General features: G+C 42.7%; 1 protein-coding gene across 1 annotated transcript; it reads right to left on the reverse strand.

Annotated features, from left to right (window-relative positions):
* Positions 1-28,445: 28,445 nt before the first annotated feature.
* IFRD1 (interferon related developmental regulator 1) lies at positions 28,446-58,529 on the reverse strand. Its single transcript, XM_088457702.1, has 12 exons — positions 58,212-58,529; positions 41,005-41,109; positions 40,848-40,929; positions 38,412-38,536; positions 38,128-38,285; positions 37,169-37,219; positions 36,924-37,087; positions 36,446-36,554; positions 34,930-35,064; positions 33,828-33,956; positions 30,552-30,647; positions 28,446-29,060 (listed from the first exon to the last, which is right to left on the reverse strand). The coding sequence occupies exons 1-12, from the start codon at positions 58,249-58,251 to the stop codon at positions 28,971-28,973; spliced, it is 1,284 nt and encodes a 427-aa protein (XP_088313828.1). The 5' UTR covers positions 58,252-58,529; the 3' UTR covers positions 28,446-28,970.
* Between the last annotated feature and the right edge of the window lie 13,560 nt (positions 58,530-72,089).

Genomic DNA, 72,089 nt, shown 5'->3' on the forward strand with positions numbered 1-72,089 from the left:
GAGCAGGCTGAGGGGAGGAATCTCTGTTCTTGATCTGTCTCCACCACATGGGAAGTGGGATCCCCCACAACCCTCTCCTGCCCATCTGAGCTCTTCACCATCATGCTGCAGCGAATGTATATAGCTTCTCCCCCCGCCTCCCCCTTCTTGCTGACGGATGCTGTACTGCGGCTCCTGCTCCAGGCACACCGCTGTGGCTGCTCCTTATGGGATGCCAGTCTGCGAGCTCCGATTGGCTCGTGGCCGCCGCCACTTTTTAAATATGTTTCCGGTGCATATCCACTCTGCTGCCAGCCTGCCACCCGGGCCCCCTTTTCTCCCCGAGCCAGGAACTTTAGGCCCGGCAGTCCCCCCCTTATGGTGGCCCTGAATACGTAGAACAGAAATAATTAATCACTGTAGTGTAAGTGGATGATCTGTTACTAGCAGGTCCTGAGCAGCACAAAACAAGTGTCAAACAGCTGTTAGGGTAGAAATTGAAGCTGATAGACCTAGGACCTGCAAATCACCTGTTAGGTCTAAGAATTTCACAAAGCTTAGAGACAGGAACAATCACTATTGATCAACAAACATACATTGAAGCAATATAAGTTGTCATATGCAAAATCATTGTGTACTCCCATTGACAAAAGCACTAAATTAACCAAAGCCTTGTCACCCCCAAATGTACCAGAGTTAAGGGACATGAGAAATGTGCCATATCAAAGTATTATTGGAAGTTTAATGTATGGTAGTGTACCAACTCGTACAGAAATCACACATGCTGTGAGCCGGGTGAACCAATTTGCTATCAACCCATGGAGGCAACATTGGGCAGCAGTTAAACGAATCTTCAGATATATCTTCCTTAAAGCTAGAATTTTTCCTTTCTGAAATCTTTCTGTGATGCCAACTGGGGAACAGATTAGGATGACAGTAATTTCTACAGGGGGTATCTATTTGTGTTAGCAGGCTCAGCCATCATTTGGACTAGTAGAAAGCAACACACTTTAGCCCTATTTACCCTTAAGGCCGAATTCATGACACTGACAGAAGCCACTAAGGAAGCACTATACCCAGGTGGTTGTGGAGCACTTCCCCCTTTCACATAAAGAGAGTTATCCTGCTTTTAAGGGGACACCTGGTTGCTGTCCTTGAGGAGGCACCCTTGCTAGTTAAGGAGAGCTTGTGTTGGGGTATATGGCCACCTCTCTCAGCACAAAAGTGGCTGGGCCCATGGAGATAACCAGATTCTTTCTGGAGTCCGGGAACTCAAACTTACATGGGTCTCCGGGATATGAATTTGTGCATATATGTAGTTACGGATTAATTCTGTACTGTTGCTTTAAAATGGTAAGAAAATGGTTGACACGCGCTCCTGGGAATATGCAAAGAAAGTGCCAGGAAAATAAATTTTATTCCTAAAACCCTGATAACAGCATACTGCATTCAAATGGAACATTATAGGCCTGATTCAGAGGTGAATGCTGCTGCATCCGCTCGTGTCTTTTGCCGAAGTCAAGGCTGCGATAATATGCAAATGCTAGTTTCAGTCCTTCCCCTGGTGTAGTAGCCTGGCTCTGACTGTGCTAGGACTGAGACGCCTACTTTCAGTATCTGTGCATGCTGTAATACTCATGGTGATTCTTTAGACACCCACTATTGACACTTGCACCAGTTTTATGGCAGGTGCAGTTTCTCCGTCTGACTATGGCCTCTTTGGCTGCAGCTGTGCGTTTGGAAACACAGCCGGCTTTCACTCAATCCCTTGTAATGCTGTTTTGCAATTCTAGATTACACCATGACCAGTGTCAGACTGGGGCATTAAGGGCCCACCATGGAAGTGCAGAGACAGGGGCCAGCTGAAGGCATGGGACCAACCATTGGGTAGGTATGATCATTAACGAGAGGGACGCGACCGTTCCACAAAGAAAACATTACAATATTATACATTCTCAGACAGCACTATGCCCAATTTAGTCTAATAGATGTGCAAGGAGAAAGAGGGGCATATTGATTGTAAATAAAATAGCCCATTAAGCATGTGGTCATCAGGGGTCCGACAGGACCACCTGATATTCAGCAAACTCCGAAAACGAAAGTTTTCAATATGCTTGCGAGAACAAGCGCCATCTTCAGATGGCGCTTGTTCTCCGAGCCCCGCTCCTCCCTATGGGAAGGAGTTCTGCAAAGAGGGATCCGAATGGATCCCGCCACCACCTCCTCACTTGTGGCTTTGCACATTCGTCACCACAGTTCACACATGCACAAAAGCCAGCCACGGGGGGAGGTAAGTAACGCTGCTACTTCTGTAGCAGTGTTACTAATTGTGGGAACTGCTGCATTTCGGAGCAGCTTTCCCTGCATCGGAGCAATGATGAATTGCTCCGGTGTTAAGTATCTCCCACGACAAGGTTGAATACAAGTATGAATAGGCCCCAGTGGCACAGATGGAAAAGTGGGCAAAACCACAAATGACAGTGGGCCAGAGGCACAGCTGGGGAAGGTGCAGAGGGACAGCTGGGGAAGGTGCCTCTCGGCACTGAGGTCGTGGGTTCGATTCCCACCACAGCCCAACCTGTGCGGAGTTTGTATATTCTCCCCGTGCTTGCATGGGTTTCCTCCGGGTACTCTGGTTTCCTCCCACACTCCAAAAATATACTGGTAGGTTAATCGGCTCCCAACAAACATTAACCCTAGTGTGTATGTGCATATGATAGGGAACATAGATTGTAAGCTCCACTGGGGCAGGGACTGATGTGTATGACAAACTATTGTCTGTTAAGCGCTGCGGAATATGTGTGTGCTATATAAGTAACAGGTAATAAATAAGGTGCAGAGAGACACCTGGGTAAGGTGTAGAGGGACAGGTGGGGAAAGTGGCAGAGAGACAGGTGGGGAAGGTGGCAGAGGGGCAGGTGGGAAAAGTGTCAGCGGGACAGATGTGGTAGGTGGCAGAGGCACAGCAGTAGAAGGTGGCAGAAGGACAGCCATGGAAGGTGACAGGACAGCCAAGAAAGGGGGCAGAGCGACAGCCAGGGAAGGCAGACAAAGGAACAGCTGAAGGTGGCAGCAGAGGGACAGCTGGGGAAGGGGACAGCCAGGGAGAGGTGCAAAGGGACAGAACGGGCAGAAGCACTGCTGGTAAGGGGGGCCTAGAGACACTGGACCTCATTCAGAGGCGGTCGCACGGGAGCGATAGGTCGCACCCAAAGTGATCGAGAATATGCAAATGAGCGCTCAGTCGCAACGCACATCGTAAGCGCGGAAACACCCACAACAATGAAAGCACACCTATCTCTACGGCCTAATTCAGAGTCGGTCGCAGGCGGCAACCTACGTCAGCACGATTAACACCTGTTACATCGGTTGAGGCAGAAACTATCGCCAGCACTCGCAATGCTTAAGGTAGACCCTGGGCTATCCTTAGCTCTGCGAGCAGTAGCGTCGTTATTGCAACGAGATGACGTGTGTGATGACTTGCTCAGTAATATTTGCACGCACAGAAACAAACACTTGCCAGCATAGCTCGTTTTACACCAAGGGACAAATGTAATAACTTAAAGCAGATATTCCCAAAGTTGGTCCTCAAGAAACCCTAAAGCTGGCCACACACCTAAAGATTATCTGTCCAACCAGCCAACTAGTTGATTGGTTGAAATGAAAATCTGGTAACATATGGGAGTAAATTATGATCAGCAATTTGCTCCTAAATGCCAGAAAAAAGATGAAAATGGTCATTCAGACAAGTTTGTTAAATATCTATAATCCTATAGATTGTAAGCTTGTGAGCATGGCCTTCCTACCTATATATCTGTTTGTTATTACCCAGTTTTGTTCTATTAATGCTTACAATTGTAAAGCGCAACGGAATATGCTGCGCTATATAAGAAACTGTTAATAAATAAATAAAATAAATAAATGTTTGATCTAAACAATTTGTTCAAACAGTTCAAATGTTTTTTTAAGGTCAACCACGCCTGCGTGCGCACCACCACACCCCCGTTCACAAGCACCTTCCCCTGTAACCACCCACAAACGGCACGAAATGTCAATCACAGCTACGACCTCGTAGTGACTAGCGAGCAAGAGGATTGCGGTCGGGAATACAGGCTTGCGCATGCGCACTGCCATGTACACACATGCGCAGTTGAAAAAAACATCGCTCGCTATGACAAATCGCTCCGTGCGACCGCCTCTGAATGACGTCCACTGTCCTTAGGGATTTACAGTGCACATTCAAAGTCTGGCTAATGGAAGCAATGGAAGGATTAGAGATAGGGGTGGGGTCATATGGGGAGGAAGGAAGTACAGCTGGTCTGGGGGCCCCTCAGAGAGATGAGGTCCCACCTCTATGGGCAACATCTCCACTTCTAAAAACTCTCACTTTAGTAAATTTACCCACAGGTCCAGAAAAAGGTAGATTACCAGGCAGATGCAGGCATGGCAAAGACAGAGTGCAGGCAGAGATTCCTACAAGCAGGGACAAATAGAAATACAAGAATGGCTGGCAAAAACTAGCAGAAAGCTACTAGAATACTTGCAGCAGGGCAGGTGACTTCAGGCAGAACAGAAGCCATCACCGGTAATGCACCAAGGCCCTGATTGTACTTTAAATTTTCAGAACCCCAGAACAGAGACAGGCCCCTTGCAATTCATTTACTGCAACTGGGTAGCTGCACATACAGAGACAGGCCACTTACAATTAATTATACTGCAGCTAAGTAGCTGTACAAACAGAGACAGGCCACTTACAATTAATTATACTGCAGCTAAGTAGCTGCACATACAGAGACAGGCCACTTACAATTAATTATACTGCAGCTAAGTAGCTGCACATACAGAGACAGGCCACTTACAATTAATTATACTGCAGCTAAGTAGCTGCACAAACAGAGACAGGCCACTTACAATTAATTATACTGCAGCTCAGTAGCTGCACATACAGAGACAGGCCACTTACAATAATAATACTGCAGCTAAGTAGCTGTACAAACAGAGACATGCCACTTACAATTAATTATACTGCAGCTAAGTAGCTGCACATACAGAGACAGGCCACTTACAATAATAATACTGCAGCTAAGTAGCTGCACATACAGAGACAGGCCACTTACAATAATAATACTGCAGCTAAGTAGCTGTACAAACAGAGACAGGCCCCTTACAATAATAATACTGCAGCTCAGTAGCTGCAGGTACAAAGAAAGCATCCAGGCTGTAGTAACAGCCAGGACCAACAGGCAGTGCAGCCAGGGGCGCCGAGAGGGGGGGGCAGGTACAGATTACCCGGGCCCGGCGCCGCTCCCCCCCTCACAGCAGCCCAGCACACAGCGTGTGCTGAGCTGCAGTTGGAGACTGCTCGTGGCTGCTGAGCAGCAACCACAGCAGTCTCCTATGCCTGTGTGCGGGGGAGTGATCACACTGATTGCGCCAAGCTGAGGGGCTCAGAGCGCCCCCCCTCCCCAGCGCGCAGTGCCGCTTCACGGCGCTGCAAATCTTTTTTTTTTTTCTCGGCTAGGGGGCGTGGCCACGCCTTCCCGATTAGGCCACGCCCACTATTACCGAGGCCCGCCACGACTCTTGGCGGGCCTGAGTGCAGCCGCAGAGATGTCCCAGTTGCCTAGCAACCATCAGGACCATTGGCAATTGCTGCTGACGTGTCAGTGTCCCAGCCGCTTAGCAACAACTGGGACCCGCCGGACCTGTGTCACTGCGGTGGCTCCTAACAAGTGTAATATGGTTTAAAATCTGCACCTAACTCTAAATCAGCCCCTTATTAGCTTTTGATTTAATAATAGTGCTGATATTTCAGTGATTTTGTGTTTTGGAATTTAAAGCAGAGGTTCCCAAACACGGTCCTCAAGGCTCCCCAACAGTTCAGGTTTTAGAGATCTATCTATGTTTGAGCACAGGTGACTTAATTAGTGCCTTAGTCAATTTGATTTAACCACTTGTGCTCAACCATGGAGATCTCTAAAACCTGAACTGTTGGTGAGCTTTGCGGACCGCATTTGGGAACCTCTGCTTCACTGCCTTGTATCAAGTGAGTCTACAAAGTAAATAATTAGTTTGAGCTGTGGCTGCCACTATGGTTCATTGTTCAAGTAAACAAGCCATATACGATGAAACTTTTTTTTTCTTACTGTACTTTAAGTGGCAAAATGGGTTTGTTGCAGAATTCTCAAAAATGTTACTCAAATGGTATTGCTTTATTTATAAACAATATAGCTGCTCATAGATTTTTATAGTATTCTATGCTACACTTGGTTTGAGCTATCACAGTAGCAATATAATATAAATTGAGTTTTTATGCGCTCTGGTTTTAATACCCAGTAAAATCCTATCAGTCATATCTCAGTGTGAGGAAACTGATGCACTAACTCTGTATGGAATGAAATCAATTTTAGATAACTAAATATAGTCAAAGGGGGGCATAGAAACAATCACTTGCCAGCATAGTTCGTTTTACACCAAGGGACAAATTGAAATGTAATAACTTAAAGCAGATGTTCCCAAAGTTGGTCCTCAAGAAACCCTAAAGCTGGCCACACACCTAAAGATTATCTGTCCAACCAGCCAACTAGTTGATTGGTTGAAATGAAAATCTGGTAACATATGGGAGTAAATTATGATCAGCAATTTGCTCCTAAATTCCAGAAAAAAGAGGAAAATGGTCATTCAGACAAGTTTGTTAAATATCTATAATCCTATAGATTGTAAGCTTGTGAGCATGGCCTTCCTACCTATATATCTGTTTGTTATTACCCAGTTTTGTTCTATTAATGCTTACAATTGTAAAGCGCAACGGAATATGCTGCGCTATATAAGAAACTGTTAATAAATAAATAAAATAAATAAATGTTTGATCTAAACAATTTGTTCAAACAGTTCAAATGTTTTTTTAAGGTCAACCACGCCTGCGTGCGCACCACCACACCCCCGTTCACAAGCACCTTCCCCTGTAACCACCCACAAACGGCACGAAATGTCAATCACAGCTACGACCTCGTAGTGACTAGCGAGCAAGAGGATTGCGGTCGGGAATACAGGCTTGCGCATGCGCACTGCCATGTACACACATGCGCAGTTGAAAAAAACATCGCTCGCTATGACAAATCGCTCCGTGCGACCGCCTCTGAATGACGTCCACTGTCCTTAGGGATTTACAGTGCACATTCAAAGTCTGGCTAATGGAAGCAATGGAAGGATTAGAGATAGGGGTGGGGTCATATGGGGAGGAAGGAAGTACAGCTGGTCTGGGGGCCCCTCAGAGAGATGAGGTCCCACCTCTATGGGCAACATCTCCACTTCTAAAAAATCTCACTTTAGTAAATTTACCCACAGGTCCAGAAAAAGGTAGATTACCAGGCAGATGCAGGCATGGCAAAGACAGAGTGCAGGCAGAGATTCCTACAAGCAGGGACAAATAGAAATACAAGAATGGCTGGCAAAAACTAGCAGAAAGCTACTAGAATACTTGCAGCAGGGCAGGTGACTTCAGGCAGAACAGAAGCCATCACCGGTAATGCACCAAGGCCCTGATTGTACTTTAAATTTTCAGAACCCCAGAACAGAGACAGGCCCCTTGCAATTCATTTACTGCAACTGGGTAGCTGCACATACAGAGACAGGCCACTTACAATTAATTATACTGCAGCTAAGTAGCTGTACAAACAGAGACAGGCCACTTACAATTAATTATACTGCAGCTAAGTAGCTGCACATACAGAGACAGGCCACTTACAATTAATTATACTGCAGCTAAGTAGCTGCACATACAGAGACAGGCCACTTACAATAATAATACTGCAGCTAAGTAGCTGTACAAACAGAGACATGCCACTTACAATTAATTATACTGCAGCTAAGTAGCTGCACAAACAGAGACAGGCCACTTACAATTAATTATACTGCAGCTCAGTAGCTGCACATACAGAGACAGGCCCCTTACAATAATAATACTGCAGCTAAGTAGCTGTACAAACAGAGACATGCCACTTACAATTAATTATACTGCAGCTAAGTAGCTGCACATACAGAGACAGGCCACTTACAATAATAATACTGCAGCTAAGTAGCTGCACATACAGAGACAGGCCACTTACAATAATAATACTGCAGCTAAGTAGCTGTACAAACAGAGACATGCCACTTACAATTAATTATACTGCAGCTAAGTAGCTGCACAAACAGAGACAGGCCACTTACAATAATAATACTGCAGCTAAGTAGCTGTACAAACAGAGACAGGCCCCTTACAATAATAATACTGCAGCTCAGTAGCTGCAGGTACAAAGAAAGCATCCAGGCTGTAGTAACAGCCAGGACCAACAGGCAGTGCAGCCAGGGGCGCCGAGAGGGGGGGGCAGGTACAGATTACCCGGGCCCGGCGCCGCTCCCCCCCTCACAGCAGCCCAGCACACAGCGTGTGCTGAGCTGCAGTTGGAGACTGCTCGTGGCTGCTGAGCAGCAACCACAGCAGTCTCCTATGCCTGTGTGCGGGGGAGTGATCACACTGATTGCGCCAAGCTGAGGGGCTCAGAGCGCCCCCCCTCCCCAGCGCGCAGTGCCGCTTCACGGCGCTGCAAATCTTTTTTTTTTTTTCTCGGCTAGGGGGCGTGGCCACGCCTTCCCGATTAGGCCACGCCCACTATTACCGAGGCCCGCCACGACTCTTGGCGGGCCTGAGTGCAGCCGCAGAGATGTCCCAGTTGCCTAGCAACCATCAGGACCATTGGCAATTGCTGCTGACGTGTCAGTGTCCCAGCCGCTTAGCAACAACTGGGACCCGCCGGACCTGTGTCACTGCGGTGGCTCCTAACAAGTGTAATATGGTTTAAAATCTGCACCTAACTCTAAATCAGCCCCTTATTAGCTTTTGATTTAATAATAGTGCTGATATTTCAGTGATTTTGTGTTTTGGAATTTAAAGCAGAGGTTCCCAAACACGGTCCTCAAGGCTCCCCAACAGTTCAGGTTTTAGAGATCTATCTATGTTTGAGCACAGGTGACTTAATTAGTGCCTTAGTCAATTTGATTTAACCACTTGTGCTCAACCATGGAGATCTCTAAAACCTGAACTGTTGGTGAGCTTTGCGGACAGCATTTGGGAACCTCTGCTTCACTGCCTTGTATCAAGTGAGTCTACAAAGTAAATAATTAGTTTGAGCTGTGGCTGCCACTATGGTTCATTGTTCAAGTAAACAAGCCATATACGATGAAACTTTTTTTTTCTTACTGTACTTTAAGTGGCAAAATGGGTTTGTTGCAGAATTCTCAAAAATGTTACTCAAATGGTATTGCTTTATTTATAAACAATATAGCTGCTCATAGATTTTTATAGTATTCTATGCTACACTTGGTTTGAGCTATCACAGTAGCAATATAATATAAATTGAGTTTTTATGCGCTCTGGTTTTAATACCCAGTAAAATCCTATCAGTCATATCTCAGTGTGAGGAAACTGATGCACTAACTCTGTATGGAATGAAATCAATTTTAGATAACTAAATATAGTCAAAGGGGGGCATAGAAACAATCACTTGCCAGCATAGTTCGTTTTACACCAAGGGACAAATTGAAATGTAATAACTTAAAGCAGATGTTCCCAAAGTTGGTCCTCAAGAAACCCTAAAGCTGGCCACACACCTAAAGATTATCTGTCCAACCAGCCAACTAGTTGATTGGTTGAAATGAAAATCTGGTAACATATGGGAGTAAATTATGATCAGCAATTTGCTCCTAAATTCCAGAAAAAAGAGGAAAATGGTCATTCAGACAAGTTTGTTAAATGTTTATAATCCTATAGATTGTAAGCTTGTGAGCATGGCCTTCCTACCTATATATCTGTTTGTTATTACCCAGTTTTGTTCTATTAATGCTTACAATTGTAAAGCTAACGGAATATGCTGCGCTATATAAGAAACTGTTAATAAATAAATAAAATAAATAAATGTTTGATCTAAACAATTTGTTCAAACAGTTTTTGTCCATTTTCCAGCACTTAGGAGCAAATTGCTGATTGTCATTTGCTTTCATACCTTGCCAGATTTTCATTCCAACCAATCAACCAGTTGGCTGGTTGGACGGATAATCTTTAGATGTGTGTCCAGCTTCAGTCCATATTTTAAGGATATCCATGCTTGACCACAGAAGGATTAATTAGTACCTCAGTCAGTTTGATTTAACCACATGTGCTCAACCATGAGCATCTATAAAACCTTAACTGTTGGGGTGCCTTGAGGAACGTGTTTGGGAACTTCTGTACTAAAGTCTTCAGCACATTGGAACATTAGAAAACAAACTTATTACTTTTTCCACATGAAGACAGAACAGTGTTTAACATATTTAGCAAATTATTTTATTATCAGTTGAGGAATATCTACTGTATTCATGGAAAATTTGGAGGTTGTCTTTACATAATGGCTGTGTAATTCAACAACCTTCTATATTATATTGTTGTCATATATATTAGCAATCTTAATGATTTTTGTTTTACAAACTAGTTCAAGTTGTTGGCCAAAGTAGATTTTTGTTAACCACTCAATTTTTTTATTTAATCCATTGGAGCAATGAGATTTATTACAGAAATGATAGTGTTTAATTTTGTCACTGTTTTCAGCATGTGCACAGCTATTTCCTAATGTGTTCAGCGCTCATAAAACACTTCCTACATATCTGACAGGAGCAGTGTGTCAGGCTTACACACCTACCCAGAGAGGTGTCAGTTATAGTGGGGCTGAGTACAGAGATGTCGGCGCCAAGGATACCAACGGTCAGAATCCCGACACCAGCATCCCTATAGGGTTAGAATGCAGACACCTGCAGGTAAGTATCCAGTATACAATCGGGAAACCGGCTGCCTTAATACAGGACAGCCGGCTTCCCGACTGTCATATCTCGGCGAGGGTGAAATGCCGGGCGTCTAGATATAGACGCCTGTCATGGAAAGCGACTTAAGTTTACGCAGCGGGGAAGGGGGGGATTAGGGTTAGGCACTTGGGGGGGAGGTTAGAGTTAGGCACCCCTAAGGCGGGTTAGGGGGTTAGGTTAGTTTATACTTACCTTTGCGACGATCGGGATTTCCAGCACTGTCGGGCTTCCGCTGCCAGGAACTCTGCTTTTGTCGGCCAGGCGCTGCCTGGTATCGAACCGCCAGCCACACGGCCGGCGGTATTTCATACCAATTCCAAGTATCCTAACCCTCTTCTTACTCCTAAACCAGACTCCAAAAATTTGGCTCAATTCTACATCTATGAAGTACCTGTCTCGCTGGTACCGATCATAAGCTTGCCTGAGAAAATTGGATCATCTGTCGATCAAACAAGACTTAAAGAGAAAATGTAGTTTAAAATGTAGTTAAAGGGATGTTCAAAATGTAAAACTTGCCTGTCAACCTTGCACCCTCCACCTCCACCATCAGCCTCTGCACATTGAAAACAAATCTCTTTAGTTAATCTGTTGTCCAGTGATTTTAATGTGCAAATATTTAACTTGCTTCTATACGTACAATATATAAAAGTTGCCCAACCAATACATGCAGGGCAATTGCCCAAGGCACTGACTCTGGGGGGGGGGGGGGGGTAACACATCTTGCAAGTACAGTTTTACAAGACAGACAGACATTCTCATGCCATGTTATCAACTGTCCGACAAGCTGCAGTGCAACTACTGGGTGGCCAGTGTACTGCCTAGGGGTAGATTTACAAAAGCTTATAAAAATGGAAAGTGGTGGTGTTGCCCATAGCAACCAATCAGATGCTGTCTATCATTTTCTAGGATACGATAGAAAAATGATAGAATCTGATTGGTTGCTATGGACAGCACCACTACTTTTCATGTTTAGAAGCTTTAGTAAATCTACCCCTTAGACGTGTGCAACATGCTTTTGATATGGAGTAATTGCTATTACAGTACTCTGGCTATGTTTAGTAAGTAATAGTTACATATGCATGTTCTCCATTCATGTCCTGGCTGGAATGCACAAAATGTATTATCACACACATGCACACCACCATAATTGTAGTTAAGACTGCTTTAGGCACAGAGAACCCCAATCAAAATAGTAGCTGATACTAGTTACTTCTCACTATTTTTATTTTTTTTTATTTAACCATCTATTTTTTGAAGGAGTGGAGTACAGAAGGAAGGAAAGGGAGCATAACCATCCAGTAGGGTACATAATAAAAACAATCAATCAAAAACATTGAGAAATTATTATTACAAGAAACCAAAAGATATCTAGACTGATATATGAGAGGCCAGACTGAGAATCCGCCCCTGTTCCAAATGAGCTTAGAAACAGGAGGGCGTATCAGGTCATAGTTCAAAGTATAGTGGGGTGCTAAGCATAGGTGAAGGGGTCCGTTAATACTGGCAACATGTTCCATGGTATAAGTGAACCAAACAGCTTCCTTAACAGAGGACAAGGGAGGGTGGGGCTGCAGTCTTCCAATGTTTTACGGCATTCATCATATGCCAAACAAGTTTCTGGTTGTGTTTCAAGACAGAATGGAGATGAGCCTTGGTAATAGGGAATAAGAGGGTGAAATAGGGATCCGCACATTGATAATAAGGAATATGATGCAATGCATTTCCTGGCAAATGGCTACTATTTTTAGACAATACCAGAATTAAGGGGCAGAGTGCCTTCCTGACTGGAATGTCTCCACCAAAACTGAGAGGAGGTAGGAAATATTGTGAAGATGCTGTGAGACCAGATATCAGTGCAGATACATTTTCAAGGAATTTTCTCTGAGGTAGCAAAATAAATAAAACTAATGGTGCGTACAGACGTAGCAATCAGCCAGCGATAAGATATCGCTGGCTGATAGTCATGCACCCTCCCCGGTGTGCTGGGTGATTAATATCGATCACCCAGCACACCACATACTTACCGGCGACTATAGTAACTCGCTCGAAATCGAGCAAGTTGACCGGCATGCACGGCCGATATCGCTATCGCCCATATGTGGCTGTGCATCACTGGTAAGTTGGTAGGGACCCTTTTAAATGAGCGATTTCAACAATATTGTTATCGTGCTTTAAAATCGCTACGTGTGTATGGACCATAACAGAAATCCGTTCTCAATTCTCTTTGTCATAAGTCTACCTTGTATCTTGTTTCCAGTTCTAGCTAACATGTCTTTCTTTAGTTGTGGGATACAAGAGAGTAGGTGGTGACAAATACGTTTGAGGGAAGTCCTCTCAGAGTAGCAGATCCAACACAGTGACTCAATCATTGTTTGATGTTGTGTGAGTTGGGGGTAGTGACTGAGTGGTAAAAGCTACGAATTTTGAGATAGTCATCATGACATTGGTGGGTTAGTATGAGTGCTGATACTGCTTCTAACTATTAATGTGGAGTTGGGTGTTAAATGACAGGGGCACTATGTACCCGTCAGTATCAGTGCTGCTATCAACAAGATAGCGTACCGATGAGCCACTCAGTGTATGAACGGTCAGTGGCACTGACCATTCTGACAGCTGCTTTTCCCCTACACAGCAGGGATATCACTAGGCTGATGCAGCCGAGAAGGGAGAGCAGAGGTTCCCAAACTTGGTCCTCAAGGTACCCTAACAATCAAGATTTTAAGGATATCCATGATTGAACACAGGTGACTTAATTAGTGCCTCAATTTGATTTAACCACTTGTGCACAAGCACAACCATGGATCTCTCTAAAACCTGAACTGTTGGGATGCCTTGAGGACCGCATTCGGGAACCTCTGCGTTATAGGACCCTACACAGCTCTGATTTGTTATTAACTGAATACTGGGAGAACGGCTATATTATAAAAGTTACTTGAGTTGGTACTGTAGCCACAATCATACACAGAACTGAAATGAGAGGACACTTCTTGCTGCCGGCACGCATTCAGGACATTAGCAGACACCTGCTGAAGTTTTGTGTGGCTGCACAGATTGTAGTGTCTGGCTGCTGTGAAGCTCATTTTTACTGCCGGTGTGCTCATGCTCCAAAACAAGCTGCCTCACTTTCACAGGGCAAACATGCAGAATTTGATCTTTGATCAAGAAGTCCTTGAGGCCCTAGTAAGTCCCTTCAGATATTGCCGCAGTGGTCCTCAAATTATGCACAACATCTGAATACCTATCATTAGCACCATGGTGTAAAGACCTAAACTTCTGGTAATAATTTCAGGAATATGGCCGGCTTTATGGCCTCATTATCACAATAAAATACCTGAGAAAGGGGTGCAAAGACCTCTGGTGCTTCGTCTATTAATCCCAGTGTCAGATACACGACCCATTCCGCTGGGGACAACTGGTATTTCTTGCAAGTTTTTTCAAATCCCTCCAAAAATATATACAGGTCCCCATCATTTTACAAAGCATAAAGATATTCCAGACGAGGCTCAACTCCCTGGGTTCACTGGGCCGTGAGCATCATTCAGCCTTTGGAGCTGTGCTTATTTGTAGCTGAAACTCAAAGATTGGTGTTCTGCAGAATTACTCTCTGCTCGGCGATCTGCCCTGGCATTCTACAGGATTGAAAGTTCCAACTTTTCATCAGCATCCATAGTTCTTACATGTTTGAGGAGTCCAGATAAATGCCAACGTCAGCATTCAGATTTGAACGGATTACTTAAAGTAATCACACAGCAGTAAGTCCCGGTCTTGCTACCTCAGCAGCCACAGGAGAGGGTCCTCCATCCTGATGCTCGGTATCATTTTCCATTAGCGCATGGATCAGTCTCTACTTAAATTGGTCTAATCAGGCTAGACATTGCTGCTTGTAAAGATCGATCAGCGTCTCGTCTTGTCGCTTGTAAACCATCTCTAGTAGTACTTGCAAAATAAAAGATGAAGAAAAGGGGTATTCCGGTTGAGTGTACACTGCCCGATGTGCACCACATATTTCACATCTTCCCATCTGATGTGCAGCACATCAGATATAAAGCTGCAATGAACAGCATACACAACTGAGAGATGTAAAAGATGTTTCAATTTGCCTTAAAACATATAGTCCAATATATCGCCTAATGTGTACCTAGCCAAGGTGTCAGAAATTATTAAGACACATACTTACAAAAAAGAAATTCTCTGATCGCAGCACTGTCAACCCAATATTCCAGGGCCAACAAATTGTATCATCCTGTTTTGCCTTTTAAATTAATGCTAATTTAAATGTACGGACTTAATAGACAAAATCAAGCTGGTTCCCATCCTATTACATATACCCCAATAACTTTAGCAGTCTTTAAGAATACATACTTTAAAAAAAGTGGAAAAAAAAATTAAATTATACACACACACACCTTACACACAAACTGCATATCGCCTACATAGGTAGAGTGGCATTGGGTGCAAAGTATAATATACAGTCCAACTACCTCCCTTTAAAAAAAAAAAAAAAAAACAGGCACACCAAATAAATATATGAATAATATTTACTCAAACATTTGTTTAAACACTGTTGCCACCTTTAAGGAAGAGTTTATGATGGCATCAAAACAGCTGTCAAGATGTCTGTGCTTGAGAACTGTATATTATTGCCCTTCTGTTTCTCTGCTTGCATAAATTATTCATGTTTTTTGGTGAGTTGGCTGACAAGACTTTTCTTTAGAACTTGCATGTGTCCAAAACTTTCTTTAACAACAAATAAGTTTTACACACAAAAAAAAGAATATACACTACTGTTCAAAAGTTTGGGGCCACTTAGAAATGTTCTTATTTTTGAAAGAAAAGCACTTTTTTTCAATGAAGATAACATTAAATTAGAAATACATTCTATACATTGTTAATGTGGTAAATGACTATACTAGCTGCAAACATCTGATTTTTAAAGGAATATCTACATAGGTGTACAGAAGCCCATTTCCAGCAACCATTACTCCAGTGTTCTAATGGTACATTGTGATTGCTAAGTGCGTTAGAAGACTAATGGATGATTAAAAAACCCTTGTGCAATTATGTTAGCACAGCTGAAAATGGGTTTTCTAGTTAGAGAAGCTATAAAACTGGCCTTCCTTTGAGGTAGTTGAGTATATGGAGCATCACATTTGTGGGTTATATTATACTCTCCAAATGGCCAGAAAAAGAGACCTTTCATGTGAAACTCGACAGTCTATTCTTGTTCTTAGAAATAAAGGCTATTCCATGCAATAAATTGCCAAGAAACTGAACATTTCCTACAACAGTGTGTACTACTCCCTTCAGAGAACAGCACAAACAGGCTCCATAGAACCAGAGTAGAAAGAAAAGTTGGAGGCCCTGGTGCACAACCGTGCAAGACGACAAGTACATTAGAGTCTCTAGTTTGAGAAATAGATGCCTCACAAGTCCTCAACTGGCAGCTTCATTAAATGGTACCCGCAAAACACCAGTGTCAACGTCTACAGTGAAGAGGCGACGCCGGGATACTGGCCTTCAAGTCAGAGTAGCCAAGAAAAAGCCATATCTGAGACTGGCCAAGAAAAGGAAAAGATTAATATGGGCAGAAGAACACAGACATTGGACAGAGGAAGATTGGAAAAAAGTGTTATGGACAGAAGAAACAAAGTTTGAGGTGTTTGGATCACACAGAACATTTGTGAGATGCAGAACAAGTGAAAAGATGCTGGAAGAGTGCCTGATGCCATCTGTCAGGCATGGTGGAGGTAATGTGATGGTCTGGGGCTGCTTTGGTGCTGGTAAAGTGGGAGATTTGTACAAGGTAAAAGGGATTTTGAATAAGGAAGGCCATCACTCCATTTTGCAACACCATGCCATACCCTGTGGACAGCGCTTGATTGGAGCCAATTTCCTCCTCCAACAACATGACAATGACCCAAAACACACCTCCAAATTATGCAAGAACTATTTAGGGAAGAAGCAGGCAGCTGGTATTCTGTCTGTAATGGAGTGGCCAGCGCAGTCTCCAGATTTCAACCCCATTGAGCTGTTGTGGGAGCAGCTTCACCGTATGGTACGCAAGTGCCCATCAAGCCAATCCGACTTGTGGGAGGTGCTTCAGGAAGCATGGGGTGATATTTCTTCAGATTACCTCAACAAATTAACAGCTAGAATGCCAAAAGTCTGCAATTGCTGCAAAAGGAGCATTCTTTGACTAAAGCAAAGTTTGAAGGACACAATTATAATTTCAAATAAAATTCATTATGTCTAACCTTGCCAATGTCTTGACTATATGTTTTATCTATCAAATGAGTTGCAAAATGAATAGAAGCCAGTTTTCATGTAAAAACAAAATTGTCTGGGTGACCCCAAACTTTTGAACTGTAGTGTACATTACAAGAAAGTGTTACTGGTACAAGCGCTGAGCCCAGTCTGAGTTCTGTTAAGATATATATTTCTTTAGATGTCAAATTGTACCACTATAAATGCAGTATCACGGTGGCAGTTCAATGTTCTCCAAACGGACAGTTGTACAGACCCAGACATTTATGTCAGAACAAACAATTATTCAGGACCCGGCGCTAGCAGTGATGTATTGCAAAAAGTGTGACAAAGCTGCACGAGAAACTTTGCCAATCTCTCAATCAAAACAGAAGAAAAATTGGTATGAGGTGGCACTTAAGACAAACCAGTGTAAGTATTATCCTATTTTAACCATAATCACAATACAAAAATACACATTCTAAAAAAAAGACATGTACATATCAAATATCTAAATATAAAAGGTCTCAAGAGGGACCTAGAAAATAGCATATTTCCTGATGCCACACAGTACTAAGCAAACACTCAAATTGGTGCCCGTGTTGTATCAAATAATTAGAAGTTGATTTTTATATAGCCACAATGACCTACAATGTAGCAAACGGTGTTGCAAGAGGGCTGTTACGTTAAGGTACATACACGGTCAGATTTGTCAGATGAACGATTTGACCAACGATTTGAACTATGAACGATTTTTGACTGCATTAAAATGACTGAAATCGTCCAAAACTGACTACAAACATCAGATGTTAGATATCGTTATCTGACCATCGGGAACGCGCATCGTTCATACATGTCAGATATTCCTTCAGATATGAACGATGTTGACCGTGTGTATGCACCATTACTGTGTTAAAGTTCTAGTAACACTTCCAAAAATCCTTTTATAAAATGTCCTGGGTGGATTTCGTATACACAGTCCTGGATCAATATATTTTAGAGTGATCCTGCTCCTCACTAGTTTTGCAGTATGTGAGTGAGCTGGAATGTCCAGATTATCCGTATGCACCAAACAAGCTGTGCGGCTCTCTGCGCCCGGATAGAGACTCCAAGGAAGATACAGAAGGAGTTTGTTAAATATTTACTCACTGGACCCGAGAATCAATCCATATCTCACTGTACCTTGGATTAAACCATAGGAAGTGTGGACAAACTGAGTGTGAGAATACAGGTGTCCAATTTGGGAATCTGCTGCCCTGCTTGCCCCTTATCTGATTACACGGATTATGAAAGCAGTTACCAGAGGGCGCATGACGCTAGAATTGAGAGTCTCTATCCAGCCGCTGTACCAAGAACACTGTTGCTCCGCTGAAATTTAACACGCACAGACCCTGCTCTCATCACCTTGTTGGAGACTTTATAAATATAGCATATGCGCATATATTATATATATATATATATATACACACATATACATACAAATATATATGCACACAAAATATCCTGCGCCACTCAATTTGTTTAAATCCCAATCAAATAGCGATAGCAACCAACGTTTCGGGGTCTGATACCCCGAAACGTTGGTTGCTATCGCTATTTGATATGATTTAATACATACTCAACTTGTTTACATTCCAGAGTGCTGCAGTATATTTTTCTTTTACACACATGTCTGAGGGCACCAGGTACATCATCAATTTGGAGGAGTGCCGGATTTGTGTGTAATATATTATATATATAATATATATATATATACATACATACACACACACAGGTTGAGTCTCCCATATCCAAATACGGAATATTTTTAGCATGACTGAGAAAGTGAAACCTTTGCTTTCTGATGGTTCAATGTACACAAACTTTGTTTAAAGCACAAATTATTAAAAAATATGGTATAAAATAACCTTCAGGCTGTGTGTAAATGAACATAAATGAATTTCATGTATGTACACAAACTTTTTTTTGATGCACAAAATTCTGAAAAATATAGTATAAAATGACCTTCAGGCTATGTGTATACGGTGTATTTAATACATAAATGCTTACTGTGTTTAGATTTGGGTCCCATTCCCAAGATATTTAATTATTTTATGCAAATATTCCAAAATACCGAATATTCCGATATCCAAAATACCCCTGGTCCCAAGCATTTTGGATATGGAAGACTTAACCTGTGTGTATATGTGTATATATATATATATATATATATATATATATATATAACACACACAAATAATGTAGCACTGTACAAAAAGTATGCAATTCACCAGTCCCTGCCCTATAGGAGCAGTTTAAAATTGCTGAATAGCCTAGAATACACAGTGGAGTACATCTGTAATCAGCAGCCAATGAAGCTACCAATTCATTTGTGGAGTGTGGAAGGAAAGTGGAGTGCCAGAAGAAATCCACACAAATATAGGGAGAAGTCTACAAAGATATCCAACAAATGATCGCAATTGATGCGAGGTAGCAATGCCGATCACTGCAATGAACAAGTTGCCGACCATATGCATTCCTATACCACCACAGCCAACCCATCTTCTAATAGCTCCTTCCAGCAGAATAAGGCAACATGCTGTAATGCCAGTCACCAGACTCAATTCAATGGAGTGCCTTTGGCAAGAACGTGCTGGCAAATTTTAGACTTGGGGAGCAAGTACAATGCACTGGCCCATTTTGAAAAGTCTAAAGCTAGGTACACAACTGGCCGACCTAACGATAGATATAGAACGCTTTATATATTAATGGGAATATCAGATTGTGTTATCCGAACCGTGTCATTAGAAAGATTTAATCTTAGTACAAAGCATTTAATGCCATGCAAGTTTTTTTGTGTAAAATGGATAGGTTTGTTAGTTGTGTCTGTCACTAAATCACCAGCACTGCTGCTTCTTCCAACTGATCCACAGTTTTCAAACCTGGCTCAAGATGAGTCTCATGAGGAAGAATTAAAAACAGCTCTTCCAGTGCGAGAAGTGACAGCGTGAGGTGTCCATATAATTAACCCAAAAACTATAAAATGATCCTCTAATTTCAATAAGCATTAAGGTTAAAAATTAAAAAAGCAGATCTAATTCTCTCAAAAAAAAACTATTACAAAATACTAAACACTTTTACCTTAATTCTTTTCTTCCTTACTTTTCTCCCATTTGGTCTTGCTCCTCTTTTGCTTTTCTCTTGGGTGGAGTGTCTTCTGAGAGAAGCCACATTGCATCATCACTGATACAGTATTGGACCTGAAGGGCTCCCAGAGCCACAGAAGCACAGTAGAATCAATTCCTGCAGTGGACGACAAGGCTGTACGCACCATGCTAAAACCACCCATGACTATTTCTAGCTTCACCACCGAACCATCGGGTATGCAAAAGTTGGCCCAAAACACCCTGTGGCGGGCGGTTCAGCCCAGAGGGCATATGTCCTCCTGATCTTTGGTGCTGTGTAGGAAGGGGAAATTTGTAGCAGGAACGTGCACAGCCAACAAATGGGATTTCTACTTCAGGGTCCATAGGGTTGACCTTGGGGGATATAGCTGGATCAGGATCCATGGGCACCACACAGTTAAGCTTTTAGCTCCCAGGATGCACTTGGGTCCTCCTCTATACCCCACCCCCAAGCCACAGGCACCTCAGTGTAAGTTGCTGCCCAGCCGGAGTCGGTCACCGCGCAGGGGGGCTGCAGGAGCAGCCCCCAGAAGCTTTTTATTTTCTAATAGATTTTATTTATTTTAGTTTCTCTTTTTAGTACAGACGGCAGCGTAGAGCTGTCTGTACAGACGCCCACGCTGCTGCTCTGATCCCCGACTGGCGCCGCAACGCCAGTAATGATCTGGGGATCGCGGCGGGAGGCCAGAGTCCGTACTAGCCGGACTCTGTCTACCTCCCAGGACTGCTGCCGGAGTCGCCGGGGATTCAGGTAAGCCGCGCTTCGCTGTCTAGCGGCGGCGCGCGGAATGCCTTAAAATGCAGTCCTTTTGCCTCCGGTCCTGGGGACAGAACGGTGGCTGCTGGCAGTGGCGGCGGGCCCCCCATAACCCGTGGGACCACTAGACCACCAGGGATAACCGGGAAGCCAGCATCCCTGGGGTTAATGGACAGCCAGGGAAGGAAGCCTTACCTGTTCAGCGGCTCCTCCCCTCAGCTCAGCGCGCTTTTCAGCCTGCATGTCTAGCGTCCCTGAGCTGCAGTTCACTCGGCCACTCCTCCTCTGAGGTCTCTGGTGGCCATTTTTTTCTACATGTGGCAGCGCAGATCCCTCAGGGAGCACGCGGACCGGTCCCCCTGTGTACCTCTCCTGTTAGGACAGCGTACACAGCACTATAGCCCTCCCAGACACTGAATCTGGGCGGTTGAGTGTAGTGTAAAGGTGCAGTGAGTATATCTTCCTGCATGGTATGTGACTTTTGCTAGTGCTCTTGTCTGTAATTTTTCTCTTATTACTGTCAGCTTATATCTATCTCTTTCCTTCTTCCTTAGCCCTACAGGTGTGGAGGAGGGGCTTTTCTACTAACCTCACATATATAAATCAAGTATTTGTGAGGTCTGTCATATACAGTTGTGTGCTACACAGTGCCATATTCAGGACTGTTGTTCAGCACACAGGGAAGTGCAATTCTTTTTTCCTCTATTGCCATATATATTTTGTCTGTACATTATATTTGGTCATGTCTGAGGGTGAAGTTAAGCACTCCGGGACTCCAGTGTTTTCCTGCAGGCGCTGCTCTGCGGGATTACATAGGGAAGAGGCATCTCTGGTTGGCCTTTGTGAGCAGTGTCAGGTGACTCCTGGTCAATCCAGACCCCCCTATGACACAGGAGCCACCATGGGCTATGTTTTCACAGGTGCTGGTGTCTCTAGCGGACCACCTTGCGGCTCCGTCTGCTGTCCCTACGAGGACTCTGTCCCAGCCTACCATTTCCCATTCCCAGGGTACCCCGCAATTATTGCAGAGTTCCTCTGGGTCACAGACTGTGGACCCTTATTTAGGATTGCCTATCTATTTTCCGGTCACTCCTGCTACACAACAGTCTGTGGTGCCTTTCCAGGCCAATGTGGCAGCTCCTCCACCATGGGTGGACGTGCTCTCCAGTTCAGTCCAGAGTCTGGCAGTTGCATCTTCGACTTTTCAATCGATGCTGCAGAATGACAGGTCTGCAGGGGCATCTAAACGTGCACATAAGTTGCATGCGGCGCAGATTTCAGACACTGAGGGGTCCTCAGATGAGGGTGAGGTCCAGGACGACTCCGATTCGTACACCTCGGCTCAGGAGGTGGAATCTCGGTAGTCTATTAATGTACGAGCTCTGGTTAGGGCGGTGCGTGCCATTCTCCTAGTAGAGGATGACGCACCTGCTCCAAAGTCAAAATTCCCTAGTTTTAAAAAGACTAAAGGTGACTTCGGCGGTGTTCCCCCTGTCTGATCAATTAACAGATCATATGGCGGAGGCTTGGCAGACACCCAGTAAGAGATTTGTGCCTCAAAAGAGGTTGGCTTCCAATTATCCATTCCCGGAGGCGCATTGTAGGAAGTGGGAAGCTCCATCGGCAGTGGATTCCGACGTAACATGCCTTATTAGGAGTGCTACGCTGCCAATACAGTCAGTTTCCTCGTTAAAGGATCCCACGGACAGAAAGGTTGAGGCTTGCCTTAAGTCTACTTATTCCCTCTCGGGAGCAATTGCTCGCCCGTCCATGGCCATTTCCTGGGTGGCTAAGGCCATTGAGGGTTGGGCCAATGCCTTAGAAGACACTTTTCCTGAGGATACTCAGGAAGTTCAGAGGGCATTACTAGGACAGATGCGGCTTCTTATATTGGAGAAGCTTCCTTGGACGCTAGTCTGCTAACCTCTAGGGTGTCGGCTGCGGCTGTGCATGCCCACCGCTCCTTATGGCTGAAGTCCTGGAGGGCGGACGCTGATTCAAAGAAGGGCCTGGAGGCCTTACCTTTTAATGGGGAATTACTTTTTGGTCCAGACTTGGATAGGATCGTGGATAGACTGGCTAAGTCCAAGTCGGCCTTCCTTCCTTCAGCTGCAGCATCTGCAAAGGTCCGGAGTTCGGCTTTTCGGGTTCAGAGTAAGGCAAGAGGTCAGTCTTTCCCAAGGCAAGCAGCAGTTAAGTCTGCCTCCAAGTCCAAGAAACAAGCTTTGAGTGCAAGGGGTCCCTCTTCCAAACGGGAAGATAAGCCTTCCACCTGATGGGACGGGCCTCGCTCTGGGGGATCCCAGAGTGGGAGGCAGACTTCTTCTATTCGCCCACAGCTGGTTCAATACCACCACCGATGTCTGGGTGCGAGAAGTGGTCTCCCAGGGTACGTCCTGTCTTTTTGGTGCAGACCGCCTCACCAGTTTTTCTGCACAAGTCCTTCTCAGGACATCGCCAAGGCTATGCTGATCAGGGAAGCTATAGACTCCTTGCTGACTGCAGGGGTCATTGTACCTGTTCCACAATCTCAGCGTGGGATGGGGAACTATTCTGCGCTGTTTCTGGTACAGAAACCCAATGGCTCCCATCGACCCATTCTAAATTTAAAGTCTCTGAACAGGTTTCTCAGGATTCCCAAGTTCAGAATGGAAACCTTGCGTTCCATAATTCTGGCTATGGAACCAGGGGATTACATGGTCTCCCTGGATATCCAGGACGCTTACCTCAATGTGCCGATAGCAACGTCACATCAGAGGTATCTGCGGTTCGCTTTGTTGCATCATCACTACCAGTTTCGGGCCCTGCCTTTTGGGCTCTCCACAGCGCCGAGGGTGTTCACGAAGGTGATGGCAGTTATGGCTGCCCACCTTTGGAACCAGGGGGTACGGTTGTTACCGTATCTGGACGACCTCCTATTGCTGGCAAGCTCTCCGGAGGTTCTGCTGCAATATCTCTAACTGACGGTGGCTTGTCTGCAGACGCACGGGTGGTTAATAAATTTGAGGAAATCGTCCCTGATCCCATCTCAGCAGATGGTCCATCTGGGGGCCCTCCTAGACTCTCGTCAGCAGCGGATCTTTCTAACTCCAGAAAAGGTATCTTCCCTACAGTTGCGGATACGCAGTTGCCTGGATTGGGCCAGTCTTTCGGTACACTCGGCAATGAGAGTGCTGGGGTCCATGGTGTCGGCATTCAACATGGTGGAATTTGCCCAGTATCACTCCAGGCCTCTGCAGAGGCTGATTCTAGCAAACTGGAACGGGTTGCCTCGCCGGATCCGGTCCCAGACGCTGGTGCTATCTCCGGATGTACGACAGTCCCTGAATTGGTGGCGTCAAACAGCTCACCTCCTAGAGGGTCGCCCCTTTTGGATCCCGGACTGGGTTCTGCTCACGACAGACGCCAATCTTCGGGGTTGGGGGGGCGGTGACAGGCTCCTTGTCACTTCAGGGTCGTTGGACAGCGGAGGAAGCGGCTCTCCCCATCAATGTTCTGGAACTAAGAGCCGTGTACAGGGCTCTGCAGTCGGCCGGCACCGCTCTTCACGGAAGGGCAGTGCAAGTGCAGTCAGACAACGCCACCACGGTGGCGTACATCAATACCCAGGGAGGAACTCGCAGCCGGGCTGCGATGGCAGAAGTGTCTCACATCCTAACTTGGGCGGAGTGCCACCTTCCAGCGATCTCGGCAGTCTTCATTCCCGGAATCCTCAATTGGGAGGCAGACTTCCACAGCCGTTACGACGTGCTTCCAGGGGAATGGTCGCTTCATCCAGAGGTATTCCAACTACTCGTGGACAAGTGGGGAGTGCCGGAGGTGGACTTGATGGCCTCTCGTCACAATTACAAGTTGCCTGTGTACGGGTCAAGGACAAGGGACGACGGCGCCAGTCTGGTGGACGCTCTGTCGGTGTGATGGACGTTTCAGCTGGCATATCTGTTTCCTCCGATATCCCTTCTGCCTTGGGTCCTGCGCAAGTTCAAGCAGGACGGAGGCACTCTGGTACTGGTGGCCCCAGCGTGGCCAAGATGTCCGTGGTACTCCAACCTACAGAGTCTGTCCACCGACATTCCGTACCTTCTTCCTCAGCGGCAGGACTTGTTGTCTCAGGGGCCCTGCCTTTACCCGGATCTGGGTCGTCTGTCTTTGACGGCGTGGCTCTTGAGACGGCCGTCTTAAGGTCTCGGGCTTTTCTAGTTCCGTTATTTCTACCATGCTGAGGGCACGCAAGCCTGCTTCTGCAAGGATTTACCATAGAGTGTGGCACACGTACTTTCAGTGGTGTGAGTCCAGAAACTATGACCCTCAGATATTCAGAGTTTCAAGGATTCTGGCTTTTCTTCATTCGGGTTTGGACTTAGGTTTACGCCTTTCCTCTCTGAAGGTGCACGTGTCTGCTTTATCGGTTTGGTACCAACGTAGAATTGCTATGTTACCGGACGTACACACTTTTTTCCAGGGTGTTCCAAGGATTCAGCCACCCTTTGTGCCTCCGGAGGCACCTTGGGATTTGGCGGTGGTTCTAAGAGTTCTGCAAGGACCTCCCTTTGAGCCTCTTGAGTCAGTTGACCTCAAATGGTTAACGCTTAAAACTGTGTTTCTCCTGGTTATTGCTTCAGCAAGGAGGGTTTCCGAGTTGGGGACACTTTCATGTAGTCCCCGCTTCTAAATTTTTTTTCTCCAGGACAGAGCAGTGCTTCGGACTCGTCCTGAGTTTTTACCTAAGGTTGTCTCTAAGTTCCATATCAATCAGGAACTGGTGGTCCCAGCCTTTCAGTCCCCTGATCTTACAGCAGGGGAGACTTCGTTGGACGTTGTCCGTGCTCTCAGTTTATGTTGATCGGACTGTTTCTGTTCGAAAGTCCGACTCCTTGTTTGTCCTCTTTGGTTTTCATAAGAGGGGTTGGCCTGCTAACAAACAGACTTTGGCCCGTTAGCTTTGTTCTGTTATTAGGGAGGCTTATATACGAGAGCATTTACCTGTTCCAGCCTCTGTCAAGACTCATTCCACTCGTTCTGTGGGCCCTTCTTGGGCTCCTAGACATGGTGCCTCAGCTGTTCAGCTGTGTAAGGCAGCCACTTGGTCTTCGGTTCAGACATTTCTAAGATTTTATGCGTTTGACACCTTTTCCTCTCAGGATGCATCCTTCGGGCGCAGGATTCTCCTTTCTGCACAGGAGCGTCCCCGCCCTTAGTTGAACTGCTTTGGGACATCCCAAGGTCAACCCTGTGGACCCCCTATGGACCCTGAAGTAGAAAACAAGAGATATGGTAAGAACTTACCTTTGTTATCTCTGTTTCTTCGAAGTCCATAGGGTTCACAGGGCGCCCGCCCTGACGCACCTGGCTTCAAATGGGCTGTGTTGCTGGTCACCGGTGTTTGTCTCCCTTTTCTGTGAGTATGGTTTCTTGTGTGTTCCAGTCTTCCTTCTCTCTGTTCCATATTTTCTCCGGCCTAGGCTGCTTACCAACTGAGGTGCCTGTGGCTCGGGGGTGGGGTATAGAGGAGGACCCAAGTGCATCCTGGGAGCTAAAAGCTTAACTGTGTGGTGCCCATGGATCCTGATCCAGCTATATCCCCCAAGGTCAACCGTGTGGACCCTATGGACTTTGTAGAAACAGATAACAAAGCTAAGTTCTTACCATAGCTCTTGTTTTTCCACAGGCAGTAGCCAGGAGACTTGCCTCTTGCGGGTGGCCGGGAGCAACACTATTTTCGGGGGCTTCCTGGCCATTTCGGGAGAGTAGGCATGTATATAATACAATTCTCATGTTTGTGTCTTCTTATGACTTTACAAGCTGTCCTTAAAAAATAGAACATCTGAAATTGTGAGTGGGAAACCTGGGTTGTTATGGAGTACTCCATAAAGATTTTTGGAAATTTTAAGTTGCCCTTATCCCCCTTCAACACTCCATGGCATCCCTTATACTGGTATGTACTAAAGCAGAGGTTCCTAAACTCTGTCCTCATGGCACCCTAATAGTCCAAGTTTTAAGGATATCCATGCTTAACCACAGGTGACTAAATTAGTGACTGAGGTACTAATTAAATCACCTGTTCTCGAAAACCTTACATGCTGTGGTGCCTTGAGGGCCACTTTTGGGAACCTCTGTACTAGAAGAAAAAAGTGCCACAAACAAAAATCTACATATGCTGCATAAACTTAGTGCTCTTCCAGGTTGTATAAAAACAAAAATATATGGTTAATGGCGAGAAACTATGGATGCCAAGCCTGCTGACTGTCAAAGTCATGTAAAGGCCTTTGCTCTATGTGCAGTAGACTGGGCCCTTTGCATTTCTGGCACTATAGTCACTATTTTGTACACCAAGAGGATTACATCTCTGAATCAACTAGAAATGGTTTGGAATGGGCATAACTTTACAAGTTCCAGCTATAAAAAAAAAAAAAAAAAATGTATACCCGCAAGACTTTGTCCAGTAATTGCTCTAGCTAAAGGTTCTTCTTTTATCGTATCCACCAGCAGTGTGTAAAAAGGTTGTAAAACAAATCTTTGTTAAAATGAAATGTAAAGCACCATATAAACAAAACAGAATTTATGGGATTGCCTCAAGCAGATCTATTAGTTTGGGATGGGAGTCAGGCTACATCTTTCTCCTACTTTCCATGTGAAACTGCAGGAAAAGCAAAGGACAACTGAGACTGACTGATCCAGCTACACAAGAACCATTCATTTAAAGCATGTTATGAATGTTTTCAGTGTCAGAAATATACAATGTAGCATACTGGTGTTTACAGCCAGCCACAGCTTGAAGCATCAGATGGTTAATTATAAAATCTTAAGACTAGTCAAGATCACAGTCTACCACTTATCAGCCCCAGTTTCAGTGTAAATTCTGGGTACCCAATTTCACTTGCCATTTTTTCTGAAATCGCTGTTCCCTGGTATTTTCTGACATAGCTGACAGACTGATTGGAATGCCCTGTTCTCTCCCATCTGTGGTGCATAGCATGGATCTGGCTGTCTGCTGTCTCAAGAAGGGTTAATAACCTAGTGGCTTTCAGGGAAATGTGTGTTTATTAGCAAAAGTAATAACTATACAAATTATCACTGAAACCACTAATACTTGCACAAAAGGAGGTGCAAAGAATACATTGTGACCGCACTAAGTATTTAACAGTCACTGTAGGTGAAAGAGCAATCATGATTTTGCTACAACACTTCTTGATGTTTCTGCCGAGTAATAATGGGTAATTGTCTTTGTATAGCGCAATAATACTTGGGGGGGGAAACCACCACATCTTCATTTGAAAACTACAGTATCTTTTCTAGAAGGGACAGTTCCACAGTAGTTACCATCTTTTAGAAGACTTTGGAATAGTCTTTAGTTGATTTGCATACTGGAGCCACCGCCAAAGCAGGGGGATGCCAGTGGGAAGAGAAAGTGAACTACAAAACACCAATTAATCTCTGGAATAAAAGTTTTATTGTATTATTGGAAAACAAAATGTCAATTCATGGTCAAAGTACACATTAAAATATCCCTATAATCAGATTATAATGCACATATACACATGCTGAGAACTACACACACCTGGGCAACTTCATTCTAAAACTGCTGTAAATTGCCAGGTTATAGCATAGAATAATCTATTGCCCCAATGCAAATATCTGCAAAATGCTTACACTTTGCACCTTAGTTCACTTATCCAATTTATAAAGCAATCAAATTGTGTCAAAATATTGTGCTATATGGGTAAGAGCTTAAAAGTTTTTTAAGCAAGGAAAACTGAATATGCAAACATACAAGTTGTTTTAATATACTGATAAACAAATGACAACACAATGTAGCATTAATATATTTCCCCTCCCAAGTTTGATACAAATTACATTTTTAGATCTTTTATTGGCGACATCTGCCTAACTCACTGCAAGCAATATTTCATCTGCTAACTATACAGTTCCAGGTTGGATCCTTTCCTGAATATTCAGTAGAACTCTCCAACATCTGCTCTCTTGTCACGCAGTTTGCTTCTTGCTTTTGTTCGAGCTTTGAATGCAGCCGAGTTGCTCATGTGCTTGAGTGGAAAAATAGCTTTAGTTAAAAGAAATTCATGCAAGAGACAAATTCCTATATATAGTTACAGGTCATAAATCATGAATGTTTCTGCTCACATTTGTTTTATGGTTGGCAACATATTGGGAAACATTCAATTTGTTTGGATCAGTGAGAAAAAAAAAAATAGATTTAATTGATCTCCAGCTACTTGTTTTCTGCGCACTCTTATTTTCATATGGACATCAAATATACCGTATGTATACTTGGAGGTTTGGTCTAGTCAGACAATATCTTACAAACCAACTTAGGGCTGGATTCAATTAGCCGCGAAAAGTCCAGGACTGCCTCCTTCAGAGGCAAAAACTTTACGCAAATTTGGGGTATTTGAAAGTGGGTGCTAGCATATTAAGTCTCAAAAGTAAACTGCTAAAAAAAAAAAAAAACATACCTGCAATCCTAAAAACACCTGACCCATCCTTGCAGACCCCCAAGAAGTCTATTTTGCTAGTTTTATGCTTGTCCCCCCACTTTTTAGCCCCAAAATGAAAAGTACTTTTTTGGGGTGGTGTTAGGATTTTTTTTGCCAGATTTGTCCTTTGGGGGACTGTCCCAAGGGTTCTGGGTCATTTCCCCACATTTGCACCCCAAATTAAAGATTTAGGATTTCTTTTGCCTGCTATTCATTGGAGAAATTTTTTCGCCTACTACATTTTGAGTTTCCACTTAGGCGAACTCCGCCTGGAATTAAATCTGGCGATAAGTTCCGAACAGCCGAAAAGCGGTAATAGACGAAACTTTTTCGCCATTACGGCTTTTCACATCTAATTGAAACTGGCCCATAATGTGTTTGTATGCTTTAAACTAGAACCACCAAGATCATATAAGCTGACAATTCAACAGCTCCTCCTGCTGTCAGAAGGTAACTGCTCCCTCACTCTGGTAATAGATCATGGTCTTTGTCCTGAATTATTTATCTACTGTCCAAGGGGTTCCAAGTCTCAGCACAAATTGCAAAGTACACATTAGTTCTATTTGCACACCTAAGTACATCAAGTGACGCTACCATGATCTGACTGCAAGTGTTTGGAGATATAGCAGCACTATCAAACCTTTCAATGACGCTCTGATGTATACATGTTAGGTATATAGAGAAGTTAGAGTTAAAACCCAACTACACATCTAGCAGGCCAATACAGCTACCAAAAAAAAAAAAAAAAAAAACTTAGTTTGTTCATACTTTGAGAAAAAAAAAAATGTAAAGATTAACTTTATACATATCAACTGCACACACATACACATTTAACAGGCATTTAATTCAACAATTCCTGTTTAGTGAATGAAAGCCTTAACCTCAACAATGCACTGTTATTTTTATAAAGTGACAAAAGTATCCTTTGTTTGAACTTTGCTGAGTATGTTATTTTTCTATTGCTTTATGCTGTGACAAGTGCTTTCCACACCAATAGTAAAATAACGGACTAGAACCAGTTAGTAATGCAGGGTAACTTACCCTCTCATCACGAGAAACTTTCATTTCTTTTATGGTGGCTGTATCCAAGAGCAATGGGGGACCAAGCTCAAAAATATTGCGCAGAAATCCATTTGCCTATAAAAAAAAAAAATGAATTAAAAAACCTCCACGTACAAATTCTTTTCAATGTGTGCCATGTCTCATGTTCCAAAAATGCTACATTTGAAATATTTACATATAGGAAATTTTAACCCACAAAAACACAACTACCGCAGCTCAAATACCCCTGACTGTATTCAGCAAAAAGCAGATCTTATATGAAACTCATAACTCAAATTATATTACGTGATAATGTACCTTAGACCATTCCTCATTGACAAGTGAGATGCCCAAAGACATACAAAATCCTCCATTAATATTGGCATCCACTAGAACACCTACAATATCTACACCAGATGGTATTTTCTTCCTGGTAAAGCACAATATATTCCTTACCTATGCCAGAGGATCTGCTCTGCTATAGGTACAATTTTACAATTACAGATTACAATACCAGCTCTAACTGAACTGACTAATAAACGGGTGCCAAGACCCCCTTATAATTTTGTATACAAAACCCATAAGGCAGACTGCATCACAGAATGATGCATCTATGTAGACACCAAATCATAAAGGAGAGACCGGAACTTTCTCTCCTAGAAGAACGCAGTACTCCACAAAATCTGCTACAACGCTTCAAAGTAGTACATCTATGGTCTGTTGCATTATACCATATCTGCCTAGCAAAATAGGAGAACCTTTGTACCAAAAAGAATTATTCAATGCCAGGAGTGTCTGAAAAGGTTTGCACTTTGAGGTCCCATGCCACAACAGAAATCACACCAAGCCTATACAACCCCCTCCTTGTCCCTTCTCTAGTTCTTATGGGGGGCATCCACTAGACGATTTTATCCCTGTCCAACCTCTTAACGATTTTCCCTTGAAGTTTCCCTTGAAATTTGATCTTCCCCTCTGAACAATGTGCAAACGATTTGCAAAAGATCTAACAATAAACTATGTTGTTTTAATCTGTGATTGAGAGCTTTCAGCTATAGTGGGCAGACAGTGGTTCATCGTTTGATTGTTCAGCGTGAACGATGTGTAAACGATTTGTAAGCAATCAAATGAAATTGACCTGCATGTTCAGTCGATGGAGGAGACGATCAAACGACCAGCGGGAGCGAGCATCGTACATCGTTAGAAACAATTACTGCACGATTTGCAAACGATATTCAAACTATGTTTGAACGATTATCGAACGATTTTATCATTATCGTTCAACTTTATCGTCTAGTGGATACCCCCCTTTACCCATTCAATCCACAAACTATCAAAAGCCTTAAGGCATAAAAAAACACCTCTTGCTAAAGAGTTTTTCAAGTGTCTAGACAGGCTTCAAAACCACTATAACGAGTCTTTAAAATGGGTAATGTTGGCTCGACTCATCAGTAAACATTTTAAAGGGTCAGTGCATTAACTAATTCTGATCCAACATGAAGGGCAGTGTGCAACCTTCACTAATATGTACAGTTAACAGAACCATAACTTGGGCTACGAAATTCTATAAACTACAAGCAAATTGTGTAAATTTCAGACTCCATTATGGGGGTTCACTTCAGATTTAGGGACATTCAATTGCTGAAGGTGCGTTTAAAACCTCACTAGCGATTTTTAACCATTTTTCACCCATTTTCATATACCCCAAATTTGCAGGGACTACTTATTTTTGCCAAAAAAAAAGCTAAATTCCATTCTTCACCACTTGTGCAAATTAGCAGCTATTGAGAGCATTTAAGCAACCCAAATACCCCCAAATAGCCATGCTGAAGGTATCTATAGTGATCCTCAACGTCAGTGCATCTTTTGGGGGGTGTCAGGCTGATTTCCCCAAATGTGACAGCACTTCATTTGTTTGAGTATTGCCGGGACGAGTTTTCGCGTCCTTTGGAATTGAATACGGGAATAAGCTCGGGCGCGGAAAACGCCAGCATTCGAAAAGTCCGGGATTTATCGCACCCAATTGTATACGGGCCTTAGACAATGAACTTTCACAGAAACCCACCAGATCGCAAAGTCATGTAAACATATGCTTGCCTCCACAATAGGATCAGTATTGAATTTGGCCACACAAAAGTCAAAAGAGACAGCAGCATCTGGATGCTCAGAACCCCAACAGGGACTAAGTATTCTAACCCTTCCTCCATCCCCCATAACACTCCCTTTTCCTGCATTCTAACCCTCCCCCTTAATCCCTAAACCTAACCCCCCTTACCCCGTTGGTCGGGATTTTGACCGCCGGCATCCCGTGCAGCAGTAAACTACATGCCGTATGTAGCCATATTGAATGAAAATTCGGCTTCATAGCTTTTTACTGCAGTCATAATATTAAAAACCCAATAATCTGTCAGTTTCATTCACATTATTAAATCATTTACTTGAGGGCAGACATCAGACCAATTGCCCAAGCTATTGTACAATTCAACTTGCATTATATATTAAGCCAGGGATCTTCAACCTTTAAGGCAGTGTGGGCCACAAAAAAATTTGACAGAAGCAGAGGGTCACTAAATATCACAGTATAGCTTAGACACTGCCCCCGCCTCACACAATTGTCCCATAACTACCCCCCAGTAGTAGTCCCCCCCTATGGAGGGCCCCCAGTAGTAGTCCCCCCTATGGAGGGCCCCCAGTAGTAGTCCCCCCGATGGAGGGCCCCCAGTAGTAGTCCCCCCTATGGAGGGCCCCCAGTAGTATTCCCCCCTATGGAGGGCCCCCAGTAGTCACCCCTGATCCAGTGCCCCCAGTAGTAGTCCCCCCCCCATGCAGTGCCCCCAGTAGTCCCCCCCCCGCTGCAGTGCAGACAAAGACCTCCACCCCCCAAAAAATAAAAACTTACCTGAATCCCTGCTCCAGCTCCCGCCGCCGTCCACTCCTCCGTTCTCCCAGGCCGGCCCACTCTGCATTATGGGAGAGACATCATGACGTCTCTCCCATCACCCACTGTGGGAGCCGGAAGATGGACTCATGAGTGAGCTCCAGCCCTGCTCCTGCTGTGGGTGCAACAGCCAGTGAGATTGACTCATTGGTTGTCTGCCAAAGCAAACCCTGTCGGCGGTGGCAATGTGTGTTTCTGTGTGTAGTGTAGACTGTGGTCTCTACTACAGTAACCATCAGCAGGCCACGGGTTGAAGACCCCTGTATTAAGCTGTTCCAATGTATACAACTCTTAGCACAACAATCAGATTAAAGCAATTCAGAAACTGTCAAACATCTTACAAGAAGATGAAACTGCATCCCGGAGCCAAACAATTCCTTGAATATTCCATATGTGAGTCTTTTCACCCAGCAGTCGATGTGCATGCGTTCTCTCCCAAACCGAATCATTTCAGATTGGAACTCACCATCCTGTGCATACAAAAAAAACAAATGATTTCACCAAAAGCAACTATGGCACTCCTAGGCCATACACCAGAAGCAAAAGTAGAGCTGCATAAGAACATAACTACCCATTTTACAAGGCAGATAACTCAGTGGCGGTGGTTATACCACTTAGGGCCGTAATCAATTTGGAGCGAAAAGCAGTTTTCGTGTGGTCTCTTTAGATAATTTTGCCTTTTTTTTTCTCCGTATTAAATTCCATTTTCGCCTATGCAAAAAGTCAAGGCACTGAAATAGGCGAATTTTTTTTCACCTGCTATTCTGTGGAGAAAAAGTGTGTAAAATCTATGTTTGGGGTGCAGATGGTGGGAAACCACTCAAAACCCTTGATACGTGCACCCTCCCCCCCCCCCATGACCAGTTCACCCAAAAAAGAAAAATTTTTTACAGGGACACCCCAAAAACACCTTTGACATTTGGGACGAAAATGAAAAAAGTGGGGGGAAACTACAAATACTAGTGAAATAAGCTTCTGGGGGTGCTTTATGGGGTCAAGTGTTTTGGGACTTGCAGGTGCTTGTATGACGGAGGAATTTCACTTTCTCTAAAACATCACTTTATAGACATTAAAATATGCTTTCACCCATTTTCAAGTACCCCAAATTTGACTACTTATTTTCACCCAAAAATACTGCTTAATGCCATTCACCACTTGTGCAAGGACACTAATAAAAATTACAAACAACTTCAGTACCCCAATTAGTTTTATTAGGGCTATTGGCTGATTTCCCCAAGACTGACAGCATATTCCGCCTGCTGTGCGTTCGCCACTTGATGTTTAGGAATTGAATACAGCGGAAAGCAGGGACGCGAACGATAAGTTATCGCGTCCAAAACACGCGATGTGAGTGAAAAGTCAGGCAAGCAGAATTTTATCGCGGATGCGAAACTAATTGAATATGGCACTTAGTGTAAATTGTAGCAGTTTGTTGTGTAATACCTCAACAGCTCTAAGGACATCACGGAAAACAGACCGTTGTTTTCTTCTATCTACTTTGGCTCTATGCTTGTTGCAATCAGTAGCCAAAGCTTTCAGTTTTTCAGTTAAAGGCTCAAGATCTTCATAATAGAAGTCCTATAGAAGGATGAAGAATAAATGTAAATGCATGTCATAGGATTACAATACAGCTTTAGATTTGCAAAACTATAAGACACCCGAGATCTAAGGATTAGGGGAAATACTCTCACTTTTGAGATCCTGTAACATCCAAAGTCTAAGTGGTTTTCCTACATACAGAGATACATCTTCATATGCCAGCTTATCAACTGTAAAAGCTAGAACTTTACTATGAATTTGCATTCACTTACTGCTATATACTGTGCTCACATTAGTAATTAAATATTTTTGCATGCCTACACTTAATCTGAACGTTCACATCTGTACAAAATGTAATATGTATATCTGATCGGTTACACAAACTAGTTTGTCCACACAGCTGTTATCCACCTGGGACAATGATAATGTACATAGTGCTTAGGAGGGCTGTTTGGAAAACTGACCACCAAGCAAATTACTCTGCAACTACTGGAATAAAAAAAAAAAAAAAAAAAAAAAAAAAAAAAGGGAAAACCTAAAGCAAGGACTACTTTTTACAGGGGACAGGCAACATGTGGCATTCCAGCTGCTGATTAAATACACATCCGAAAATGCCCTGCGACTGTTTTACTGTTACTGTTAGAGCAGGGATGGGGAACCTTTTTGAAGCGTCCTAAGGTTGCTCCAGGTGGCACTGCTGCATAGATTCTGGCTGCATGGTGCCTTTGTAGGCACACTGCTATCCAGATGAGGCTAGCAGAAAAAAGCTCGGAAGGCCAGATCAATTGATTCCGGGGGCCTTATACTGCCCCCGGGCCTGAGGCTCCCCATCCCTGTGTTAGAGCATGCTAAAACTGGCAGTGTATTCTGGTATGTGTAGTTCCACAGCAGTTGCCTACCCCAGGCTTAGTACATGCCTCAGACAGGCACTGACTTGGTATTAATTCTAATTACTCCAAATAGTGCTTAAAAGTATTCAGCAAGATTTTATTAAACCAGCACTAATAATGTATATTCTGAGAGAACAATGTTACTGAATGCAGATGTTTCTTTTGATTAAAGGAAATCTCCTGTAGAACACTGTGGCTCCGATTAGGTGTCCTCAAAGGAATTCTCACATTCAGTGAAGCCATAAAGCTTTTTGTATAAGCTCAGAAAATGATAGTAAATATGCATTAAGACACCACCTATAATGAACAAATGATCATGTGAAACATCCCAGAGTACAGACTGTTCCACATGCTAATTCCTTAAAATGGTTTTTATAAAGGTGAATCTCACTGCTCAGAAACCAAACTTATTACAATAAAATTTCAGTTGTATTATAGGCCTAATGAATACCTATATCCAGAAGACACTCCCAAAAGCACCATTAAGCAATTGCCATACAAAATTTGAACATCTCTTAATATGCACTTACAGCATCGGCTTCTCTTGCCAGTTCAAACAGGAGAGCCAGAGTTTCCCCAGCTGCAATTCTCATGTTCACATCATCACAGGACAGCAGCCGTGGCAGTTTATGCAGATAGCTGTTAGAATCGAGAGTTTACATAAACCATAACATTAGCTATCCAATAAAAATCTGGTTCTAGACATGAAAACATTTACAAAAACATTTTGACTTGTACATTGACATTTTTTTCCAGCAAAACTGGCAGTTTTCCCTTACTCGCACGCCCCGGAACTCACTTTATTAAGCAGAGTCCCAGCAATCGTAGTCAGGAATGGTGATGGTCACTATTGGCACCACTGTGCTCTTAAGATGCAATAAGATTGCTCCAAACAAAAGCTAAACAATTCATCACTGGGAAAAGATATTTGTTCCTGGCTGATAAACAATGCTTATTATAAATAAGTCAAATCTGCAAAGCAATCTAACAAATGCAGGTGTTACCTACATGTTAATTTTCTTCTTCACTTCGCTAGTATGGCAGATCGTCAGCAAGAGAGCCCAGGATACAAGACACTGGATGTGAAGTGCTGAACAGGTGTCTGCTCCACCTTCTGCGTGACACTGTTTGGTGAAGAGATTTTCCATACACTCCATTGTGGCATACAAATCCTGGGAAACAGATTAAGAAATGTAAAAATCCCAAAAATATCTGGCACATTACAATAAAAATGTAATCAGACCATTTCTTACCTCAATGTCATCTGAAGCAATGAAGCAGCAGAGTCCCAAGTATGTTGCACACTGCAGAGAAGCAACAAACAGTTTTAAGTGACCAAATACTTACAATGTATACCTCAGGAGGTTCCCAAACTCTGCCGTTACTGTCCAGGTTTTAAGAATATACATGCTTGGAGCACAGGTGACTTAATTAGTACTTGAATTTGATTTAACTATCTGGAATCAAACATGAATAGCTTTAAAACTTGGACTATAATGGCGGAATTTGGGAAACTCTGGTACACCTTCTGAAAATTAGGCATAAGGCCGGATTTAAAATGATTTGATGCCAGAGAATAGCGCCTCAGTGAAGTCACTAGCTCAGTGTAATTGTAATTCTCCCACTTAGACACATTTTCAAAAATTTACCGATTTTATTTGGTTTTTACAAAATTGTACCAGGAGACTGAAAGGATAGTTTGTGTACAGATACTGTATGGAAGAACGGCAATTTTTTTCAGTTGCCATTTCGCCGTATAGCAAGTTGTGGTGTTACAGGTAATATCTGCCGAGAGTTCAATAATGTGAACTACTGGAGGAAGCGGCAAACGCAAACAAGTGTCTAGCACAGGAGGTTACCAATCGTGGTCCTCAAGGCTCCCCAACAGTTCAGGTTTTAGAGATATCCATGGTTGAGAGCACAGGTGACTTATTTAGTTCCTCAGTTAATTTGATTTAACTGCCTGTGCTCAAGCATGGATAGCTCTAGAACCTGAACTGTTGGGGAGCCTCTGGTCTAGCATATGAACAATGAGCAAACTATGCTACATCCTGCTAAGCTTACTAGTAACAGGTCAGCCTATACAAAGAATTTCAGATTAGGGTTTTTAATGTTACAAGGCTGCTATCTTCAAATAGCAAGATATGTATACACAACCATAGTCATATTAGGACTGAAAATAGATTATGCAAGTGACCGAACCAATACTTACAGCTTGGCGTGCTTGTACACTTGCGCTCCTATCACAAACAATGCTTTTTAGTACAGGAGCTAGTGTTTGGAAGACTTCTTCACTTTCAATTCCAGGGCCCAGCTGACAGCACAGAAGGCAGGCTAGTGCTGCAGCTGCACGCTGTTCTTCACCTTTGCCTAAAGAAATACAACACATACATAACTTAAAACTAATTCTATATTAGCTACTATCAAATTTATGTCAGCATCTCTGCAGGATTACCCATGCAACAGAGTAGACAAAACTGAGGTATTCATACTCACCTTTCTTTAGACAACGTTCAATGCTGTCTGTGAGAGTCATTCTCCTTTCTAGAATAAAGTCATATAGAATCTTAGACGCCATCCCGATCTTCAGCCCTTCCAGTGCAGCTTGCCTAGTTTTTGCACTGAAATGACAGTAAGCCAAAATTGATCCACAGTGCTCTATAAATACAAGTCACTTTTTCAATAGCTTTGAGGTCTCAGGCAAGCTTAAACCAGATGCCACTAAACAAGGATTTTAATACTAATTTATGTGGACACCGATCATAATCTTTACAATTCCACTTGGTGGAAGTGATTAATAGTCAGCACTAATGCTGTTCTTAGAGCGGCTAACACTCACTACATGATGGGGCAATTCAATTGTATGAGAAAATCAGTTCCATCGAAAGTGCCAGGGAGCGAATTCAATTGTTTTGGGCAACTAGCCCTGTGGCAGCACCATCGCGGACTTCTGCTCACACCTTTGTGACAAGCATGGAGCTGGTCGTGATAACAATTGCATTAGCTCCCGGCCACTTTAGACTGGAATTAATGCTCTCAATCAGCCCAAGGATTCCATAGCAGAATAATTAGCCCAGAAGCTATGGCAAAATATGTATACTTATTCCACACATACAATAGCCTAAATCAGTGGTTCTCAAACTAGGTCCTCAGGTCCCCACACATTAAACTTTTGCTGGGTCACCTAGCTGGTATCCAGGTATACTCATTACTCAGACATTTTAAAAGTTCCACAAGTGGTGCTAATTATTTCACTTGTGATTCTGTGAAGAGACCTGGAAAACAGGCACTGTTTGGGGTCCTAAGGATTGAGTTTGATTACCTGTGGTCTAAATAAATCTTCATAGGCAAATGTATCACCCTACCAGATGCAGTGCCATACCATCACTACCTCCATGACCCAAACAAAGAACAGTCACCATCTCGTGATGTATAGATATGGGGATAATGCAATTCAGCTTAAGTATTGGGAATCCGGTTACATAAACTGCAATTTCTGGTAAAAGTAATCTTCGCAATTCCAGACATCAAAATGTCAGGGGACAGTACATAATCTTTGGCACGTCCATCCCAATGATCCATTATGCATTATGAGGGTAATTCAATTGTTTTTGAAGGCGCGATAATTAATGAGCGCCCAGTGTTGCAATTCAATTGTTCTGGGCGCTCATTATCACCCTCTTCGCCTCGGGTTTAACTGTGTAAAACGGCTATAGCCGTTTAAAGTTCTGTTTAGGGAACCCTCTTGGGAATGCGAGCCAGAAATGCTGGTGGCTATCGAACCCTGAAGGAGCAACAATTGAATTGCTCAGTCAGGTGTCTTAGAAAAAAGCAGCCAGAAAAATAATTGAATTCCCTCCTTTGAGTGGTTTAAGTAGAATAATTTGGCCAACAAACCTGTCACTTTCCAGGCTATTCTCTAAAAAGCTCAGAAACGGGTGAAATGATGCAGAACGGGTTGAGGTGCTGTATTGATTGGAAAGTGCTTTTTGATCTGGCAGGTGGGTGCCAAGTGTCATTGCCAACATTTTACAAACTCTTAAAGTTCTGAAAAACCACTTTACATTCATTTTTCTGTGCCCCAAAATACTGCAGACTTTAATTTGCTGAAAAACACTTGGTGGCTATATTTTATCTACCTTTAAAAATGTGTAAAATTAACCATTTAGTACCTTTTAAATTAGTGGTGGGCAATAAGTGGCCACCCCTGCTGTTGTAGTACACATCCCAGCATGCCCTGCCACAGATTTGGTATTTAGACATGCTAAAACTATTGCAAGGCATGCTGGGGTTTGTAGCTCAACAGCAGAGGGCTGCTTATTGCCCACCCGTTTTAAATACATCCACTTCTTTGCTTATAGTCAGTAACAGCCTTCTAATACTGTTTTGTCATCAAATTTGACATATGAGTGTTGAAGCCGATTCTCCCACTTTCATGTACTTGTCCCAGGTTGTACACTGAAGAATTAAGGCTCTACATCGCCGTAACCCTTGCAAATGACTATTTACAATAAAACTGCAAGACTAACAGAAGTGCACTTAATGAAAATTGCGATGTATGATTTTTAATGTGCAAATTGTGCTCCCAGCAGACCTGTTCTGCACCATGGAGATGAAATTTGCACAAAGAACTGGAGGGAGACTAGTAAACAAGACAGAACCCAAGTAAACTACGCTACCCCGTACCTCCTCCCGTGCACACACCAGCACTGTCTGTCCCTCAAATTGGGAGGGGGCACTCTTGTCCACAAAGGAGGATTATCCCATCACAGATGTAACAAGTCTTCAAAGCAACCTTTCCTCTTGAACAATGAAACATGAGTATTTACTGTGATATGGAGAGTTGGCGATACTAAGCCTCTACTTATGCCCTGCAGGAATTGGGTCCAAGGAGCTGCCATGGAATCATAAAGAAAAGGATTATAAACATACCTTTTGTCCATTGTAAGATCCATGAGACCTTTTAATTTGAACTCAAAGTCTTCCTGTGCGGTGTCTTCATCAACTTCTGCTCCTAAGGGGAAAAGCAATGTTACACTTGTGCAATAGTAAGAACACATACTATAGCTAAACTGCAAAGTGAACTCACCATCCTCCGCAAATGTGGCAACATCACTAAAACTACTGCAGTGACTCATTGTTTCAATAGAGGAATCATCATCGCTGAACGGTTGGATGTTTTTCTGCCTGCCACCTAGCAAACGATAATATGTTATAACACACCTATTACAGATTATAACAGACCATAACCAATTTCATCAAGTACACCCAGGGAGGACAGTTTTAAAAGCTAGTTGAATCTATGAGCAGGATTTTTATAAAAGCCAGGGAAGGGAATCAGTTTATATGAAAAGAACACTCACAGAATTTAGGTACCAACAATAACCCTTCATACACACCGATGAATATGAAAGGTTATTGTTGGTACCTATACTCAGTCATTTATGTTCATATAGATTTTTCCCTGGCTTAAAAATAACCTGCTCAGATTCAACTAGCTTTGACAAAATATCCAGACATTTTGGTACATAAATATTACACCACTATGGGGACAAGCTAAGATAGTAGCCATATATCCACACAACCCATTAATAGAGCTATGTATTGGATCCTTTAATGATTTAGGAAGCTGCGCAAACATAAGAACCACAAATTCAACCAATTACTTTTGGCAACCAGAAAAAAAAAAAAAACAGATTAGTTTATAAATGAGCTAAATTATGATTCATTAGACAATAAAAACTGCAAATATCACATTTAAATTTGAATTGCAGTTTCAAAAACCTTCCAATCGGTTTATACATTTACAGGGGTATTCAATATGGGAGCGAAAACATTGTTTTTGCGTTAATATCGCACTTTTGATGTCATTATCGCAGGTTTGACTTTTACACCATATTCAATTTCAAAGACTTATCGCAGGTTCAAAAAGTCTTTGATAAAAAAATGGGGATAACTTTTCACCATTGAATAGGTGTCGAAGAAAGTGCAGAATTGGGGTTTAGGGGTGCAGGCTTAAAAAAAAATAGCCTGCACCCCTGGGAATGACATTTAAAAAAACTGTCAAAAAAGTTTTTAAAAAAAATAGGGACACCCCAAAAAATTTTTAAAATTGGGGTGGAAAAAAAAAATGGGAAAAAATAGGGAAATAGGTTCAGGGCTATTCTGCAAGTATGCGGCAGGTGTTTTCAAGAATAGATATATAGCGGCAGGTGCACAATTGCAGAATTTTTAAACACTTACTTTAGGGACTTAAAAATATGCTAGTACCCATTTTCATGTACCCCAAATTTGATGGGACCACTTAAAAAAAACGAAAAAAATAACCTAAGTGCTCTTCTGCATCACTTCAAGGTCGGAAAAAAAACACCTGCTGCGGCTATTTAAATCACCGACTTTCATTTAAAGGCTAAAACGGGGGTACCCATAGTGATCCTCCATGTTTTCACAACTTTAGGGGGGGTCCTACAATTTTAAGGAAAAATTCGTAACTTTACGCAAATCCAACTTCGCAGACTGCAGTTTTCATTAATTTCATATTGAATACGGGGATAAGTGGGCGCGCACTCGATACTTTAACGCAGGTAAAAACTGATATGAAACGTAAACTTCGACAGCGAAGTTTACGTTTCATATTGAATACCTCAGTGAATCTCCCATAAACTAGATTTAGACAATTTAAAATGGAGGACAAACATTACACCAGAGATGCCTTATCTGCAGCATATCCATATATAGAGTTAATTGAATGCAAAACCACACGCACAAAACAATGTTAAACTTTGGATACCATGATTAAACTGCATGTTTCACTATACATAAACAGTGCAGTATAAAAACATACATGACATCTGTACTTAAAAGCACCAGCACTGACTGCTGAACTTAAGACTCAAAAGTGACTGGCACGGAGATATTCATTCCTGCATTTTCACAGCACAGTACACCCTTGTGTAACGCGTGGGAACCCAGACTGCGTGTAAAAGGCTGGAATCTTTGTGTATCCTCACACATTAAATACCAGAAGGTGCATTTTCACACAGCCTTTTCCTCGTAGTTCTTGAGGCTGCGAGGAAAAGTGTACACTCAGGAGCACAACGCTTGGGGTTGTGGTCAATATGCCGGCACATAGGATGCCGGTGACTGCATCCGGCTGTCAGCATCCCAAACGTAAGTAGCGTACTTAGGCACTAAGGGAAGGGGGGGGGGGGGGGGGAAGGGTTGGGATTAGGGTGCGAGGAGGGGAAGGTTAGGATTAGGCACCAGGTAGGGAGGGTTAGGGAGAGGGGGATGGTTAGGATACCTACAGACAGGTGTCTATTCCAACCCTGAGGGGATGCCAGCGTCAGGATTTTAACCGCCAGGATCCCGAGTGCCAGCATCCTGTACCCAAACCCCTAACTGAATACATCAGAGCCAACAAACATGTCAAAAAGTGTTGGCTACTGTCTAAACAACAATGTCACCAAAAAATTAATTTCTCCAAGTCCATAGGGGGGACACTGCTGATCATGCCATTGTGCTATGGGGCGGGAGATAAGTTCTCATCAATGCTCTTTCAAAGCATTAAACATGAAGCAAACAAGAACTGAGAACATTAACCGGAAACTCCCCTAATGGGCTTACTGAGGGAAGGCAGTCTTTTCCCTGATAAATCCACCATAATGGACAGAACCAAAGACCCTGTTTTCAACTTTACCCTAACGGGGAAGCCATGCACACCTTGGGTACTTTGGAGATCTAGGTGATTGGATACACTCAGAAGTGCCAGAATACAACATTCTGCACACAAATGGCATCACTGGGTGAAAAATAATTCTCTACCTGCCCAACTCCCTTGGGTAATTAAATATAACCTACAGTAGTTTAGGGAGTGGAAAAAAACATTGCCAGCTTCTGTTCCCTTAACAATTCCATAGTGTTCATTCTAGGAGCAAGGCAAAATCTTATAAGTTATGTGTAGCTACTGTAGCTATAGTGATACATCACATCCAAAATGTTGTTTTTCATAATTGAAATATGCTCTCCTCACTGATCAGCACCCTGCACCTAGACTGACCAATAATTCCATGTGATCAGTGTCCCCCTAGACAAGCTGAAGAAAATACAATTGAAGAAAGCAGATGAAGCATTTCACCATGCCAACTGTTAAGCATTGGTGTGGTAGGCTGTGGTATAGGAAATATTGTTCAGGTGGGTTAAATTAATTATTAAGAAAAACCATAAGTCGTCTGAATTAGTGAAGAAATTAAGGCTGAAAAAAGGCTAGATATGTAAATAAAGGCAAGCCAAAGCAAATTAAACCATGCAGGAATTTTATAAATGCTCAGTTCCCACACTTCATTATATAAAGTCTATGCAGATATTTCAAACATTTAATGCACCAAAATTATTTCTGTGCTAGATGGCTAGAAGAACAGAAAGGCACTTTTGATGGCAACAAGAAACTTGAAATTAGTACTTGGAATCACCATATTTAGAAGACTGTGCCCAAATCTTGGCACGTTATTTTCATTTTTCCATCTTTTATATTGAGCATTTCTAGAATTCATGCAAAAAATAAGTCTGGTTTAAGTTAACATAAGAGGCTGTGCAAACTGTTCTTTTAAAAATTTAGTGACAATGTATCCAGTGTTCCCCAATTTTTGGCATAGAAGTGGCTCACTTTCAGATTACAAAAACTTGAAATGGTTATTGAAAACATACTACAACCTTGATAGAACAGGTTGAAACAGATGCTTTTTTTTTATGTAGCTGATAAGACATTTTCTAAAAGGTTTACTTATGACAAGTGAAACTAGAATGGAAAACCAAATATTTATATATGCTTATTTACAAACTAACATTTAACAGGTACAACTTCATCATCTAAATGAACTGTGTCAAGTACACCTGCAGTTCAGGTGCAGACTTCTAACAAATTTGACTGCAAGGGCAGATTTCCTAAACAGGGATTGGGCCAGTGTTTGAATCAGAGGCAGATTTCCTAAACAGGGATTGGGCCAGTGCTTGAATCAGAGGCAGATTTCCTAAACAGGGATTGGGCCAGTGCTTGAATCAGAGGCAGATTTCCTAAACAGGGATTGGGCCAGTGCTTGAATCAGAGGCAGATTTCCTAAACAGGGATTGGGCCAGTGTTTGAATCAGAGGCAGATTTCCTAAACAGGGATTGGGCCAGTGTTTGAATCAGAGGCAGATTTCCTAAACAGGGATTGGGCCAGTGTTTGAATCAGAGGCAGATTTCCTAAACAGGGATTGGGCCAGTGTTTGAATCAGAGGCAGATTTCCTAAACAGGGATTGGGCCAGTGTTTGAATCAGAGGCAGATTTCCTAAACAGGGATTGGGCCAGTGTTTGAATCAGAGGCAGATTTCCTAAACAGGGATTGGGCCAGTGTTTGAATCAGAGGCAGATTTCCTAAACAGGGATTGGGCCAGTGTTTGAATCAGAGGCAGATTTCCTAAACAGGGATTGGGCCAGTGTTTGAATCAGAGGCGGATTCCCAAATGGAGAAGCAATAACGTTGCAGTGAGAAATTGATAGGTCAGACACCATTCACCACGACCTGCCACTGGAATGGCTTCACAAAAGGTCTCACCGGCTGATTTTCAGCTTGCAGCCTATGGAGGTGTCAGCAGAAATCAGCGTTTATATGTTTGAGAGCAGCATGAGAATCTAGTGGCAGCTCGCAGCTACTTCAGTCTTGCCCTAAATGCCCCCCTTATCATTTAACCCTCACTTCTGCCAATTTAGGAAAAAACGACACCACAAATAAATTCTAGGTAAATTTTAAAATCTGTAGCAGAGTACAACATACATTGTATCCAAGGATCTGTAAACTACACTGTCCTGTATCATAATACACAGAAATAAAATTACATGTGACTGATAGTCCCCTCTTGCATACAAAAGAATCACTGCCTCCTACATCCCCCCATACTTACCATCTTTGCTGCCCTTCCCACCCCAACCTCACTGCAACTGCTAGACATGCTTATTAGCATTATACAAGAGATATTGAGATGTGTTGACTTCTACCAGTTCATAGGCAGTCATCTTATGTAGGGGCTTGTTAGCTGGAAGATGACAATGCAGTTTTGAAAACACACTGATGGGCCAATAGGATCGTGGCAATACCAGACTCGTGTGTTCAGTCCTCTAGAAAATGTTGCCTCAGCTATAGTGTGGCAGGAACTTGTGTTAATATTTACAAGGGAAAAAATAAACATTTCAAACAAAGGTCAGTTGTTTATATGGAATCTGGTCACATCAAATGTATAAACACTATACCAGAAAGTGTTTGTCTATCCTTTATATTATATATGCTGTGCAATTTACCATGCAGAACTAATGAATGGTCTTTCCCAATTAGCAATTTTACCACAGAACTTTATAAACCTTTAAGAGTCTTTGGGCACGTTTCAATTCAACGCGAATTGAATCGCAACGGGAAGGAGCGCCCGGAGCTATTCAATTCAGTGCGCTGTTATGACGGAGAATGCTCCTTTTTGCACCTTAAACATGGTGTTTAGTCGAGAAAACCGGCATTCTCAGACTTAACTGCCTGGTGCGATGCAGTTTCCGCCGCGCTAAGGGCAGAAAACAGCATCCTGCCGGGAGTTGTCAGATTTCTGCTCACCCCAGGTGGGAAACTAGAAGAAATCCTTCAGTCGGACTTAACAGTGCGCTGAATTAAATAGCTCCAGGAGCTCATTCCTGGCATTGAATTGAATCGAGCCTTTATAGACAAGAGGTCTAAATCTTTGCAACTATTTACTCGCAGATATAAATCTACTTCCTAAATTTTGCCTACTTCTGTTTTGCAATAATATTAAAAGCTATTATGTAAACAGGTCTAAATTAGAAGATTTACAGAATAAGGTTTTTCTCTGAAAATAAACACTTTTATGAGTGGTAACAATTTAATATTAAACAAATGCATACTATAAAAGCATAGTCCCAAGTTTACTTACCATATAGTCTTCCTATAGTCCCATAAGTAACAACGTTTGTATTTGCATAACCACTCAATTACCTTTCAAATATCACCTAAACCCATATGACATTGCATGCTAAGCATTTTCATTGTTTTTTTTTGCCAACATGTAAAGCCATCAGCTGTCTGCACTGAGACCTTTATCTTTCTGAACACCAGAAGCATGAGTAAGCAGAGACTGATTATTTGCAAGATAACAATTTGCTTTAAATATGCTGACTAAAGTAGCTTTTGTAAAAAATAAAGCCAAACCCAAAAAATGTATATACACATGGCTCATGAAAATACATTAGACATTTTAGATGAACCATTTTATACCCACAAAGCGCAGTAAAGATCACTACAATCCATAAAAAAAATTAAACTTTAGAGTAGTACGACACATCATAGGCACTACATTTTGCCTGGTTATGAACCTTGAGTAATTATCAATGCTTAAAAAATAAACAACGAGTCGGGCATGTTTCTATACCATCAAGCACCCACGAATTGTATGACAAGTGGGTGGAGTTCATGTTAGAACTGCTCATCTAGCCTTAAGTGCTATTCCCACATTACAAAGTACCAAACCATTTACATTTAAATCCCTAAGCCTGTATACTAGATGCTACTAATGTGGCTCTTTAATATGCATTAAGATGGAATAAGTTAATAGAACAGTTAACTTTGTAAAATTGCCCATGAAATATTTTAATGGTTGGCAAGTCTGCCTTGGGTTTACCAGTCAGGTGCAGGTGACCCCCACCACTACAATCGTGACTGGAAAACACTATTAGAGGAGAAATTAATGTGACATTTGATTGGATGGTCCAATATTGTGCTGAATTCAGACACCTCTGCCAGCGGAATTTTCCGCACTTCTATAGTGAGGCTATAACCACCATTCCAACCACTCACTGGCAAAGTACCTACACATTTCTATGATCAGATTTAAAAAGAAAAATATCAAATGTATAACTATGGACACTCAAGTATAAATTCTAACTTAAATTGAGTATTGTGTTTGAGTGAATATACTGTAGTATATGTGATTGCTGGATAGGTTTATCATAAGATGTTGCCCCATGTCTGCCACAGTGCAGCTTTGCTTTTATTTAGCCAACGTGTTACGCTGCTATATGGTTAAAACCTGCCAGAAATGAGCACTCATTACTGAACCACAAAAGAAAAAAATATTTTACCAATCAGGTAGAATGCCAGACTACCTGATGAATGTTTAACTAAGCGTTATACCAAAGAGTGAAATTTGTTTTGCAAACAAGAACTATATGCATAGATGCACAAAGATGGTCATTACTATTTTTATGACATTTGGGGGCAGATGTGTGACGCCATTAAAAGAGTGGAGAATTAAGCCAGTGGAGAAGTTACCTATGGCAACCAATCAGCATCTAATTATTTAAGTGATAAATGCAACATCAAAACTTCTCCACTGCTTCATACATCTACCCCTTTATGCCATTCCCAAACTCAGACCACAGGAGACTTAATTAGAACCTCAATTTGGAAGTAACCATCTTTGCTCATTCAGGGATAGCGTTAAAACCTGTACTGTTAGGGTGGCTTGAGGATAGCTTGGGAACCACTAATCAATAAGTCTGCATGTCTTACCTGAAAGGTACTTCATTACTACAGTAACAAGAAATGCAGCATGAGCAACAAGTTTGGTTGAATGTCAAACTATATCACTAGTATTTAAATACAATACTACAATATGTTGATGGGGAAAAAGTCATGGCACTAGTTTCAGCTATACTCCAAATCTAATTTGCAAATAGCAAGAGGGATGTCAGCTTTCTTAAGAACAAATGGGAATAAAACCAGGTGGTGCTCAATTTACAAATCAGTACACAAAGTTATAAAATAGTTACGGTAGATTTACTTTCGAGGTCCATAGGGATGCCATGGGGGATATTATGGTTGGAAGACCAGGCACCAGTTAAAGCTTTGGCTGCGGATTGCCCTGGGTCCTCCTCCATATATACCCGCCCCTAGCCAAAGGACTTCAGTTTAGTTAACAAGCCTAAAGGCAGGTGAAGGAAAGAGGAGAGAAGGAAGAACAATCGTACACCAGAAACTTGTAGAAGATGAGGGAATCTGACCGAAAGAAAATCACCCAATGAAGCCAGGTGAGTCAGGGTGGGTGTCCTGTGCACCTCGAAGAAAAGGAGTTATCTATGAAGTTGGGTACACACCTGATTGATATATCTGCAGATCGAGTTATCTGAAGATGGTCATTCATACACACTGAATGACCATCCTCTGCATGCAGCAGCAGGTCCCGGCGGCTGGGTAGGGTGCATGGCCTAATTGCGGAAGGCGTGGCCACGCCCTCATAGAATAAAGAAACATTTGTGGCACTGGGGAGGGCCCGGCGTACAGCCAATGGGGGGGTGTGACTGCTCCCCCCTTGGACATAGGAGACTGCTCGGGCTGCTGCTTTAGCAGCCTCAGATAGTCTCCCAGTGCAGTCCAGGACACAGTAGCATGTGCTGGGCTGCTGTGGATGGGGAGCTGTGCCAAACCCGGGTAAGTAGTACACGCTTGCGGCTCCCCCCCCTCTGCACCCCTGTACACACTTGCCAATAGACATATATGTCCGCAGACATCTGTTCATTGGCTGTACACTGGCCGACAGGGGCATGATATATTGGCCGATAAATTGATCGGCCAATATATTAGCCAATGTGTAACCAGCATAAGTCTATCAATTATTTCTTCTTCGGGGTCTATAGAGATCCACAGGGATACCATGGGGATATCCTAAAGCAGTTCCCTAGGGCTGGGGATGCTCCTGTGCAGAAAGGAGAACTTGTCGCCCAAAAGATGCATCCTAGGAGGCAAAAGTATCAAAGGCATAAAACCTAAGACAAGTGTGGACGGAAGACCACGTGGCAGCCTTGCACAATTGCTCAGCAGAGGCACCACAACCGGATGCCCACGATGGCCATACAAAGTAAGTGTGCTGTCACTGTGCTTGGGACAGGGAGATCAGCCTGTGTACAACTGAGAGATAGTCATGCATAGCCATCTCGCCAGAGACTGCTTATTAGCTAGCCAGCCTAGTTTGTGAAATCCATACAATCCAAAAAGAGAATCTGACTTTCTAACACCGTTTGTACGCTCCACATAAATACGGAGAGTACGAACTACATCCAGGGAGGCTTCGCCTACAGAAAGGTCTGGAGCCTGAAAAGCTGGAACAATTTCTTCATTTACATGAAAACAGGACACTACCTTAGGAAGGTAACCCTCCCTTGTACAAAGAACAACTTTATCCTGGTGAAAAATCTAAAGTGGGGAGCGATGAGAGCGCTGCCAAATCAGATTGCGAGCAGAGATAGCAAGAAGAAAATGTGTCTTTGCTGTCAACCACTTGAAATCTACAGAGTCTAAAGGTTCCAATGGGGAAGCTTGTAACCCTTCAAGAACCAAAGACAAAACCCACGGTGCTACCGGTGGAACAAGAGGAGGCTGAACTCGCAGGACTCATTGGAAAAAATGTCTAACATCTGGCAATGAAGCAATCTTCTTCTGGAACCAGACTGACAGTGCTCTCTCAAAGTGGCTGGGCGGAGACCATTGTTTCACCCTGCCTGCAGAAAAGCCAGTATCCTGGAAATCCTGAACACCTTAGGATCATATTCCTTAGAACACCATTGACCAAAAGAAAGCCAAATATATGTGGGAAGAAGCAGGCTTCTGTGCTCTAAGCATAATTTGAATTACAGAACTGGAAAAATCCCTTCGCTTTTAAGATGGAAGATCCACGCCATCCAAGCCAGACGGGGCAAGTCCAGATGTCGGCAAGGAACATGTGTTAGCAGATCCTGCCACAGAGGAAGAGGATACGGACTGTTTGCCGACAGATTATATATGTCGGTGAATCAATGACGTCTGGGCCAAGCCAGAGCCACCAATTTTAATGTTCTGCCTTCCTGCTTGCATTTCCTGAAAACTCTTGGGAGCAGGGAAATTGGAGGAAAGATACACCAACCTGAATGCCCATCTTACGGCCAGTGCATCCACGAAGGTTGCCGATGGGTCTCTGGATCTGGCCCCATACAGTGTGACCTTGTGGTTGTGGCGTGACACCATGAGATCTCTGGTAGACCCCATTTGTTTACCAGGAGCTGAAACACTCCCTGATGGAGACCAATCTCCGGCATGTATGTCCTGGTGACTTAGGAAGTCTGCTTCCCAATTGAGTACTCCCAGAATGAATATTGGAGATGGCCGGAAGATTCCATTCTGCCCAAATCAGAACCTGTCACTTCCTTCATGGCCACATAACTTCTTGTGCCTCCCTGATTGAGATAGGCCACTGTAGTCACGTCGTTGGACTGGATCTGGACAGGCCTGCCCTGGAGAAGGTCCTGTGCCCTGACAAGTGCTTTGTATACTGCTCACAGTTCCAGAAAATGTACTGGCAGACGACTTCCTTGATTTATCCATCTCCCCCTGGAAGGTGTGATAACCTGTCACTGCCCCCCATCCACAAAGACTGGCATCCATGGTGAGAAGCACCCAATTTGGAATCCAGAACAGGCCCTTTGTTTAGATGTTCCTTTTTAGCCACCACAGGAGGGAGTGACGAACCTCTGAAGTGAGAAAGATCTGGAACCGTATTAAATGATGCTGTCCGTTCCACCTGGAGAGAATAAACCTTTGTAGAGGCCTGGAATGGAACTGCGCATATAGCACCATGTCGAAGGTTGATGCCATTGATCCCATCATCTGCATTGCTGACAGAATGGAGACCCTTCGCTTGTGTACCAACATTGTGTCCTTATCAAAGCGGATACACATCTTGTCCTCTGGCAGAAACACCCTTTCTGCTTGAGAATTAGAAATGCTCCCAGATGTATCACCTGCTGTGTTGGAGAAAGTGATTTCTTCCAATTGATGATCCAGCCATGCCTTTGTAGACAGGCTATGGGCAGTTGAAGATGGTGTTGCAAAACCACCAAAATCCGTGCCAATATCAGGACGACGTCCAAATATTGCAGAATTCTGACTCGACGCCTAAGAAGCCATTATGACTGACATTTTGGTAAATACTCGGAGAGCCGTAAAAAGGCCAAAGGGTAGAACCTGAAATTGGAAATGTAGCTTAAGGACAGCAAACCGTAAAAATTGCTGGTGGGACGGGATTATTGGAATATGCATCCTGAATATCCAGGGAAACCATGTAATGTCCCAGCTCCATAGCCAAAATAAATGACCGGAGAGTTTCCATGCAGAATTTGGGAACATGGATAAACCTGTTAAGTGTTTTTAGATTCAGTATAGGGCGTAATAACCCCTTCCTTGTTGGGACACAGGAACTGGGACTATTATCCCTGCCTATAGCAAGGAGTGAATGACTTTCTGAAAAGCCAAGGCCTTGTCCACATCTGATGGGAGGCTGTGTGGCAAAAAACTTCTGGTGGGGGACGTCTCCTGAAAGTGAAGACAAACCCCCTGAGAGACCACTTCTCTGACCCAGGCATCTTGTTTTAAGCCAATAATCCGCAAACTGGAGAAGTCTGTCCCTCACCCTGGCATCCACCAGGAGGAGGCCGCTCAATCAGGCCGAGGGCTTGTGTTCCAGCTTAGAAGCTGAATGTCTTGCCTTAGTTTGACACTTTCACTTACGAAAACTAGCCGGCCTAGAGGAAGTCCGTACTTCAGCTCTTCCGAGGCCGGAAGGACTGAAAAGAAACCTGCCTAGCTCTACTATTTGACTTAGATGGCACACATGATGATTTTGAAGCGCCCAGAGTAGTAATTATGTTACCCAACTCTGCTCCAAAGAGCACCTATCCATGAAAAAGTAAGACTTCCAGCACCCTCTTTGCTTTCCAAGTTCTTAACCAAAGGGTCCTGCGTGCTACTATGGATGCTGCTGATGCCTTAGAAGCTAAAATTCCAGCATCCACTGCAGCGCCTCCCAGATAGGAAGCCACTTCCCGTATGTGGGAGATATTAATCATCTGTTCTCTGGAAGTATTTGGTAGCGTGTCTTCAAATGCCTCAATCCATTCAACAGCCTTGTCTACCACAAGTAACAGTTGCAGATGAAAATGTTGCCTTAAGACAGGCTTCAATCTTCTTATCTGTGGAATCCCTCAGAGAAGACACTGAATGAATAGGCAATGTAGCATTTCTGATTAAATGTGTTACATGAGTATCTAGCGTTCCCGCTAGGCTGTTTTAGCAGGGTGCGGCACCCTGCCCTCCTTCTGGAGGGCAAAAAGCACCCTGCCCTCCAGAAGGAGGGCAAAAAGCACCCTGCCCTCACAGGCTGCGGGTGCAGTCTTCACCCGAGGGACGCAGTGTCCCGCGGGTGGAGAAATGTGCGGTGACCCGGTCACCGCCGGAGAATATGCGCCCGGCATCTGTTCTCCCTGTCTGCAGCACTTGGGGGCTGCCCAGCATGTCCGTAAGTGCCGGGCATGCCCCCAAGTATGATGAAAAAGGGGATGCGTCTTATAGACACGCCCCTTTTATGGCCACACCCCCTTTTCGCCCCCGCGCGCACAAAGTTGCCCTCTCTAGCTCCGGCACCCTGCCTGCCGCCGGAGCTAGAGTGAACACTAAGTATCCACAGTAGGGAGTACTGCCCACTTAACACATACAGAAGGTGGGACAGATACCAGGAGGAGGGCAAAAAGCGCCCTGCCCTAACAGCCTGCGGGAGCCGTTCTCACCCGCGGGACGCAGTGTCCCGCGGGTGGAGAAACATGCGGTGTCCCGGTCACCGCCGGAGAATAGACGCCGGGCGCATGCGCCCGGCATCTATTCTCCTTTTTGCAGCACTTGGGGGCTGCCCGGCATGTCCGTAAGCGCCGGGCACGCCACCCAAGTATGACGAAAAGGGGACGCGTCTTATAGACACGCCCCCTTTTCATAACCACGCCCCCTTTTCGGGCGCGCGCACAAGATTGCCCTCTCTAGCTCAGACGCCCTGCCTGCCGCCGGAGCTAGAGAGAATACTAGAATGCATGAGGTGAAAACATATGTGGACATCCCATCCAAGGAGGCATCGTTGGAGTAGCCAAATGATCCACCACCTGCATCATAACCTGTGACAGAGGTAACCCAAGATGGCTCTTGTCCAACAACAGGTAAACCTGTTGTTGGACAAGGAGGCATCGTTGGAGTAGCCACCACCTGCATCATAACCTGGGACAAAGAGGCAACAGAAGATAGCTCTTGTCTAACAGGTAAACCAGACTGGTAAGGTGGCACTTTATAAAAGTCAACACACAAACCTTCCTTTATATCCTGTGCGGACACAAGCTGTACATGTTTTACATGAAACCAGCACAGGTGGCTCCCCCTCCTGTCTCCCTTTATCTTTTGACATACTCTCCTTTACTGGATATGTCATGCTTCAGCATTACAGGGAGATGACCTGGCATGATGACTGCCCCTGCACTTGGAGTGAAGACTTCATCCAGTGAGTTAGGCGGGTAGCAGGTGGGGGTTTAATGGTGAGCTGGTGACTGGTACTCCAGGTCGGCTCGAGGCAGAGTGGCTGCAGTAAGGTGCCACCACAGACGGCACTGTGCGCCCGCCACCGGGAGCTGCTCCCTGGATTGCCAGGAGTGTTTGGGGACATTGTTATGTCTGCACCTGGGAAGGGGTAGAAACCCACATGCAATCTTAGCGGGGCGCTGCATAGTGAGGGCAGGGTGCTTTTTGCCCTCCAAAAGGAGGGCAGGGCGCAGCACCCCACTAAAACAGCCTAGCGGGAACACTATGCTTGTTTTGTCCAATCTGGGCCAATGTGTGTGTTTTTCTTCATGTGGGGTCAATGTATGTTATTTTTTTCCTACTGGGGCCAATGTTATCGGCTACCTGCTTCATGGGCTGTTGCTGCTAAAAGATTTGTAGAAAACCTTAATTTAGATGGGACCAGAAAAAAAGTCAGGTAGGACCTCAATTACTTAGTGAGGGGTCCCTGGGCCCCACACTGTCTCAGCACAATCACTGACTAATAAAAGGGATTTTTTTTCCACAATACACTGGTACTTAGCATTTTGGCATATTACCTCTATTAGCATTGCAATCTACATGCAGTATCAAATAACCCTGTCATTTATTGCGAGAAGTAGGTAGTATATGTATGTTTACATACTGATAGGCAGGGACCACTTTGTGTATTTGTGAAAAAATAGTCCAATCATGGTACTGCTGGGTCTCAAACCCATGCAATAATTTACATCAGTGTATCCACACAACTGGAAAAGTCAATATTATACAACACAAGGACACTGCTTATCACAAGCCTCTACCAAGGTCCACATTAAATACATGTTACCTTCAGACTTTTAAAACCACTGCATTGCATTACCATAAAAAGTTATAATTGCTACTAGACAAGCTTACAATCAGAATAGTTAGACAGTTAATTAAGTTCACTTAGGAAGAGTATCTGTTAAAACAAACAGTGAAGAGAAATATGGCACCAAAACAGAGCGCCAAACCAAAGTTAACTTTCCGTACCTAACTCCCCCCTACTTATCACAAATTCAGCACTTAAAGTAAATAAATTTGCTCAACCTAGTCAAGTTTTTTTTATTGAAAAATCCAAGATGCTTTGGAGGAATTTCATTTTTTCTTGCACCAATAAAACAATTGAATTCCCCCAAATAAAACAATTAAATTGCTGTTTGGGAGTGGGGTTTGATGCTCCCCTCTTCGCATCAAAGCCCACTCCAAAACAGCAATGTATTACAGGCTAAGAAGCTGTAGAACCCTGCTTGGCAGGAGTAAAGGCAGGCTGTGTGGCCAGTGCTAATGGAAGGTGACAGCTGGAAATGGAGACAGGACTGCTGCATAAAGCAGTGTTTTCCAACTCCAATCCTCAGGAACCCCTAAGAGCATGTTTTATAGAACTCTAATGCTGCGTACACATGGTACGATAAGATTAAAATTTGACTGTTTCTGGCCCCTGCAAACGACCATACGATGCGTTGCAACGTATGGTCGTTAACCAACTAGAGTCTGTGCAAGCAGGCAGACCTGGTCGATATCGACCAGGTTAGCCTGCTTACTATAGGGACCCCCGAAAGTAGTTTGCGGGTCGTTAGTTGTGAAGGGGTTACTGCATGTGTTGGATGAACATCCAACACATACAGGACAATCAGACAATGATCATCTGATCGTTATCTGATCGTTACCATCCTAACGTGTGTACACAGCATTAGTTTGTGCACAGGTGTATTAATCACTGGCTGACATTTTAAAAGATCCACATGTGGAGCTATTTCAATTGTGATACTGAGATCTGTAAAACATGCACTGTTGGGTGATTTAGAGAACTTTAGTTGGGAAGAACTGGCTTATAGTAAAAAAGTTTAGTATTCTCCAGCGTCAAATAAATTACAACCAACACCTGTAATGGCACACCAAATTGTCCTGACAATATTCTATAACAGTGATTCTCATCTCTAGCTCTCAAATACTGCTAACAGGTCATACCTGAAAGATTTGACAATAACACCCCTTTTAAACTCAATTCTAAAACTTGGATTTTTGCACATGACCACGCATCACCCCAGGTCTGGCGCAAGACTAAAAGTTGCTAACAGGGCTGACAGTCCCGGGTCCGTGACCCTGCTCTCCAGCAGGTTTTTTCTGGGATTTGCAACTCGGGGCGACAACCCAGCTCAAGTGTGAAAGGTGCGACCCAAGTCGCGCCTAAAACAAACTAACTGGCCGGGGACAGTGTCTCTTAAGAGATGAGATCATCTCCAAGCGCCCACTAAATGCCAGAAGACCCAGGTCAGGTGTGAAGGGTGATGAACCAGGAAAAGCCTGGGTTATCCCACTAAGAGGGGGTATTCAATTCAACGCAAAGTTGAATAGCCACAGGAGGGAGCTCCCACAGCTATTCAATACACTGCAGTGTTTGGGCGCGCTGAGGATGCGAGGAGAAATCCAACCAAAGTGGAGGCAAGCAAGTTGTTTTTCTGCATAGCGCAGAGCTAACAGCCACGCTCCCGGCACTTTGGTCAGAGAACGCCGGTTAACGAGCCTTAACACCCTTAAGGTGCGATAACCAGCATTCTCCGACCACACCGCGCACTGAAATGAATAGCGCTATTCAATTTGCGTTGAATAGCCCCCTAAGTGTGAAAGGGGCACCCTAGCTTCAACCCGTGCTCAGTATCCCAAGTACAAGCGGGTTGAAGCCAGGATTTTAAGTCTGAAAGTGGTATAACTGACCTGGCAAAATAGACTACCCCACTTATGCATGATTAAAGAGTCACAAAACACGTCCTGTTGGGCGTGATTAAGGGCTGGAATTGAGGACCACTGTTCTAGACTGTCAATAAGAACCTTCTTAGGGGTGCAAACAGGGATTCCTCCACAGCAGTCAATGTCTGATCAAAACATTACAACTAGTACGGTGTAGTGTGATCCTGCCCACTCATTCCTGCAATGTTCAGAGTAGCTGCAGGGATACATTGGGGGAGGGTAGTGGATAGATCCCCTTCAGTAGATGTACTCTGACGCAATTAGTTACTACCCACATGGACAGAGAAAAAATATAAACACGTGGCAAGCAAAAAGCCCGCAAAGGGTCAAATTTCTTTTGGTGGCCCACCCTTGCAGCACATCACTTCCAGGTACATCTACTGAAAGGGATCGCTACACTACCCATTGGGGAGTGGTGGGGCTGCCTATTAATACATGAACCAGGTAGGCTGCAGTCACCTGCTGCTATCAGTACCAGCCAAACCATGCTCTTACGTTTAGAGGAACCACTCGTGTGTCTGGAACAGTTTTGGGAAATTTTGCCTTGTGGAGGCATCCGAGGTCTCCTAGGACCTGGGGACTGCTCCGTCTGTGCTGGTGCCGCTAGTTACATGGATAAGCCTGGCTGCAAGTGTGGGGAACTCAGTGTGCAGTCTGCCCGGCAGTTGGCATGAAATATCCGAGGCATCATGACGTGTACAACACATTCTGACGTCACCCCACGTCTAGGAAGCACAAGAGGAGCTTTAGCCGGGGGGCCCGGCATTGCTGGCTCTCACACACATTCTGCTCCAGGCCTGTGGTACCACGTCATCAGCAGACCGTAAAGGTACACCTGTGTAACGCTATGGAAACAGAACTCATAACCCAGCGAGCCCGGGCCGCCGCCTGGTATGTGAAGACCGGCAGCCGGCTCCCGGGGTCTGATGGGAGATGTAGTGCGCACCCAGCGCTCCCCCCACGAGACGCGGTGCAGCGCCAGAGCCAGGGAACCACAACTCCCACAATGCAGCGCGCTGCGTCCCTGATCTGCCCAGTGCCGGTCCTTACCCGCGGCGCGGTTGCTGCTTTTCTTCTTAGATCTCGGCATCTCGTCGGCGCTGTGCCCGCTCCTGCTCTCCGGTCTAGATGACTGCGTCAGGCGTTGCCTCCTGTCCTCTGTGCGAGGTGCTCCGTGTAGTAGAAATCAGCCGATAGAATAACACTTTTTACTAAACCGTCTCTCAGGAATGAGCTGTGACCCGGCTATCGGCACTGGGGACAGGGGTTTTAAAGAAGAACTGAGTGAATCTCCGGTGACTGCCTGTGAATGAAGACGACACATTTTATCTCTGAACACCTCGGGATAAAGCAGATGGCGCCGCTGCTCGGGCTTTTATAACTGCGGCCCGTGATGTCAGCGACGCTGGCTCCTGCTACTGGCCAATCCCGTGGGGAGGGGCGGGGCCGACGTCATGGGGTGCGCGGGAATAATCGACCAGTCTTCTCTTCTGTTACGGGGATGGAGAATTTAAAGTGGGGATGAGACATCGAAAGAAAACATTGGAAGTACCGATGTTTTTAACATTGAAATGATTGAATACAAAACATTAGTTAGATATAAACATTGGTTCCCTGGAACCGATGTTTACCGATGTTTTCTTTTAGCTAACTCTACTTAAACATATAATAGTATAAGAATTTTTTAAACAGTTTATTAGTCTATGTCTTTCTTCATGGAGGCAAACAATATAATATATATATACATACATATAAAGTCCAAAATAAAAATGTAAAAATGGCACTAGCGGACGGCTCAGATGCAAAAATAATATTGTCATTATTTCAATACAATCCTTGCATCTATGACGTCACCTAGTGCCATTTTTATGTATGAGGATTCAGGCAAGCTGTTTTTTAATAACCAGACGGCAGTGCCGTGGATGTTTATGTATGTGTATATGTATATATTATATATATATATATATATATATACACACACACGCACACATACATACATACATACATGCATTTTTAGAAGTAGGACATGTTTTTTGATAAATCATATTTGTTATTGAAGAAATAAAACGTTATGCAATGTTAACTAATAACTCTTCAATGAAACAGCTCACTTCTGCTTACCAATAATAGCTGCAGCAGTCAGACACCCCAGCAGCCAACCAGTGTTCACTGAGATTTGCACCAGTGACAGTGAGCCAGGGGTGGGACTGTCCTATGTGCTGCAGCTGATTGGTTGACCGGAGTGTCTCCCACTCTGTCAGCCACCACCCCCAGCAGCATCAAGCACGCAGCAGCAGTAGCCCAGTCATTGTGTTTTATACTCTCTTCTTAAGTGTGATTGAATATAAAACAAGGAGAGAGCCAACTGGCAGCCCAAAGCAGTGAAAGCACCACAGTGTGTTACAAAAAAAAAAAAGAAAAAAACATTGGAAATGCAGGGAAAAACATTGGTGGGAGAAATCTAGTGATGGTAATGAAACACTGGATCCTAAACATTGCAGGGTTAAACATCGGAACCATCTGACTGATGTTTCTGATTAAACATCGAATGATTCCAATCCCTAAGTTAAAGTACTGCAGCATCTGGCAAGCCATGGTTAGATTTTGTAGTTCCAAATGAGCTGGAGTTTGCCCACCCGTACTTGTACACACTGATGATGCTATACACAGAGGCAGAAATACACCAATAAACGGATGTCTGCATGTATTTATATAAAACGCTAGTTTTATACAGCCAAATTAAATGGAAGAGTATATGTCTATAATATTTAAACCATTTCTAGTGAAAAGTATATAGCTAGGTTTATTGTTGCATAAAAACATTTTATGATTTAAGTGACATTTATGCATAAGTTCCTGTGTCCCCCACAATGTCTGTTATGTTTCTTGATTTATAAAGTCTGAGGTGTGTGCTCTCTGGTCACCAAATCTAAAGGACAAAACCAAAATGAGCAAGGGTTTCTTGGGGTCCCAGCTGTCAGCCCTATCCCGAAAGGCACAGGGCGTCTTTGTTTCCTAACCCCCAAAACCACAAAGGGGTCTATTTAATAAGCCTTGCATGGAGATAAAGGGATCGGAGATAAAGTACCAGCCAATCAGCTCCTAACTCACTTTACAGGCTATGTTTAAAAAATCATAGGAGCTGGTTGGTTGGTACTTTATCTCCGCCCACTTTATCTCTATCCAAGGCTTAGTAAATACACCCCAAAGTCTTTAAGGAAAAAGGGTTTTCAGCCCATCCTTCACCACAAGGCCTAAGTCCCTGACACCTTCACTAGATTTACATAATGGTAACATATACAGGAATACCAAAAGTGCCCTGACCAAAAATACTACACGCAATAAATAAAATATGTCTCCATAACATCCCATCCCTTTGTCTGAAGTGTTTTAAAACAATCTACCTGCTAATCCAAAAGACAAGCGAAAATAAATAGAAGTGTTGCCAGAAAAACCTGGGTTGATGAAAATAAGGGAGACTTTTGTTAGGACAGGAAAGGAATCAAGTGAAATTATTTAAAATACCTAAATACCAACATAAATATGTTGTAAAAGAAAAAACCTTTCCAGATGTGGACCCTAGTGACTTTTCAGCCTCTGGGCAGTGACCACTACAAAATAGAGTGGTCAAGTGCAAGGCCAATGCCAGGGCTGGCTGCAATCAGTGGCCCTGATTCAGAGCCGGACGCTCTGACAGAGCGCTTGCTCTGAATCAGGGCGTCTGGTTTTTTTTTATGGAGCGGCCGGAATGATGGTCGCGATGGTCAAGACCATCGCGACCATCGGGCTAGCGATGAGACCCTTGTGATAGGGTCTCGTGGCCGCAAGCCCCAGAGAGCTTTCGGCTCAAACAGAGCCGAGAGCTCTCCCACTGACATCACTTGTGATGTCAGTGGGGCCGCCCCCAAACAGTAGGCGTTCTCATGGGAACGCCTTCGTCTGGGCAGCCACCCCCCCGGCCTGCCCAATAAAGGGGGCGTGCTGTCACTCAACATCGACAGTACGCCCCCTTTGGTGCGAGACCTGGAGTGACGGATTGCCCGTCGCTATCCGGGTCTCGCGCATGCCCACGACGGAGCTTGCTCCGTTGTGCGCATGCGCTCTGTGCCACCATCGACTGAGCGCTCGCAACCGGGTCTGAATCAGGCCCTGTATTCCAAGTCTGAGGATGAGGAAGGCAGTGCAGAGTCATAAACGATAACAAGCCAGGGTCACAAACAAGCAAATAAAGTTAGAACAAGCTGGGACGGTACACTGAATAACTGAATGACAAGAAGCTTTAACATCACTATATGTGCCCAAACACATCACAATGCACTCATAGTCGGCAATCAAAAAGATATTGCTTATTCAGGTGAGCACACCTATAAAGTCGGCCTAGAAATTAGGGGCATGCAACTGGCTTTGTGAGCAGGAACAGAGCATGATCTAAAATATAGAGTTCTTACATCCTTTTCACTAGTACTTAATGTAGAGTTTACTTTGTTGACCAATACACCATAAAGAGAACAATTTAATTACCACAATACAGTAGAGCGGTCCTGTGACAACCATAAAAAGTACAGTAAATAATAGCGACCACTATTAGGCACTGTTCTCTATACCACTGTACAATGCAGGTCCCAAATCTCTGGTGGCTATACAATGTAAACCCCAAAGCTGTCATGGAGCCAGTCATTCACCAATCAGAGTATTTTGGTGTGTGAACCTTTTGCAGTTATTTTTATTTTATTATCTTATTTTCATTTTTGTTTTTGTATCTTCTTAGTCATATTTTTCTTATTACGATAAGGGGAGTATGATTTGCCTTTCTTAATAGTGAAGCTTGTCCTTTCTCTCCCTAAGGTCAACCAGTTCGCCCTGGCGAACAAACAAAAGTGTGTTTTATGATTCACTGAACCCTTTATGCTTTTCAGCCATGTGTTTATATAATCAAGAAAATACCTTAAACAGATTATGAGCTGCTGGGTTAATCTGTTACTGGCGAATTCATTACTCCGTGATACTTTTCTTGATAATGTAAAAGTAATTTTTTTTGTATTGCAAATATTTGTTTTGCTTTTGTCTTATATAAATCTGGCTGTATAGTATGTCAATTACCATTTATTAACATAAAAAAGTGGGAAATCCATCCTGGACCCCAAAAAAGTGACAACTGAGATGGCAGAACCATATAGAAGAAGGCTGTTAGTGGCCATAATGGAACTACGAGGCTCTTAAATGGTGTCAAATGGCTGTTTTTTTTTTGCACTATTTAATAATGGTTGAAACATTAGACAAAAGTGTTTTTCATCTAATTAAAGTTATTCTAGCATTTTAGGGTACTGGAAAGTGCGGGTTGGGTAAAAAATCCCGGGGTGGTGCCTAACCCTAAGTCCCCCCCCCAGGGGGTGTCTAAACCTAACCCACGCCCCCTGCGGCTAACAACTAAGTGTCCCCACTTACCTTCGTTCAGGAAGCCGTCCTGTCGGGATTCCTTTGTCGGGCTAAAGATAGGCATCTGGATTTAGACGCCTGTCTTTAGTTCCGTGTCGGGATTTAGACAGCGGGATTTCGACGGACTGCAGCGAAAGTGCTTGTACAGTGATTTTTCAGTGTTTTTATACAAGTTTGCAAAAAGTTGGCTTCTGTCTGCAAATTCAATAACCCCTCTCCCATCAATACAACACCTCCACATACCTGTTCCATATCATTAGAGAAATTCACCTAAAATTCACCTAAAAACTGACATGTCATTAAGGGCTAAATTACGCTATTTAAATCCCTCCAAGTACATGATCATTCATTAGGAGCTGTGTACCAGGGGTTCTGCACTATGGAATTAGATAGAATCCGCACTAGTCAATCAGAACCATAATAAGACATATATTAGAAATTGTCATATCTATACCAACATATAAGTCTTAATTTGAAAAAGTCTAATAAGACTATAATGGTTGGTGGTGTACCAGAAAAATTTGTGAGAACACAATATTTATTGGATATTTTGCAGAGAAGCAAAAAAGACAAATATAGTCTTACTGGTGCACTCTTGGATTAATTTAGCTGAAAAATAAGGTATAGTAACAATAAACAATGAACTGTATTAATACATAACTTTTAATAGATAATTAAAAGTGTATAAAAATTATACACTAATGTCACGGCGATCAGGTGACCAAGCCTAGGAAGGCGAAACGCGCGTCCTACCAACGGGCGGTTCACGTGTATAACAGCCCCATACATTACTCCATGTGAGCGGCTACATTTTCGCGACTGCACGCGACGGCCATCTGATTGGGTGACTATACGTAACCAGCCCTACCTGTGATACCACGAACAGCTGCACAATTGTGATTATGTGTGTTTAGCAGACTGTCAGTTATTTCTAATTTCAGTGATCCACTTTCATTTTCACTCCAGGTATTCTTCCTCTTCCCTATCACTCTAACGTTCTCTCATCCAAGCCGGGCTGATACTTTCCGTTTGCAATACTACTTAGTAACAGAGGGTAGATACAGTCAGGAGCGGGGACAGCAGAGACGTTTAACCTGTTGTTTCCCTGGTTGTTCTAGCTCACTCCTCTCTCATTCCTTATCCGCTGTGATTTACAAGATAAGGGACAGTAGAAGGTGCATGACGCAGCTTAACACCAGGCTATACTTTATTTTTCACCACACATCGATTCCATTGCACGGCGCTGTGTAATATAACGATTGGATTCAATCACACTGCTCTATTGGCTACATTGCAGTGGATATAGTTGTATCTGTTTGTATTGTATTTGTCACATATAGATGGGATATATCCATCAGGTTTCTATATATCATTGAAGATTAAGATACATTTGAGTGTAACCAATGACTCACATTCCTCTGACCAATGAATGAAATTTCATCTTTACCTTAGATATTCTCCTTTTTCTATTTTTTCTATTCACTTTAGCGCTCTCTCATCCAAGCCGGGCTGACACTTTTCCTCTGCAATACTTATTTAGTAACAGAGGACAGATACAGTCAGGAGCGGGGACAGCAGAGGTGTTCAACCTGTTGTTTCCCTGGTAGTTCTGGTTCACCCCTCTCTCATCCCTTGTTCGCTGTAGTATACAAGATAAGGGACAGTAGAAGGTGTGATGCAGCTTGACACTGGGCTATACTTTTTTCTTATCCCATATCAATTCACTCTATTGTGCTTGGTTTATATTCATTAGATCCTATTACAGGTAAACTGCAGTGGATTTATATTTATTTTTCATCAGCTTCCACACATTTTTCATTGTGTGGATACTGCTTATAGATTTTTGTACAGTATCCTAATACAGGCTCTCCACATATATGACCCTTCAGGATTAATATTTTCTATATCTCTGCCGTTAATGTTGTGATGGGATAGGAATTACTAAGAGTCTATCAAATATCCTTAATACATTGCATGATCAACCATTGGTTTACAGATATGAGTTTAGGTAACTGTGAAGTATTAAGCAGTCGTTATATACTTCTGATGAAGATACGCCAATAAGGATTTTCTGTATATATGACATTGGCTTTCACACACAGCTGTTCTGATCCCTGGCCACATTACTTATATATTCTTAATAAGATCCTATGATTAAACTATTTCATGGGTCAGGAATGTGGTATATTTATTCTGGTTCCCCGGGAAATATATCCTAAATTATAATAATTTTTCTGACTATTGTAGTTTATTTAAGGAACCAGGGAACAATATTTTCGCCAATTGCTTGTTAAATGTGGTATTGTCTTGTTATGTGTAATTTGTGATCATACGGTATTTCCGTGATCCTGGGTGACATTAGTGTATAATTTTTATACACTTTTAATTATCTATTAAAAGTTATGTATTAATACAGTTCATTGTTTATTGTTACTATACCTTATTTTTCAGCTAAATTAATCCAAGAGTGCACCAGTAAGACTATATTTGTCTTTTTTGCTTCTCTGCAAAATATCCAATAAATATTGTGTTCTCACAAATTTTTCTGGTGCACCACCAACCATTATAGTCTTATTAGACTTTTTCAAACTAAGACTTATATGTTGGTATAGATATGACAATTTCTAATATATGTCTTATTATGGTTCTGATTGACTAGCGCGGATTCTATCTAATTTCTTATTAAGTTCTTGCTACTGAGGTCTCTCAGATCAAGAGTCTGCACAGCAATATCAGACACAACACAATCTTCTTTCTCTAACTGTATAGTACCAGATTCACTTTTCACTGTCACCTCTTCTTTTCATTTGACAGAATGGTTCAACATTAATACCATTAATTCCTTCTCTAGCTATTCTATAAGAACAATTAAGTCCTGTTTATCTTTCTTGAGTCCAAAAACATCTACCTCTTCGAGTATGACAAGTTTCAACTTGAGAACTGAATTGACCAATAGGAGGCGTTTAGACAATCTTGACAGTATTTTTCCCACTGAATTAGGAGTCTCAGTAACAGATAACAGCTGGGAGGAGGATCTTCTAAAATTAAAACGAATCCTTCAGAGACAAATAAGACTCAATTGGGATCTAACAAGTTTAGAAAATTACTATAAACAGAAGATTACACCAAGGGGTTTACGACCAAAAGTCTTTCCTACATTTGAGTTGTGTACAGATAATCTAAAACAAGAGTGGGAAAAGAGTTTACTAAAATGCTCCCAAGAACTTATAGACATCTTAATTAAACATAACAACCTGATCCTTAATGAATGTACCAAGGATATTGAACAGCTTGGTACCAAATTAGAACCATGGGAGCAGAATACTGAATTTCAGACAAATTTCACTAAAATTAAGAAAGAGTTGGATGATTATGAAAGCTCCATTGTAGAACGCAAACGTAACAAATTTGTCAGAGACAAACGAGACTTTACTTCTGGTCATATCTTCCGCTGGAACAAAACTCAGAGGAGAGAAAATATTGCGAGAGTAGAAGGTACACCCTCATCATCTGAGATAGAAATCTCTGATACAGAGGAACATAGTGGTACCACATCTTATCTAAGGAATATATCATCTCATAGGGGAGACAGCCTCTTGCATCTCCCTTCTACTACTTCTTTTTTAGAGGATACCAGGGGTACATGCGGACGCCCCATAAGAAACAAACGAGGCGGGGGAAGAAAAAGAAGGTGGGAATCCCCATCACCAAATCGATATATGACCAGAAAAAATCAAATGTTCTGAGCTCTTCTTCAACTTTGAAGATCATTAATCTTTCTGATCGTATTCTAACTCCTGAACAAATGGAAGTTCTTAGTAAAGGTCTATCATTCTCACCTTGTAATAATTTTGACAGATTTAAATGGGAAACTGATCTATGTCTTTTCGGTCGTAAATTATTATTAACTAAATTTTATAATTCCAAAACCCAAGAGACAGGAGACCAAACGGTAGGAGATGATTCTCTATCACTGTCGCAAATCGAAGAAGAAGCTCTCTCTGCCCTAGAAGAATTGGCCGGGGAAACTAGAACAGAGAAAAGAATGCATCGTCCGATATGTAAAAAACGCTCTACATTTTTTCCACCAGAAAATATATGTCCGGAGATCAAAGTATTCCTGAATTTGGTGTCACATGATTTTGATAAACTCTACCAGCAACAGAGATGGAGAAAACCTAAGAAAAATCTTAATTCCATTCAGAGACCAGCCTTAAAAGAGATTCAGAGTTGGCATGAGGTACTGATTAAACCATCAGATAAGGGTGGGAATATAGTCATTTGGCCATTCACACTTTATTTACGCGAAGCCGAAAGATAATTGAGTGATACATCCTGTTATCAAACCACATTGTTTGACCCCACTGAAAATTTCAAAATTCTTTATTCCAGGATGATTACTAGGGCTTTGCAAAATGGGGTCATTACCAAAACAGAGTATGACTATTTGGATACACCCTATCCCAGGACTCCGACTCTTTATTTATTACCCAAAGTTCATAAAGATCTACTGAACCCCCCTGGTAGACCCATAGTCTCTGGCAATGGTGGCCTCTTGGAAAAAGCAAGTTGCTTTCTGGATGTGCACCTCAGACATCATGTTCACACTTTACCTTCATATGTGAAGGATACAAGTGATGTACTCCGCAAAATACATGATGTTTTCCTTGATGTAAACTGTCTACTTGTCAGTCTCGATGTGGAGTCATTATATACGTCCATCATACATGACTTAGGGGTTAAAGTGGTGAAATATTTCCTTACAATGGAAGAATTTGGTCCATTTCAAGAATTCCTTCTGGAACTCCTATATTTTGTGCTCCACCATAACTATTTTATTTTTAACAATCACTTCCACATCCAAGAGAGAGGTACTGCGATGGGAGCAGCTTGCGCTCCCACCTATGCTAACCTCTTCCTGGGATGGTGGGAGAGAGAAGTCGTTTTCAGGGAAGATCAGGAGAATTATACTAAACATGTGATCTCCTGGATGCGTTATATCGATGACATTTTGCTCATATGGGATGGTACACAAGATAAATTAAAAGACTTCATTGCTTCTCTTAACAACAACAACTTGAATCTTAGATTCACCTATGATAGCAGTGAGACCAGTATTGCCTTTTTGGATCTCAGGATCTACAGGGGAAATGATAATTCAATACAGACTGAAATGTTTCGCAAAGAAACATCCACAAATAGTCTGTTACATTCCAGCAGCTCGCATTTCCTCCCTACCGTCTTCCACATTCCTAAGGGCGAGTTCTTAAGGACACGCCGTAACTGCTCTAATGACGAGACATATACCACTCAATGTGAAGAACTATCATTAAGATTACAAGAAAGGGGGTATAGCAATCGAGCTATTAAGAGAGCCAAAAAAGAAGTGGACCAGAAATCACATGAATCCCTGATCTTTTACAACAGATCAGAAAAGAAAACTACCAACATTATTAGATTTATTGGTGACTTCTGCAGTAGTTGGAAAGAAGCACGAGCAATATTACAAAAATATTGGCCCATCTTACTCTCTGATGCAGATCTGGCCAAGGACCTGGACAAACAAATCAATGTCAGCTGGCGCAGAGCTCCTAACCTTCGGGATTATTTGGTTAAAAGTCACTTCTCATTGAGGAAGGATAAACCTCCCCCTGTTACTAGTAGCCATCCGTGTGGAAACTGTAAAATTTGTCCTCATATTACCAATGTCCAGAAGATCACGGACAAATATGGACAAGAAAAAGAGATCAAAGACTTCTTTAATTGTCGCACTACTAATGTCAAATATGGTGTTAGATGTGATTGTCCCAAATGGTACATTGGGATGACTACTAGAATGTTGAAAACCAGAGCCCTCGAACACATTGGTAATATCCGGAATGCTGCTAATGACCTGACCAAAATGAAACAGATCACGACGGTGGCCAGACATTTCCTTCACAAACATTCAGGAAGGACACAGGATTTCAGGATATGTGGACTTGATAGGGTACGACTAGGACTCAGAGGTGGAGACTGTAATAAAGCTTTGTTTATGAAGGAGAGTGAATGGATTTTCAAACTGGGGACCTTGATGCCAGCAGGACTTAATGAAAATATTAATTATGGCATATTTTTGAAAGAATAAATTATTTAGTTATTTATTTGAATTCCTTGCAATATAATATTTCATATACCTTTTGATCTACATTTATCATTATCTTGATAATTTTGTGGTACCTCACTTCTATACTTTCCATCTTATCATATCTCTAATATTGATGTATCCTGTTTACTACATACAGTCACTTTGTTTTTCACCTTTTTCACTTTTATCTTGTGTGTGTTTCACTTTCTGTCACACGTTTTCATAGGCTTACATACATGCTTATCTATATTTTTCACTTTCTTTATTAATTTATTCACTTCACACCTATGTATGTGTACGTATGCACAGGTCATGTGTGTGGGTATGCATGTATGTGTGTAGTTACAGACATATGATCATATGCGTGCATTCGTATGTACGCACACATGTATACAACTTTGTTAGTACACACTTTATTTTCACTATCATTTTGGTCACTGACACTTATTTATATTCACTCACCTTTTGTGTCATATATTATAGATTACTTACATTTTAGAAATATCTTTATATATTCACTTATCATTTTATATTTATTTATATACTCATTTCTACACTCATGCACACATATATATTAATATAGAATAACACAGTATTGTATTTATTGTTGGATCTGTTATACTTTATTTTTAATTTTATTTTTAATTTTAATAATATTTTCCCAAATATTTTTTCACACATATATATATTTTTGTATAACTATACAATATTTAATAAGATTTTGCCATATTTTTATATTTTTACATCCAATATCCTGGCAATAATATTTTAATAAAAATCAATATTTTTTAAATTAATATTTTATTTATTCACTTTCACATATATGTCTAATGACTAATGATTTTGTTCTATATTTTTCTCTATATATCCAAGGTTTCTCTCTCTACCACACTGAGTATTGTAATAATATCATTTCAAAACAGTCACCTATGACATAAGGATTAATGTTATACTCTATTTATCTAGTTTTATATATGTTTTTTATATATGTTATATAGAGAATATCCTCTGATCCCTAATCCTCATATCCCCATTTATTTAATTTTAAAACACATCTCTGATGCAATTTGCACTATATTATTCATTACAGATCAGTACTGCAGCAACCATATGTGTCTTGTTTATCTATGCTAATAAGGGCATCCTAGCAGATTGGCTTTTCTGGATAAGTGCTATGATTGGCACTGAGAGACATCAATCTCTCTAAAGAGAACCTGATTGGCTCAGCTGACCTAGATAGAAGGGGTGAGAAGGAGGCTCACCTCACGGCGATCAGGTGACCAAGCCTAGGAAGGCGAAATGCGCGTCCTACCATCGGGCGGTTCACGTGTATAACAGCCCCATACATTACTCCATGTGAGCGGCTACATTTTCGCAACTGCACGTGACGGCCATCTGATTGGGTGACTATACGTAACCAGCCCTACCTGTGATACCACGAACAGCTGCACAATTGTGATTATGTGTGTTTAGCAGACTGTCAGTTATTTCTAATTTCAGTGATCCACTTTCATTTTCACTCCAGGTATTCTTCCTCTTCCCTATCACTCTAACGTTCTCTCATCCAAGCCGGGCTGATACTTTCCGTTTGCAATACTACTTAGTAACAGAGGGTAGATACAGTCAGGAGCAGGGACAGCAGAGACGTTTAACCTGTTGTTTCCCTGGTTGTTCTAGCTCACTCCTCTCTCATTCCTTATCCGCTGTGATTTACAAGATAAGGGACAGTAGAAGGTGCATGACGCAGCTTAACACCAGGCTATACTTTATTTTTCACCACACATCGATTCCATTGCACGGCGCTGTGTAATATAACGATTGGATTCAATCACACTGCTCTATTGGCTACATTGCAGTGGATATATTTGTATCTGTTTGTATTGTATTTGTCACATATAGATGGGATATATCCAACAGGTTTCTCTATATCATTGAAGATTAAGATACATTTGAGTGTAACCAATAACTCACATTCCTCTGACCAATGAATGAAATTTCATCTTTACCTTAGATATTCTCCTTTTTCTATTTTTTCTATTCACTCTAGCGCTCTCTCATCCAAGCCAGGCTGACACTTTTCCTCTGCAATACTTATTTAGTAACAGAGGACAGATACAGTCAGGAGCGGGGACAGCAGAGGCGTTCAACCTGTTGTTTCCCTGGTAGTTCTGGTTCACCCCTCTCTCATCCCTTGTTCGCTGTAGTATACAAGATAAGGGACAGTAGAAGGTGTGATGCAGCTTGACACCGGGCTATACTTTTTTCTTACCCCATATCAATTCACTCTATTGTGCTTATTTTATATTCATTAGATCCTATTACAGGTAAACTGCAGTGGATTTATATTTATTTTTCATCAGCTTCCACACATTTTTCATTGTGTGGATACTGCTTATAGATTTTTGTACAGTATCCTAATACAGGCTCTCCACATATATGACCCTTCAGGATTAATATTTTCTATATCTCTGCCGTTAATGTTGTGATGGGATAGGAATTACTAAGAGTCTATCAAATATCCTTAATACATTGCATGATCAACCATTGGTTTACAGATATGAGTTTAGGTTACTGTGAAGTATTAAGCAGTCGTTATATACTTCTGATGAAGATACGCCAATAAGGACTTTCTGTATACATGACATTGGCTTTCACACACAGCTGTTCTGATCCCTGGCCACATTACTTATATATTCTTAATAAGATCCTATGATTAAACTATTTCATGGGTCAGGAATGTGGTATATTTATTCTGGTTCCCCGGGAAATATATCCTAAATTATAATAATTTTTCTGACTATTGTAGTTTATTTAAGGAACCAGGGAACAATATTTTCGCCAATTGCTTGTTAAATGTGGTATTGTCTTGTTATGTGTAATTTGTGATCATACGGTATTTCCGTGATCCTGGGTGACATTAGTGTATAATTTTTATACACTTTTAATTATCTATTAAAAGTTATGTATTAATACAGTTCATTGTTTATAGTTACTATACCTTATTTTTCAGCTAAATTAATCCAAGAGTGCACCAGTAAGACTATATTTGTCTTTTTTGCTTCTCTGCAAAATATCCAATAAATGTTCTGCACTATGGGCCTGGTACAGTAGCAGACGCAATTCTGCAATTTACACAGATTGAGTGATTATTTGCCATTGCGTATAAGTCACACATTGGACAGATATGAGAAGGCAGCAGTGGGCGTCTATATGCCGGCTGTACTTTGGCAGACATTAGCATATTTTCGCAGCAGCATTCCGTGCAAAATTGCAGCTGCGATCGCATTAGCAGGCCCTATGTCCTGACAAAAAACACGTTCATTTTTCCTCTGAAAAATTACTGAGTTTGGCATTGGTTTGCAAAT

This window comes from Taudactylus pleione, unplaced genomic scaffold, assembly GCF_031769625.1.
Source record: "Taudactylus pleione unplaced genomic scaffold, aTauple2 ptg000041l, whole genome shotgun sequence".
NCBI lineage: Eukaryota > Metazoa > Chordata > Amphibia > Anura > Myobatrachidae > Taudactylus > Taudactylus pleione.

What these genes read in the sequence shown, in the direction of transcription:
- IFRD1 (XM_088457702.1), bottom strand. Translation starts at nt 58,251, where the DNA reads ATGCCGAGATCTAAGAAGAAAAGCAGCAACCGCGCCGCGG. An exon ending in GATCTTACAATGGACAAAAG is followed by an intron (nt 38,537 to 40,847) that starts GTATGTTTATAA and finishes CTGTCATTTCAG; the next exon opens with TGCAAAAACTAGGCAAGCTG. An exon ending in GTGAAGAAGAAAATTAACAT is followed by an intron (nt 36,555 to 36,923) that starts GTAGGTAACACC and finishes CGATTCTAACAG; the next exon opens with CTATCTGCATAAACTGCCAC.